This window comes from Acipenser ruthenus, chromosome 58, assembly GCF_902713425.1.
Source record: "Acipenser ruthenus chromosome 58, fAciRut3.2 maternal haplotype, whole genome shotgun sequence".
In the NCBI taxonomy this organism is placed as follows: Eukaryota; Metazoa; Chordata; class Actinopteri; order Acipenseriformes; family Acipenseridae; genus Acipenser; species Acipenser ruthenus.
In genome coordinates, this window is record NC_081246.1 from 1,208,892 (window position 1) to 1,280,980 (window position 72,089).

Genomic DNA, 72,089 nt, shown 5'->3' on the forward strand with positions numbered 1-72,089 from the left:
TGCTTCATATCTGCAGTTTTTGCGGCGACGCCCATTCAAAGATCATCTGCCCTGTTTTTTTCTAAGTGACATTAACTCAAAGTTTTTTTTTCTCCTGTCTTCTCCCCAGGTTCATCGTTGCTCACTGTGTTCAGCCCATCAATATACCAGCATTGGCTCAAGCCCTCAGTAATCACCCAGACCAACAGTTTGTTTCTTACTTGATTGATGGCTTAACTAATGGATTTTCTACCGGTCTTTTCACACTTCCTTCTTTACCTTTCATTTCTGATAACCTTCGCTCTGCCATCAATGAACCATCAGCTGTCGGCTCTCTGATTCAAGCTGAAGTTGATAAAGGCTTCATGGTCGGCCCATTTACGTTGCTTGTTCTTTATTGAGTTCATTGCCGAAAAGCTGGCTTCACACACGTACTGTATGTGCTACCAAAGCACAGGATACCAATCTGGGATATTTTTCTTGAGGAACTTTAAATCAGAATTCAGGCACGGAGCATGTCAAATGTATCGCTTGCATGTCAAAGTCAGCTTGCAGTTCCAAAAGTTCAGAGTCTGAATTGGCAGTTGCTGCCCCCATGTGTGCCAGTTCAGTTGAGGTGGCTCTCACTGGTACAACAAAAGGATTTTGCAAAAAATGGAACAAAACCTTCCTATTGCAAAAGTCACCAAATAGTGCTTCAAACCTCTCCCTCAGTTGAGTCATGTATGTCACAAATATGTCAGGTCTGTAGTGATCCTTCAGCTCAGGTCTTTCAGTGGTGATACATGCAAGTTTGGGGAAATGGTGTGTGGACTCTGCGCTTTACAAGTCGCTGGTCAGAAGCCCAACTTTGCTTTGGAAGGAAAGTACACACTGCAGCATGTCACTCACCATTTTACATTGTCCTGCAGGTAGAGATTCAGGGTGTTTAAATGCCCAGTCATATCTGTGAGAAAAGCTTGTTTTAATACCCAGTTAGGGTCAGAAAACTTTGCTTCGTTTTTGCCTTGCTCGGTTAAGAAATCCCAAACTACTGGAAGCAAAGACAAAAAACTCTCAAGTACATGTCCACGAGACAAACAACGAATCTCACTGTGCACAATGATGTTGTTATACCCTGCATCGTAGTGATGGAGAAACTCGTGGAAGAGGCGATGGTTTAAGGCTTGTGCACGCAGGTAGTTTACTGTTTTCACAAGATCCATGACTTGAGAGAGTTCCCCTTCTTTTATCTTTGCAACCAGAGCCTCTTGGTGAATTATGCAATGGTATGAAATAAACTTTCCAACACCTTTGGCTCATCTGAGCAGCAACACTGCACCATTTTCACATCCAGTCATTGAAGGCACTCCGTCTGTACAAACTGAAACTAGCTTATCACACTGTACATTATGATCATCAAAGAAATCTGTCAGCTTCTCACATACATCTTGCCCCCGAGTGTGGCATTCAAGAGGCAGTAAACAGAGCATCTCCTCCCGAAACACACCATCTGACTGTTTTGGAAAACGTACCCATACAAGTAGCTGTGCAATATTTCGGACATCGGTTGTTTCATCCAGTGCAATACTGAAGCAAGGCGCCTCGTTCAAGTCAGTTATCAGCTGTTCAGATACATCAGAATCAATATCTCTGCATCGCCTTGTAGCTGTACTGTCCGTTAGCTGCAAGAGGCTGATCTCCTTCAGTATTTTTTCTTTGTTTGGAAAGTTAGCATAAAGAATTTTAGCAGCTTCAATGAAGCACTCCTTTATGATTTCCGCGACACTCAAAGCTTTCTTATGTCTGAGTTCACGGGGTGGAGCTATGCCACCTGATAGTGTTTATTGACAGAGTTAGTAAACAGGATACCAATCTGGGGTAACATGGAGAGAGGGGCTCCGTCTCTTCAAAGCCCAACATTTACTTGATCGATAGACACGATAAACAGGAGGGGGGCCACCGTCTTTGAGGTGACCCGACATACGAGAGGGGCACCGTCTCTGAGGTTACCCGACATACGAAGAGGCTCGCGAACTGGAAAGAAAACATAAAGTTAGTATTTTTTAAAACATATAATGCATGGTGTTCCGCCTCTTCGAAGCCCAACATAATAGAAGGGGGGTTCTGTCGCTGAGGAGACCCGACAAACAGGAGAGGGGCCACCGTCTTTGAGGAGACCCGACAAACACGAGGGATGCCACCGCTTGGGGACCCTCACATAGAGGCATCAGACCTGAAAGAAGAATCCCAAAAGAAACATACATGTAGATGGAAGGGTTTGGCCGGGGGTCCCCTCTGACTCATGGAGAACCCTGCTCTATGAGGTAAATGAAGCGGAGCTTAACAAAGGGTTGGAGAAAGTGGAATCACTAACCCCCCAAAAGATGGACCCCCGGCTCCCTGCTGACGCAACGTGAAGAAGAAAAAAGAGAGAACCGCCAATGCATAAGAAAGAAGAAACAGAAGAGAAAACATTTAGACGAAAGAAAACAAACACTTAACGTGACAAAGGGGTTAGTAGACTGTACCCTAATGACTATGTGAAGACCCTCTGCACAGTGGAAAGAAAAAAAAAACCTTTCTTTAATTTAATTTCTTAGGGGGAAATCTTTGGTGGCTCAGGCAGAAAGGTCGTCCCCACTCCGGACATACTAGCAATGGACTGATGTGCGGAGGATATTTCAGATGATGAAGAACGAATATAACTTTCAACTGCTGATGAAGTCCAGCGCCCCATATTTTTAATTAAATGCTGGTTAATGTTGGCTTTTGCAGCTGAAGTAGCTGCCCCTATTCTAAATTAATGTGGAGTGTAGAATTGCGAAGCAAGACCTGCTCTGGACACCACGGTGAAAAGATGTGTTGAAAACCAATGCCTTGATACAATGGACCGGCTTGAATTGATAAACAAAGGGTCGGAGGATGAAATGGCCTTGCGTTCTACAATGTACTTCAACATGGAAGTGAAGGGACACAGAAGAGAGTTGATCTTAGAAAGCTGAATACATTGTCCTTGCCGCAGTTGATCTGTTTTTGAAATGCGAAGAAATAAGATGAAATGAGAATCTGGGATGACCTTGAGGTCACTGCAGTGGATACCGAGGGTAGGAAAGCTGGCAATAGAAGGAACTGTATATTCAGAACATCTCAAAAAACCCCAAAATGCGGATAGACATATGACTTCCATAGTTAAATCATCAAATGGAGAAAAACAGCCATGGCGGAGAATTGAAATCAAGTTACTGAGAATGGCTATAGAAATAGGCAGGCGAGCAGAAGATGGAGCCGGAGAGCACTTGCAAATTCCTCGTAAAAGGAGATGAACCGCTGGAATTGATAAGAGTTGGGGAAATGATGGACATCAAGCGAAATTGATGCTGAATTCCTGACAAATATAGTCTGATTGAGCTGGTGCCAGATGTAGAGAGTCCTTTGCATGCAATATGAACGCCATGATCCAGTCCTGGTTGAATGGAGTAGGATTAATCCTGCTTTGTAAACAGAAAGTTACATAACATGCCCAACCTGTAGAATACGAGGATCTGGTAGATGGGGCAAGTGCTGATGCCATGTAATCTTGAGCTGAAATAAGAAGTTTATTAATAGTTGGATTTAGTTGAAAATTGAACTGTGGCGTTGCTGCTGGATATTGCAGAGCTGTAGGCAGCAAACTGTGGAATTTGGAAATCTGTAAACGAGAAAGAGCATCAGCTGCATTATTAAAAATGCCCGGTAGGTGGTGAGCTTGTATTAGGAAATTATTAGAGACTGAAATCCATACTAGCCACCGCAGCAGTTGCATGATAAGAGGGGAAGAGGAACGTCCTTTATTTATAATATGCACTGTAGTTGAATTATCACAGTAAAATAGTATTGATTTCTTAGACCAGAGATGACCCCATAGCTGGGCAGCTGCTACTATTGGGTATATCTCTAGCAGAGCTGTGGATTTTAGATGAGGAGATATGTTCTTGATTTCCTTAGGCCATGTACTGCAAAACCATTGATTGTTAAATAGACCTCCGAATCCCAGAGATGAGGCATCAGTAAATAAAGCCATATCGTGTGGAGCTGAAATGAAATCATCATAAAACATAGAGAGATTGTTCCAGTGCTGAATAAGCGCAGACCACATTTTAATGTCTTTCCTAGCTTCTGAAGAGATATTTATATAGGAGTTCAGATTTTTTGCTGTTGATGCCAGCGCTAGCAGTCGAGATATAAACGTCCTCCCCTGTGGAATGATACGTATTGCGAAGTTAAAGTGACCCAGCAATGAAAGCAGTGCCCGTTTTTTAATTGTTTTACTGATCTAAAAATCCTGAATGAGCAAACGAATATGGTTAAGTTTAGACTCAGGCAGGCTGGCTTCAAACTTTTCTGTATCTAGAATGATTCCAAGGAATTCCAAAGAATGAAGGTGACCGACTGATTTCTCTTCTGAAAGCGGAATGCCAACTTCAGAAAATAAGCTTTTAAGATTGGAAATCGCTTCTGCTGGTGCATCTAAAGGAGGAGAAATTAATAAAAAATCGTCCAGCAAGTGGAGCAAGAATGGGACATGATAGACATTAAGAAGAATCCAGCATAATGCTTCTGACAGGGTATCAAATATCTTCGGGCTGCTGCGGCAGCCGAAAGTCAATTGGGTGGCAAAATAAAACTTCCCTTCCCAGCATATACCAAACAGGTGACGGAGAGAAGGATGGATTGGCATTACTTTAAATGCGTCTGATATATCTACATAAGAATATAAGGACATATGAAAGTTTACAAACGAGAGGAGGCCATTCAGCCCATTTTGCTCGTTTGGTTGTTAGTAGCTTATTGATCCCAGAATCTCATTAAGCAGCTTCTTGAAGGATCCCAGGGTGTCAGCTTCAACAACATTACTGGGGAGTTGGTTCCAGACCCTCACAATTCTCTGTGTAAAAAAGTGCCTCCTATTTTCTGTTCTGAATGCCCCTTTATCTAATCTCTATTTATGACCCCTGGTCCTTTTTTCTTTTTTCAAATCAAAGTCCCCCGGGTTGACATTGTCTATACCTTTTAGGATTTTGAATGTTTGAATCAGAATGCCGCGTAGTCTTCTTTGTTCAAGACTGAATAGATTCAATTCTTTTAGCCTGTCTGCATACGACATGCCTTTTAAACCCGGGATAATTCTGGTTGCTGTTCTTTGCACTCTTTCTAGAGCAGCAATATCCTTTTTGTAACGAGGTGACCAGAACTGAACACAATATTCTAGGTGAGGTCTTACTAATGCATTGTAGAGTTTTAACATTACTTTCCTTGATTTAAATTCAACACTTCTCACAATATATCCCAGCATCTTGTTAGCCGTTTTTATAGCTTCCCCACATTGTCTAGATGAAGACATTTCTGAGTCAACATAAACTCCTAGGTCTTTTTCATAATTCCCTTCTTCAATTTCACTATCTCCCATATGATATTTATAATGCACATTTTTATTGCCCGCATGCAATACTTTACATTTTTCTCTATTAAATTTCATTTGCCATGTGTCCGCCCAATTCTGAATGCTGTCTAGATCATTTTGAATGACCTTTGCTGCTTCAACAGTGTTTGCCACTCCTCCTATTTTTGTGTCGTCTGCAAATTTAACGAGTTTGCTTACTCTACCAGAATCTAAATCATTAATGTAGATTAGGAATAGCAGAGGACCTAATACTGATCCCTGTGGTACACCACTGGTTAACTCACTCCATTTCGAGGTTTCTCCTCTAATCAGTGCTTTCTGTTTTCTACCTGTTAACCACTCCCTAATCCATGGGCATGCATTTCCTTGATTCCCTACTGCGTTCAGTTTGAGAATGAATCTTTTATGCGGGACTTTGTCAAAAGCTTTCTGGAAATCTAAATAGACCATGTCGTATGCTTTGCAGTTGTCCATTTTCAATGTTGCATCCTCAAAAAAGTCAAGTAGGTTAGTTAGACATGATCTCCCTTTCCTAAAACCATGCTGGCTGTCTCCCAGGATATTGTTACCATATAGGTTATTTTCTTTTTATTATAGTTTCCATAAGTTTACATATAATAGAGGTCAGGCTTACTGGTCTGTAGTTACCTGGTTCGGTTTTGTCTCCCTTTTTGTGGATCGGTATTACGTTTGCTATTTTCCAGTCTGTCGGTACAACCCCTGTGTCAAGAGACTGTTGCATGATCTTGGTTAGCGGTTTGTAAATAACTTCTTTCATTTCTTTGAGTACAATTGGGAGGATCTCATCTGGCCCAGGGGATTTGTTTATTTTAAGAGCTCCTAGTCCCTTTAACACTTCTGCTTTTGTTATGCTAAAATTATTTAAAATTGGATAGGAACAGGTCGACATGTTGGGCATGTTGTCCGTGTCCTCCTTTGTAAAAACCTGTGAAAAGTAATCATTTCATATATTTGCTATTTTTTTTTCTTCATCTATGATTTTGCCATTTGTGTCTCTTAGACATTTAACCTCCTCTTTGAATGTTCTCTTGCTGTTATAATATTGGAAAAACATTTTGGAATTTGTTTTAGCCCCCTTAGCAATATTGATTTCTATCTCTCTCTTGGCCTTTCTGCTTTTGCTAACCAGGAACCACGACCTGCTAATTTAATTGAATGTATTGCATCTGCAATAGTGATGTAATGCAGGGAAAATTGATCTTGGGGAATTAATGAATTAATGCTGCTGGTGCTTGACCCCCGTGGTGCTGATAAATCAATAATGAGACGCTTTTTTCCTGACATTTTCCTCGTGGCAATGCCGATAGGATTAATTCTATATACTAGAAAAGGAGGAGCTAAAAATGGACTGACTATAAATCCTTTTTTAATTTCTTTTTCGATGCGAGACTGCACTGATTGTGGATCTTGAGTCGCTGAATAAAGATTTTTGCTTTGAAACGAGGAAGAAGGAATTTGAGTAAGACCGGTTGAAAAACCATTTTTTAATCCGTCGATCAGGTAATTAATTAAGTTACTGTCGGGATGATTCTGTAATTTACTTGATAACGCCAGGATGCTTATAGGAGTAAAGACTGTGAGCATCGGGGAAAGTCACTTGCGTTTTAAAGGGCAGATTGTATTAGCGTGAGCGTCACCGCAATTGCTGCACATGTGGATAAAATTGCATTGCCTATTTGAACAGAAGCCAGTATTGAAATTGTTGCAGATTTGTCTTCCTCCTGAAAATTTAATACTGCGTCCGTATTTGTCTTTCCTTGTGGATTGATCGAGGTGAGCTGAAGAATGTATAGGATTAGGTACTGAAGATCTGTATGAATTAGCGGCGAAACCGGGTGCTTTAGAAGTTGATGCAATTGCAGCTTTAGGGCAGAGGGATGTTGAGTGAGCTGTTGAAGCGCAGACCCTACATGCGTTAGCCCTTAGACCACCAAAAATTCTATTAAATAGATCTGGATCAGGTTTTGCCCAATTGATGAAGTGATTATCTGCTGCCAATATAGCTGCTGCTTTTGCAGAGAATGCTTTATGATACTCATAAAACATAGTCCCTCCATATCTGACAGACAGCTCCACGATGTAGTATTCGTAAGATTCCAATTCAGCTCTGCGGTTAGGATATACCGAGCATAACACATCTCTGAATATGGAGAAAGCAAGGACAAACTCCCCTAATGTAAGATTTTTAAGCAGTCTGGGATCTCTGGATTTTAGAGTTACCGCCAATTCTCCACAATCGACTACTCTATGGTCCAAGAATTCCGAAGTTGTCATTAATAGTGAAACAAGATTAATGTCCTTACCTTTGAGAATGTTACGTCTGATTTGTGGAGATATTGTGTGACGTCTAGCTGCAGTTGGAGAGGAGGATCCGTATGTAGATGCAGTAGCGTGTTTGTATATTGGAGAATCTGCTTCGCTGGCTGAAATTAGGGCTGGACTGGAAGAAGCTGTAGGCGGCGCTGCAGTATTTGATGCTGGAATTAATGACAGCGCTGTAGATTGTTTTCCCTGTTCCATAATAGACACCCTTTTATCTTGATCCAACAGTTGAGAACTGACCGAAGATAGAGTATCGGAAAAAGGCTGCATAAATGATTTTATCTCGTTAAATATTTGCGAATGTTGGATTTCAATGGTTGGCTGCTTGTTAGCGGTGCTAGTTGTGGGGGTGGTTAGATCCGGAATAGACTGCCTGCTGTCTGTTTTAGGACACTGAATGGCTGGGCGCGGCTGATTATGTTTTTTCGGAGGAAAGACTGGTTCTGCTGAGACTGAATTGCAATAGAGAATGAAAAGAGACTCTCTATCACTCCCTGCCGGAATCGCATTACCGTTTTTAAGGATGGTTTTTATCAATTTATTCATGGGCCAGTCCTTCCAAAACAATCGATCCGGAGGGGCGTCCTGAGGCCGAAGACGCTTGGATCGGCGCAGATTCGATGTTTGGGTGGCAGGAACGGTAAGCAATATTTGAACTGGAACCTGGTCGAGAGCCTGATCAAGAGCCTGATCAGATGTAACTGAAATACCAGAAGGGGAGAAAAAACGGAGACTGGATGGACCCTGGATTGAAGCTGAAGGAGAATGATCTGTTAATGATAGAAAATCCAGGGAATCCTCTGAATCCGATGACAGCTGCTGTAAGTACTCTATTATTGAGGTATACAAAAGTTGATGGGTCTTGAAAATCGCTTAGGTTTAAGCCAAAACGAAAAACACAAGACAGCGAGGTAGAGGTGACTAATGTTTAAATAAGGTAGATTTAATTGATGACAGCAGATGATAGGTTGTTGGTGCCTAGCTCCACCCCCTGAACCCTACATATAGGTTAACATTAAAATCCATATAATTCAAAAAGACTCTTCAGTAACTATCAATTCCTGCCCAGTTGCCTGAGTTAACAACTGCTCTTGGTGATTCAGGGATCAGAGAGTGCTGGGGACTTGCTTGTTTGTATTTTGACTGGGAGCAGTATCGGTGGCTTCAATAGAAAGCTCTTCATTTTCGTATCTTGTTCGTTTTTTGCGAATTAAAAAACGCTCAATTTTTTATGGCTGCTTTCAGTCCCTTTTCAAATTACAACCCACAGTAGTTATCACTGCTGTATTGATGCCGGCGGGAACTGACGTGTGGTCACGCGATTCTCGAGCAACAATCAATAAGAAGAGTAGGATTTATGATTTAGATTTTGTGATAAAAAATACACAAGTGCGTACTAAAAAAAAAAAGTACTGTAATATAATAAAGATGTACAAAACGCAGCGGGATTATACAGAGGCAGCTGGCTGGCTAACCCTTGGGACCCCGAGGGCTACTTTTGGCCCGCAGGACATGTAATGAGGAACGCTGCACTCGAAGAATCGGAGATATACTTATACAGAGAAACCCTGCAGCAGTCTTTGAGACGGCTGTATTCAAAACACTGTAAATAGTATAATGAAAGGAGAAACAGTTGGATGTAATTCGTTTTTTTTTATTGATATATATATATATATATATATGAACATTTATTTTACAAATCAAAACAAGAAAATGTAAATAAATAAGCATCTGAACAGACATCGGTTTACAACATACATATTTATAAAACTGAAACGATAGCAATACATTTAAAATGTATTGGTTTAAAAGGAACGTCGTATGCAGACAGGCTAAAAGAATTGAATCTATTCAGTCTTGAACAAAGAAGACTACGCAGTGATCTGATTCAAGCATTCAAAATGGCCTCCTCTCGTTTGTAAACTTTCTTATGTTCTTATGTTCTTACACTAATGCGCAGCACCATATGTTTTACATGACTGGAGAAAATTACATTTTAAAACCAAAAACCACCAAAATGATTGCCGTGGGGCTTCTAGTGTTAAACAGGATAGGGCCTGTATATTTATTCATGAAAAGCAAACAAAGCAAACAAAAGCCTAACTCCTCAAAGGAGTACTAACTAAACAGAGCACAGTCCCTGACTGACCATCAGGCAGCTAAGCTGTTTACTAATACGAAACTACAACACACAGCATTTACGTTACATGACTGTTGGAAGCAGAGCACACAGCTTTCTGCTTCCTCCAACTCGGCATGCCTTGAATTAACAAACTGTGAGGCTTATATGCCTAACAGTAACACGTGTGGGCAGCTGGCTTTAATTTACAATGGTCATGCCAACTGCCAAAACAATTAACAAACCCCCAGGGTCCTAAAGCCTCCAAATTAAGGTCAGGAATACCTACTCTAAAAGAGAGGAAGCCATTCGGCCCAGTAGAATCTCATCAAGCATCTTCTTGAAGGATCCCAGGGTGTTTGCAGTATTTCCCTTATCAGATTGATGTTGCAGATAACCCCACTTTTTTCTACGTCTTACCTAGAACTTATCATAATGCTAGTCATATATGGATCTAAATGTGTTCGTAAAGTATCACACATATTGTATTTACCAAGTTTCTGTTTAAAACTATGTGACAGAAATATAATGAGTTTTGGTTGTAAATCTCCCTCCCGACCTGTGAGGGCGCTAAGCAGCAAACGGGGAAGTCTTTGGACGGACTGGCCTGACAGTTCTTTCCCCGGGCCGGGAAGTCGGTCAGTCTGGAAGAAGGTGAGACACTGTTGCAGGAAAGTATTGACCTGGAAGGGAAATGATGTAGCAGCTGCAGACAGTAGAGACAGCTGCACTTGTTTACCAAGGGGTCATGTGTGATAGCATAAAGGGGACGGAGAATCATAAATCTTTTCCTTTGCTTGGTTCAGAACGACAAGGACCGGGAGAGTTTCCTATTTGTATTGTATTGAAAAGAGTTTGTGAGTGTTTTGTATGTTTGTAGCACTGTTAGTAATTGTCTTTTGTTTTGAAAATTTACTAGACGGCTAACACGTCTCCGGAGCTGTCGCCTTGGGCTAGCCCTACCTGGAACAACAACACCACAGTCACTGTTCTATTTGTTATTATTTATTTATTCAGCAGAGGCCTTTATCCAAGGCAACTTACAGAGACTAGGTTATGTGAACTATGCATCAGCTGTAGAGTCACTTACAACTACGTCTCACCCGAAAGACGGAGCACAAGGTTAAGTGACTTGCTCATGGTCACACGAGTCAGTGAGTGAGCTGGGATTTGAACCGGGGACCTCTTGGTTACAAGCCCGTTTCTTTAACCACTAGACCACACTGATTTTTGATATCACCCACCACGAGCACTACTGCACGCACCTGGACTGGTGAACATGTCAAGTATTATTGTGGGGCAGATAACGTGTTATTATTATTTGGTTCAGCAAACCATTATTATCGTTTCCTTCAGCGCTTTACACATTGGTGTGTACTGCCGGAGGATTATTGTTTAGTCGCCAGACCGGGAGTTTTTACAAATAAAAGACCCCTTTTCCAAACAGGATTACAGTTTCCTTTTGTGTGATTATTCCTGCACTGCATCACCTCTGCACCTGTTTCTGCTCAGCAGCCACTTTGCCACAAACTATTACACACAATGTTTGATAAACTGCATCATGGGCTTGTGAATTCACGTGGTTACAGCTACTGTACAGTAATTCAGAATACACTTGCAAATAGCTTTCCAAACAACTGTCAAAACAACTTTATTGTAAAATACTACTAAGTACTATATGTATAACTATACCATACTAACTGCTAAGAAATAAATAATAGTACTAACTATACTCCAAATGCAATTTCTCAGAGTTATGTCTGAGCAAAACCCGTGCCCATCCTCCATTACGTCCGTTGGAGCGATGAAGAGACTCGGAAGAGGATATGATGAGGCAGCTTGATACAATGCACAACACGAACATTGTTTAACCCACTCTCAAAATAAAATGTGGTGTGGAATCTTTTGACTTATTTCTCGGGAATCAACAATACTCAGTATTCCAATTCTTTATTTAGCAGAAGCAGTCATACAAGCACAGTGCAAATGAGGATGCTAGATTTGGTATAAAGAGATACAAAATAAGCTACTGAAACAAAAATGTGATACAAAATAGAAGTACACCATCGGGATACAAAAATAAAGATAGCAGGACCATCATATCGCTGGTGTACAATTTTTGCTGGCGGCTGAGGCAGATGTTCCTCCACTTGCCTGAACACCTCCTTACCGGGGCTTTCACAGTTAACAGCATGAGAATCTAAGTGGTCCATCAGCATGGCTAATTTAAATCTGCCCCCCCCCCCCCCCTCCTTCATTTGCATAGCGTTCGGGGAAAAGTAGATGTTCCAAAGGGAAATGAGAGTCTTCACATGTAAACACAAAAAAGGCACCATGTCCACGTTTATTTCACAAGACACAAATGTCTCGAGAAAAGTCAAACACTCATGTAACATGGCCTATTGTTGCAATCTTCAGAGCTAAATGTAAGCAAACATCTTTTTGATCTCATTCTGTGTTGGTGTGATTTCCTGAATCAGCTACTTTATCAAAGTCCCCTCTCTTTATGATGTCTGCAATGGTTCTGAGTAGGTCTCTGTAGCTGCTAAATATTGAGTTTAAATCAGATTTTCTAATTTCTGAGCTGTTTTGAAATGGCCAGCTAAGATCATAGTTGAGAGTGTTTTCTTAGATTCCCTATTAAAGTAAGTGGCACAGGTGTCTGCATGGCTACCATGGTCTATGTAGTCAAAGCTACTATTTTTAATTAAAAAAAAAATTCTTCCGAAGTTCCATATTAAGCAGTCCATCAAAAACTAAGTAAAGTATTTTTTTATGAGCAGAATAAAAACTAGCAGAAAAAAAACACACCACAAAGCCTTGAGTAGATGCTTACATGCCATTTTTATTCTCAAAACTACCAGCGCTATTACAGGAACTAGTTCACTGTGAAATTCATATTTTATGAATCTCTCTACATTTCAGCTTGACTCTTCTGGACCTCTTCTACTCTGCTTCTTTAGCCTTTTGAAAAAGAAATAAAAGCATCATTAAATTCCGAGGAAAAACACAGATTTACTGTTGAACTAGTAATTAAACACCTTAAAACATACTAGAACATAACACATGACACACTGATTGACACAGATATTCCTATTTATATACAGTTAATCAATGTAATGAAAAATATGAGCTTACATGTTGGATGTCAACATAGCCAACATATCATGTGCTGTCTTAGAGTGCCTGCAAGCTCCGTGCTCATGCTCCCAAGGCCAGTCAGCTTTGAGTAGACAGTGTAGTGTCCAGTATGTTATTTAGCAGACCTGTTTTGTAGCCTTTAGGGGGCTCTGCACACTGGATGTTTGCTGCAGATTTAGGGGTGGCCTCATTAACACATAGGTTTGATGGACTTTGCAAACTGTACACAACATTTTCACAATGCCTCATATCCTATATGTTAGTTCAAAGACTATAAAATGGAACAGTCATTGTTTGCGTGATAATTGACTATGACGACACTGTTTCTCTGCTAGAGCCATCCACTCTGCTTTCTCAAGATATATATATATATATATATATATATATATATATATATATATATATATATATATATATATATATATATATTTTTTTTTGTTCATTATATTTTGGGAAAGTATAAAACATAAATGAAACTCAGGAATTCTTGTTTTATACATTTCATTTACAGTACTACCTACTTGCGGCATTGCTATCTATCAGAATTGTGTTACTGTTCCAGAGTTTACTGTTTAAGCACTATAACTTGTTTGTTAAAGACATCAAATCCTTTTGTGTTACTATCAGACAGTCACGACTATACCGTAAGGCATTGACCCTGTGTGTAGTGTGCACCTTGAGGCACACCTCTGTTAGGTTAAAGGTTACTTTGTGTAGTGTGTAACACGACACTCAAGAATATAGTTCTGAATAGTGAGCTGTATTATTTTTGGTAAGAAAATAAAAAATAGCGAGTGGTTTTACCGATGTTTATCATACATAAATTTATTTCAGTCAAATATTTTTGGGGAATTTTACATTTAACAAGCTTTACCAATTAATATCGAAAGAAGTAGCAAGTCTAAAATAATTGTTTAGATATCTCACATGATAAATGACGTGTGACATCCCTACCACTGTGATTTAATCTTTTAACTTACCTTTCCCAGATCACGGCTTTTAGTCCTCAGCTTGTTGACCTGGGATTCAGCGATATCAGCGCGCTCCTCACTCTCCTCAAGCTCGTGCTGCACCTTCCTGAACCTAGACAGGTGGGTGTTGGCTTGTTCCTCCTGAAAGGCAAATACAGTGAACAGGAACATTTGGTTTACTTGTGTCATGATCATGTTTTCTGTTTATAACACATTCTCAGAAGTGCATCAAATTTAAATTCAGTTTCTTAAATTTAAATGTACTAATAGATAAAGTTGCTATTTTAAAAGTTGAATATGTTTTGACATACAAATAAATACAAGTTCTAAACAAAACTTTAAAGAATGTTTTGCAACTGTTTTAAGGACTCTTTTGTTAAGATTATATATAATGTCTCTACGACAATGCAAAAGTTCATTTTTTATTTTTAATATGGACTGGCTCAGAAATTAATTTATTCAAGTTTAAAGATTATATAAATAGTAGTTATCCAACTTTAAAGTTCACAATGGAGTACAGTCAAACTAAAATATATTTCCTTGATCTGTTAATTCCAAACAATACAGTTGGTAACATTTCTAGATCAATCTTTCGAAAGCCTATGGACAGAAATACCATTCTACATGCAGAACGTGATCACCCAAAACACATGATTAAAAACATTCCATATGGCCAATGTATACGCATGAAAAGAATATGTAGTGATACATCAGATTATAAGATTCAAGTCAAAGACATGCAGAATAGTTTTTTGTCTAGAGGCTATAAAATAAATACAATTCAATCCCCTCCGAGATTTTGTTATAGACGGGATAGAAATATTAAAGATTTTGTAGTTTCGTCCATGTATATGAAAACTGGTTAACAAACTCTTTACATGGTAATTTCCGATGTAGTAAATGTACACATTGTTCAAATACATATAACATCAATCATTTTAATCATCCACATACAGGTAAAATATAAGCTACATGATTAAATAATTCATTAATTGCAATACCACTCGTGTGATTTATATGCTTAAATGTCGTGCGGATTAGCCTATGTCGGACAAACAAAAAGGAATCTGAAAATACGCATTGGTGAACATAAAGCTGCAATTCAAAATAACATTGATTACACTACAGCACGACATTATAAGAAACTGAATCATGGCTCTGCATCAAGCTTAAAATATATAGTGATTGAAAAAGTAACAATCACTGAAAGAGGAGGTAATATAACTAAACAGCTTTTGAGAAGAGAGTCTTTCGGGATTTTTACTTTAAAAACAATGGAACCACATGGGTTAAATGAAACCCTGGATCTCAGTTCTTATCTCTGATAGATATACTCTGTCATTATTAATTAAGAATTGAAATGGATTAAAGATTAAGTAAACATTGCTGATATGTTTATGTATAGGAGTGTTTAAGGCATAATTGTTACTTAATTGAAGTTGATTAATGCATAAATGAATATTCTGGTGTGTACGGTTACTGATAATGTGAATTGTTCATGTATTTGGTAATCTGTTGCTAACGGCATCATTCTGTTTTCACATTGATGGTTGCAGGCTACACATGATTTAATGGACTATACAAATGACAAGTTATCTTTTGAAGTTCAGGATAAAGAATCTGTTGGTATTACATACATTTAGTATACTCTTTTATAAGGGTTATTTAATTGTTTCATGAAATTAAAACATACATAAGAATTGTTTGCTTGCCCATTTGTAAAATCTGTAATTAAAAAAAATGATTTAGAGATAACTTGTTGTTTTACAGTTAAAGTTCAATTAATTTGTTAACATTGAAATTGTTGATCGATGTTTTAGATTTAAAATTGTTTTAGATGCAATGATTATTTAATGTTTATTGATTAAATGAATTATTTAATTGACACAGACATAACATATTTAACTAATTGTTAACATAGGGTGGTATAAATGTAAAGTCAGCTTTCAATTCACAATTAATGTGAACCTGATGAAGACACGGTGGTGTCAATATCTATCTATCTATCTATCTATCTATCTATCTATCTATCTATCTATCTATATATATATATATATATATATATTATATATATATATATATATATATATATATATATATATATATATATATATATATATTAGCTCAAAGAGCCAGCTGCTCACTGGTAAATCAGTTACATATGTGAGCAGGAGGATGATGGGAAATGTAGTTCTGAGAGGTCCATGCGGGTACATGGGAAGCCATCTTGAGGCATGGAATGCAATTTAAAAGTTAAAAAAGTAAAGTTGTAGCAACACATGGGAACATGTAACACAATAAAATAAAAAGGTCCTTATGTACCCTATCAACCCTCTTTAAAAACAGTTGAAAGGGATTTCATGAACTGCAAACTTGATTTAGCTAATCAGTTTTAACCCTTTGCAGACTGAAAATTTCTACCCTTTTCAGGTCCGCCTGCCATGACTTGACTGTAGGGTTTGTATCAGTGCTAATATCCACTAAAGTACAGCATTATACCTTTCTAAAATGTTAAAGGTCTGGGGAGTATTAAGAAAATAATGTTATCACTCAATATGTTATAATTACCTAGACTGAATGTAAATAAAAGTTTCACAGAATAAATTTCTCTCATTCTCATAAGTTCAATTTAGTGAGCTCTTACCTAAAAACTGTAAAATGACCATTGCTAGCCACAGCTCTTAGAAACTAGGATCTGAAATAATTTTATAAATACCATGCATGGTTTTGATTTTACACAAAATTGTTTGACAGGTGTGCAGGCTCAGCTACTAGATTCTTTACTAGAATCAGTGTCAGTGTGAAGAAGTTTGACGTGTGAGAGATCTTCTTCTCCCTCTGTCACCCCATCAACTTCATCTGTCATTTTCTTTTCCTTTGCCTTAGTAAACCTTGTTGGTGATATAGAGATTTAGTATGCTTTCCAGTAATCTGTGCACTTTGAAGCAGTGGTATACAGTAATCCAAACCACAGCTACAGAAATGCTGCACCACATTTAAAAAACATATCTTTATTGGGTTGGGGCTTAGTGAAATGTGGTTTAGACAATTTACTATGATTTCAGGTAAGCTTTGTAGATTTGATTGCCAAATCTCTCGGCATAAAACAAAAAAATAATAACACTCTGCTTAAAAAAGGATTACGAAATAGTCTGCTGAAGTCTGTTATGCTAATTTAAAGAAAAAAAAATAGCACTCTTGTTATATGCAATTACTTCATCGATCTAATTCGATTAGAATTATAAGGATCCGTCCACAAAGAATTAAGGTTAGTAATTCAAGAAAACAACAATGTCCTAAAAAAAAGGGGGATATATCAAAACCACAAAAGAGTGACTTACAGCTTCCTCAGCCTGCCTCTTGTAAGCCTTCACTTTCAGTTGCAGCTTATCAACCAGATCCTGGAGTCTGGCCACATTCTTCTTGTCTTCTTCAGCCTGCAGGCAATAAAAACATATTATTATTATTATTATTATTATTATTATTATTATTATTATTATTATTATTATTATAAGGAATAATGTGCCCCCATCTGTGCATTATAACGTGACGTGACCACGCGTGTGCATGTTGGGAAGAAAAACTAGTGAAAGTGCCCGCAAAAAACGACTGCAGTATTTTAACGGTGAAATCAACACCCACTTACACATGGAAACACGAGCTTCTAGTGAAAATGTTAATTAGCTCACTCAAGTACCTTACCTAAAGCCACATGGGAATACGTAAATTACCATGGTCCAAAGACGGCAGCAGGAAAGCTAATGTTTTGTTTGCAGTATTTTCCTTATCAGATTGATGTTGCAGATAACCTCACTTTTTACTCAGTTTTCCCTAAAACTTTGCATAACCCTAATTATGCATGGATCTAAATGTGTTTGTAAAGTATCACACAGATTGTATTACCAAGTTTCTGTTTAAAATGAATTATGTCTGAGCAAAACCTGTGTCCATCCTCCATCAGTAAACTCGTGGTTCACTTCAGTACACTTCAGTAGTATCCGCCACCTCCCTTTCAATAGCCCAAACGCCTGTTCAACCACCACTCGGATATGGCCCAGAGTCAGAGGCAGATAGGTAAGTGATCCTGCTTCAAGTAATTAACATTAACTGTATTTAATTAACATTATAAAGGTGGTGTTGTTTTAATTAAGTGATTTACTGTTTGTGATTAGTACCAGGTGAGTGTGGTTAAATTGAATAGAGGTTGATTTGCAATTTGATTGGTTTATACAACTTCTATCCATCTAGTTAGTATAATAGACAGCTAGCCTATTTGTGCGCCAGCACGAAGCATCAGCCAACTGAACAGCCTCTCTACCAAAGAGCCGGGAGTCTAGCTGTGGGAGTCTAGCTGTGGGAGTCCAGCGAGGAGAGACTGGGGGGAGAGGCTGTTGGAGAAATTCCAAACCTAGCAGCGCTGTGGAAGACACCAACTACTAGACAGGTCTGTACCCTCCCCCCACCGCTCCTGCCCCCACTACTACTGTACCTATCTGTCTCACCTGTCCTGCTATGACTGTCTCTCACATCCCTGCTCTTCTGTCCTCTCACTCCTGTCCTCTCTCCACCGCTGCTCCCTTAACCCCTAACCTCATCCCTCTGCCTCTCCTCCCCTCCCTCTCTCTCCCCTCCCACACTCTCTCTCTGGTACCCTCTGGAACTGTCACTCCTCTGTTAACAAAGCTGATTTCATCTCTGCCTTTGCCTCCCACCTCTCTCTCTATTTCCTTGCTCTCACTGAAACCTGACTCTCTCCTGATAACACTGTAACTCCTGCTGCCCTGTCCTCTCTCTATGTCCTGTCCCATACTCTGTGTCTCACTGGATGGGGAGGTGGGACTGGTCTTCTCCTCTCTCACTCCTAACTCTTTTGGGTCCTTTCTGACCTCTCCTCGCCCTATGTTAACACTTTTGAATTTCATGCTGTCCAACTAACCTCTCCCTGTCAACTCCTGTTAATTGTACTGTACACACCCCCTGGAACTCTCAGTCACTTTCTCGATTAACTCGACTATCTCCTCTCCTCCTGTCTACCCCAACTGTCCTGTTAGGTGACTTCAATATCCATCTCTCCAACCTCACCCACTCTGCCGGATTCCTTCCTCTCCTTCACTACTTCAACTTCTCTCTCTCTCCATCCCCTCCTACCCACAAACCTGGCAGTCAACTGGACCTCACCTTCTCCAGGGTCTGCTGCCCCTCCACCATCTCTGTCACCCCTCTGGACCTCTCTGATCTCTATTTCATCTCTTTTTTTCTGTCTCTCCCTACTCCACCTACCCCCGCTGTCACCTCTCACCATAACCTCCGCTCTCTCTCCCCCTCTGTCCTTGCATCTACCGCTCTCTCTCCCTCCTATCAACTTCTTCTCCCAACTCTCTGTAAACTCTGCTACCTCCAGCCTCTTCTCCTCCTTCACTTCCTCCCTTGACTCCCTCTGTCCCCTCACCGGCCCGCCCCTCCCCTCCCCAACCCTGGCTCTCCTCCCTCTGTGCTCTGCTCAGCAAGAACCAACTGCACTCTGCTGAAAAGAAATGGAAGACAACCAAACTCCCTGCTGCCCTAGACCTCTACCGCTCCCTCTTCTCCTCCTTCTCCTCGACTCTCTCCTCTGCTTAACGCTCCTATTTCTAACCTGTTATCCAGAAACTATTTTCTACCTTCTCCTCCTTCCTCAACCCTCCCGCCCTCCTCCTCCCGAATCTATCTCCTCTGATGACTTTGCCTTTCTTTCTTCTCCTCTAAAATCTCTGATATCCGCATACTCTTTAACACCTCTCCCTCCCCCCACCCCCTCCCGCTCCAACCCCAAAACCCTCTGTCTCCCCTACTAAGTTACCCTCCTTCTCCTCCTTTTCTCCCCTCTCAGACTCTGACCTCTCCTCCCTCCTCCAGTGCCACTTACCCATCACGTGTGCCCTGGACCCCCTCCCCACTCACATCTTTCAATCTCCTGCTCTACTCCCCTTCATCTCCCTTCTCAACTTCTCTCTCCTCTCTGGCCTCTTTTCATCTGCCTTCAAACAAGCCTCTATCACCCCCCTCCTCAACCCCCCTCGACCCCACCTCCCTCCAGAACTACTATCGTGTCTCCCTCTTACCCTTCCTCTCTAAAACCCTCGAGCGGGCAGTATACCACCAACTCTCTGCTTTCCTGTCTAACCACACTCTGCTCAACCCCCTTCAATCTGGTTTCCGCTCTGCTCACTCAACTGAAACTGCTCTCCTGTCTGTCACTAACTCACTAAACTCTGCTTGTGCTGTCTCTCTATCCTAATTCTCCTCGATCTCTCTGCTGCCTTTGACACTGTTGATCACTCTTGTTCTGCTATCCTCTCTCACTGACCTGGGAATCTCTGGCACTGCTCTGGCCTGGTTCTCTTCCTACCTCTCCGACCGCATGTCACCCTCTCTCAACAGGAGTCCCCCAAGGATCGGTCTTGGGTCCTCTCCTGTTCTCTCTCTGTAGTTTCTCATACCATTTCTATGCTGATGATGCTCAGATCTTCCTCTCTTTCCCTCCTCTGACCCCACAATCCCCTCCCATATATCTACCAGTCTGTCTGCTACCTCCTCCTGGATGCACCTGCATCACCTCTAACTCAACCTTTCTAATTCTGACCTCCTTTTCTTCCCATCCTCATCTTCCCCCTCCTCTGATCTTTCTGTCTCCATTCCTCTGGAATCTACCACGCTCTCTCCCTCCTCCTCAGCCAAGAACCTTGGAGTAACCCTGGACCTCTGCCTCTCCTACTCCCAGCACATCTCCACTCTAGCACGCACCTGACGATTCTTCCTGAGCAACATACAAAGAATCCGACCCTTCCTCACCAACTACTCCACACAACTCCTCGTCCAAGCCCTGGTACTCTCCTGCCTAGACTACTGCAACTCTCTCCTGACCAGCCTCCCTGCGTCCGCCACCCGTCTGCTCCAGCTCATCCAGAACTCTGCTGCTCGTCTGGTGTTCTCTCTGCCTCCACTGGCTACTCCATGCTACTCCACTGCACCGCTCACTCCACTGACTCCCAATCACCGCTCACATCCAGTTCAAGGCTCTTGTACTCGCCTACCGATGCCTTTACCAGACTGCACCAAGCTACCTCCAGATCCTCATCTCTCCCTCAACCCCCCACCCGACCTCTCCGCTCTGCCTGCAGTAGAAGACTGGCTCTACCTCCTCTACGCTCCTCTTCCTCCAGAGCCCGCTCCTTCTCCACCCTCGCCCCGTAGTAGTGGAACAACCTTCCTACGGATGTCAGGACTGCCCAGTCCCTGACCACCTTCCAACGCCTCCTCAGGACACACCTCTTCAGACAACACCTGTAAACCTCAACTCTTCTCTTCTGGACAATATGGCACTCTGCCTTTAATGCACTTTAACTTGCACTTATCTGCTCCCTATTTTACTGTATTTAATCCTGCACTGAACCCAATCTGTAGTATCTTTATTTCACTTGCACTCATATCTAACCCTGATGTAACTATCAGCACTGTTATCTGCTCTTGAACTGCCCCGATATCAAATCGTAATGTGTTTTGTATTTGCTCTTATTAGGACTGAAGTCATTGGAGTGGGCATTCCCAGAAAAATGAAAGGCTTCACATGGAAACGCAAAAAGGTACCAAGTCCATGTCTCGAGTAAGAGTAAACACACATGTCACACTAAGCCAATGTCACCAGAAACCTGTGAAAACTACATGTATTCTTACTGAGAATCAAAGTAGAACATTAATTTGACTTTTTTGGAGGGTGGAGTTGGATGGTTTCCTCGTCACTCAAAGCCTCTGTTTTCAGAGGGCCATCAGTCTAAACCACCTAACATCCCACAGAGGGCATGTGGCTATGGTAATAAATAAATATGGTTCGTAAAATTACTTGCATTATTCTCTATTCTACAAATTACTTCTGTAGATACAACTCTAATTCTGCAGGCCATTGTTGGCAGTGTTTTTTCTGTTCATATACTTTTGGTAGAGTTTGTTTCTTAAAAACTGAGGGTTGCAGTTTTATCATCACCCTTATACACGGGTAATGTTATTATACACAGGTCTCGTGCCACCACCGTGTATAAGACTGTAAAACACTGAAGTTTATAGGAAAGTTATCGTTCACCATGTAGAAGAAGAAGAAGAAGAAGAAGAAGAAGAAGAAGAAGAAGAAGAAGAAGAAGAAGAATGCATTATGAATGTCTAAACATGATCATGTAATGCTGAAACTTCATTAAGACTTTCAGAAGCTGGTGTATTACCTGGTAGGTGAGCTCCTTGGCCCTTCTTTCATATTTCCGGACTCCTTTAACTGACTCAGCACTACGTCTTTGTTCAGCTTCAAGCTCATTTTCCAGCTCGCGCACCTGGAAATTATTGCAACTATTAAATCCAGTTCAGTTTCTTGTACAAGGGAATTATTAGTCTGTATGTTCAGCTCACCCTGCTCTCCAGTTTCTGGAGCTGTTTCTTTCCACCCTTCATGGCCAGCTGCTCAGCCTCATCCAGACGGTGGGTCAGGTCCTTCACTGTCTGCTCCATGTTCTTCTTCATTCTCTCCAGGTGAGAGCTGGTGTCCTGTTCCTTCTTGAGCTCCTCTGCCATCATGGCAGCCTGATATTTGAATAAAATATATGAATGGAGTGAAGTGATTTAGAACTGTAGCAACAGTAGGAGTGGGGGGATTGTAAGGGATTCAGCCACTGGAGCTAACCCCAATAGCTTGATGGAGGAGCTCTGACCCCTCAACACTATATTGATTAGTAAAAGTGGCCGCAGCCAGAACCAGAAATGAATACCTTAACTGGTGTGTCCAATAGCTTTGTCACAATTGGTGAGCTAGACTAAGAAGTAAGTGAAAAGAGATTATATTCTGGCTAAGCCAGAAGTCAAGCAGGCAGACAGACATACGGACAGACACTGTGACTCACATCAGTAATAGATTTCTTGGCTTTTTCTTCTGCATTTCTTGCTTCCTGGATGGCATCCTCCACCTCACCTTGCAGCTGGGTAATGTCAGACTCAAGCTTCTTCTTGGTGTTGATAAGACTGGTATTCTGTCAAGGTAAAGGTTGTAAGTTGATGACAACTGATAAATATAAAAAAGAACAAGAAATTATAAATTAGGTGGTAAACAAAATCTTCCAACCTGGGAGTGCAGCAGCTGCACACGCTCACTGGCATCAAGGAGCTCCTGTTCAGCCACTTTGCGGCCTCTCTCTGTCTGTTCCAGGACAGCCCTCATCTCTTCAATTTCAGCCTGCATCAGGGTGTTCCTGCGTTCCACCATGGCGAGCTGTTCCTTCATGTCTTCCTGTCCTCGGAGAGCATCGTCAAGGTGCAGTTGGGCATCCTGGACAAAACACAGAAATCAGTAAAATCATTAGGAACATTTTTAAGACAATGGAAGTGTTCTTTAATAGCTGCAATGACAGAAACAGTCCGCACCTTGAGTTGACCTTGGACGTTTCTGAGTTGTTTCTGAGCTTCAGCTGCTTGGCGATTGGCATGACTGAGCTGAATTTCCATTTCATTCAGATCTCCCTCCATCTTCTTCTTCACTCTCAGGGCATCGTTGCGGCTCCTAATTTCAGAGTCGAGAGTGCTCTGCATAGAGTCTATCACTCTCTGACTGTTTCTCTTCAGCTGTTCAAGCTCCTCATCTTTCTCTGCAATCTTTCTGTCAACCTCAGACTTCACCTGGTTCAGCTCAAGCTGGACGCGAAGAATCTTTGACTCCTCATGCTCCAACGTGGCCTTTTAAAAAAACATACAATGTAAAAGCTGTTAAAACATGTCTGTGTGTTTACATTCCTCCAATTGAAGGAAATACATTGATTCAACTAGCCTAGCTTTTGTTATAACCAAAGCATTTTAATTTCTAAAGTTACGAAAAAAAGATAGTTTTGTAATATCGTACCTGAAAACATGACAGCACGATGAAGTCATCAGCAATTACACCAAGTAAACAATATTTAATTAAAAAGAACTGTAATTACATGAACCTGCTCCTATGCTAATGCGATTGCATGGATATATTTTTATGTTTTGCAACAGTGCTGATCACTTGAAAAATATTTTCTCAACAGTAGCACATGATAATAGATGTGATAACAGTGAGCATATGATTGAAAATGACAATAAACACTTAACAAGTTATCTGTTCCTGATGATGATTTATTTTTAAGTTTCAAACTGTGCTTTATTTTACACAGCTCTGTAAAATATTTCTTATTGTCGTTGTAAATGTATTCCGGTTGTGTTTTCACAAGGCAGTAAACAGACTTGAATATATGTTGCAAGACTAGCAAATAACTAATTCGTCACGTAAACATGACCTTTCTGTAGCCCTACTGAAGAGCTAGAGCTGTGAAAACAGGGATATGTATTTCTTCATTGAGTTTAATCAGAGATTACATATTGCCTAGGACTACAACCCCACAATGCAATGCAGGTATGACACATTCCTGAGGAAAAGCTGAAATCAAAATGATTTCATATCAAAAAGATAAAACAAAGGTAAGACAAATAATAACTTATACAATATGAATAGGTTTGAGCACGATATATATTAAATCACACTGACGGTTACTGATTGACACATGTAAAGGGCAGCCGGTGTTGAGTAAGTTACAGATTATATTCAATTTAATTAATACCTAACAATTGCACATTTCTTAAAGGTAATCTCTCAGAAAATACGAGTGTTTGCACACCCATACTAAAAACAATGGAGATGAGAAGGTGTGTGTTTTTAAAGAATTACCTCTGCTTCCTCCAAGGCGGTTTGGATTTCTGACTTTTCAGTTTCAATCTGCTTCTTTGACTTCTCCAGCTCATGAATAACTTTCCCACCCTCACCAATCTGTTCAGTCAGATCAGAGATCTCCTCTACAAGATGGAGATGATAAATAATGCTGTTAATATGAGAATCCAAGATTTAACTGGGTGGTTTTCATATATAATATCAGATTGTGGAATGTGGAATGTCACACTTTAAACCAAATTCAGTTACAAGTATTTATAGTTATATGGATATAGCTTATCAAGCATTTAATAGTGTTATATGTATGTACTGTCTGTATTATAAAAAATAACAGATGGGCCTCTTCCGTGAGCTACAGGAAAATAATTCCATCTCGGGTTTCGAAGGTCGAGTAATTTATAAACTGTCACAGAAACCCGAGATGGGATTGTTTTCAAGTGATGGTCTCGAGGAGTCGAATGGGTCAAAGTTCAAATATATTTTCCTCTAGAGGAATTATCACTTTTTGACATCACTACTGTGATATTATGCCTTTTTTTAATGGCTCAGGATGCAAATATAGCCTTGGTCCATGTATTATATATATAATAATGTAATGTATAAACCACGACCGGCTGTGATATATACCACGCCTGGGGTGGTAATAAAACCACTTTTATTTTTACTGTTTTGTATGTACATAAACCTGTTCACACCTGTTTACACACTAGTTTCTTTTAAAATGTTTATTTTATTGTAATTTTTCATTTTTTGAAGTAGTGCTTTATATGTGGTAAGAAAATAAAACCTTTTATGTTTCAATCGAGAAAGCGATTGACCCTGCCCTTAAAGTCATGCTGCCAAAAGTACGTCCTTTTGCTGTTTCACAATGTATTCGTGTGACAACATCACACAGTCATGACTGTAATCGATTTTCATGTGCATGTAAACCAAGCCATTGTCAATACCTTTTAGAATTTTGAATGCTTGAGTCAAATACTGCGTAGTCTTCTTTGTTCAACATGGAATAGATTCAATTATTTTAACCTGTCTGCATATGACATGCCTTTTAAACTCAAAAATAATTCTTGTCGCTCTAATTTACACTCTTTCTAGAGCAGCAATATCATTTTTGTAGCGAGGTGACCAGAACTGAGCACAATATTCTAGGTGAGGTCTTACTAATGCATTGTAAAGTTTTAACATTACTTCCCTTTATTTAAATTCAACACATTTCGTTATATATCTCAGCATTTTGTTGGCCTTTTTTATAGCTTCCCCACATTGTCTAGATGAAGACATTTCTGAGTCAACATAAACTCCTAGGTCTTTTTCATAGATCCCTTCTTCAATTTCAGTACCTCCCATATGATATTTATAATGCACATTTCTATTGCCTGCGTGCAGTACTTTACACTTTTCTTTATTAAATGTCATTTGCCATGTGTCTGCCCAGTTCTGAATGCTGTCTAGACCATTTTGAATGACCTTTGCTGCTGCAATGGTGTTTGCCACTCCTCCTATTTTTGTGTCGTCTGCAAATTTAACAAGTTTGCTTACTGTACCAGAATAACTTTAGCATAGTTTTAAATAACTTTAGCATAAGAGAGGCAGAAGTGTTACAGGGAAGTACTTATTACACAGCATTTGAAACATTTCACTGGAATAGTATAACCTGTGATGGCCATGATAAAATACAGCTTTGCACATAATGCTCCCTGCCTATCCAGGGAGCAGTCTGTGTACCTGATTTTTTTTCTTGCTGGGACAGGGAACTTGCTATTTTTATTAGTAACGTCAAGGTAAATACCCTACGGCATGCAATGCAAGGGGGCTTACGCTGTAAATTCTTGTTCTCCCGTTTAAGGGTTTCAAGGTGGTCCAAAGCTTCTTCATAAGAGTTCTTCATCTTGAAAAGCTCAGTGCTGAGAGAGCGAGCCTCTTTCTGTGCAGCCTCCAGCTCTGCCTGGCTTTCTTCAAATTTCTGCTTCCAGTCAGCTAGAACCTGAATGAATATGTGTCATAATTACACATCAATATTTTTCTATTAATATTCCTAATAGCTGATTGATCTCAGAACTTTGTCAAGTTGGGGCTTAAAGTATCCAAGTGATTCTGCCTCAACAACATAACTAAGTAGCACATTCCTTACCATTCTATTTTCTAATAGGACGACATTTGTACTGAAGTCAGGCAACATTTTGTTTGTCACTGAGTTTTTTTTCTTTCAGTATGTCATATTTCTTAACAACCTAAATGTTGTCGCTAAGTTTTACTCTCCTACAAGAGCTGGATGGTTGTTCTAGAACTGCATGTTCACCAGTGAAACAAACAGGTACAAAATCATACTAAAGGGAAAACTATTCAATCACACCTGCAGAGTGAAGTGATTGGTGTGAGAGTCTTTCAAACATACATACAAGGGGATCATTTCTTGATTTAAGAAATATCCCATTGCATGTTTTACTGGGCATTAATTCAGCAATAGAACCCGAAGAAGAGGGCTTTATCATCTGGGAAGGCCCGTCTCATGTCATTAAATGTCTTGAGCCGAAGGCGAAAGTAATCAGACTGTATCCAGCTGTTTGATTTCAACTCGTCATTCAAAATTGAGACTAGTTGCTATTGTTGTTACTGTATTGCTGCAGACAGCAAACACTATTCTAAATTATTATAATTTAATTATTATAATTTAAATAGATAGGACAGAGAGGATGCAGAATAGTCTGCATTGACATAAAACATTCAGAGAGCATGTACAAGAACGAAGAACATAAGAACATAAGAAAGTTTACAAACGAGAGGAGGCCAATCACCCCATCTTGCTCATTTGGCTAGTAACTTATTGATCCCAGAATCTCATCAAACAGTTTCTTGAAGGATCCCAGAGTGTCAGCTTCAACAACATTACTGGGGAGTTGGTTCCAGACTCCCACGATTCTCTGTGTAAAGTGCCTCCTATTTTCTGTTCTGAATGCCCCTTTATCTAATCTCCATTTGTGATCCCTGGTTCTTGTTTCATTTTTCAGGTCGAAAAAGTCCCTTGAGTCGACATTGTCAATACCTTTTAAAATTTTCAATGCTTGAATCAGATCACCGCGTAGTCTTCTTTATTCAAGACTGAATAGATTCAATTCTTTTAGCCTGTCTGCATACGACATGCCTTTTAAACCAGGGATAATTCTGGTTGCTCTTCTTTGCACTTTTTCTAGAGCAGCAATATCCTTTTTGTAGCGAGGTGACCAGAACTGAACACAATATTCTAGGTGAGGTCTTACTAATGCATTGTAAAGTTTTAACATTACTTCCCTTGATTTAAATTCAGCACTTTGCACAATATATCCGAGCATCTTGTTGGCCTTTTTATAGCTTCCCCACATTGTCTAGATGAAGACATTTCTGAGTCAACATAAACTCCTAGGTCTTTTTCATAGTTATATCTGGACTGGCCGTCAGGTGCATGCGGGAGCCTGTAGGTGGTCCGTACACCCCATGTATTCCCACGCTGTCAGGCAATGTCTTGTTGACAGGAGTCAGCTGTGAAGAAATCGGCTGACGCTCTGTCATTGGCTGGGGGGGTGGGACTACACGGGGTGAATGAATGAATGAATAAAACGGCACTGTTTTGTATCCTCTCGGGCTCATACAGGAAGCATAGTGGAGCGTGACTTCACGGCAGAATCCTGAGACTCGGAAGGGAAACTGGAAGTTTTGGAACAGCGACTCGGGAAGACAGAGTGGCAACTCCAGCGCGAGGCTTACAGACCCGGTGGTGCAAGCAAGCCACACACCGGGTATTTTCTTTATTACTATTTTAGATAGTGAGCTTAGCGGGACTGAGCTGTCCCACAGTGTGTAGGAGAGGGTATAGAGCAGTGCCTGTTTTTCAGGAGCAACGAGCCGCGGTTAAAAACCTGCACACTTTATTTTGTAGTTTTTCCTTAAAGTATTTTGTTTTCCTTTTTCCTTTCACCTTTTCACTTAGTTGCTTTTGTATTACACACTTGTGTGTGTTGTATGAAGACGGGGCACAATACCATTGTTGGTAGAGTGCCACGATCTGTCACAGAAACACCTGCCAACCGAGCGCAGCTCAATAAATCTGGGTGCCTGTGCCGGCGTTTCATATTTGAACGTGGTGTCTGCCTTGTATTTTCCCAAAACCCTTCCACAATATCCAAGCATTTTGTTGGTCTTTTTTAATAGATTCCCCACATTGTCTAGATGAAGACATTTCTGAGTCAACATAAACTCCTAGGTTTTCATAGATTTCTTCTTCAATTTCAGTATCTCCCACATGGTATTTATAATGCACATTTCTATTGCCTGTGTGCAGTACTTTACACTTTTCTCTATTAAATGTCATTTGCCATGTGTCTGCCCAGTTCTAAATGCTGTCTAGATCAGTAAGTTTGCTTACTATACCAGAATCTAAGTCATTAATGTAGATTAGAAAAGGCAGAGGACATAATACTGATCCCTGTGGTACACCACTGGTTACCTCGCTCCATTTTGAGGTTTCTCCTCTAATCAGTAGTTTCTGTTTTCTACATGTTAACATCTCCCTAATCCATGTGCTTGCATTTCCTTGAATCCCTACTGCTTCAGTTTGAGAAGTCTTGTATGCGGGACTTTGTCAAAAGCTTTCTGGAAATCTAAATAAACAATGTCATATGTCACATTGTCGATGTTGCATCCATGTTCTTTCAACATGAATACGGTATTCACGGGTGGATTGATTTGGAACAGCGATTAAACAGTTTGAAAGATAACATTCAAGGTCTTTTATCAGAGATTTAAGCTCTTGTATTGACCAATGAGGTTAGAGGAAATCTCTGATCCATTTTGTAATGGTCATTTGGCCTGAAAACACATTAATCAACTCTAACATATGCCTGAGAACAATCAATCCTGCAGCTGTCATTACGTATTTGTAGAAACCTCCCCTAAACCATTTGATTGTCTTTGTAATTTTATGAGATTTACAAATACAAATTGGAAGACGCAGGTAAGAATACTAGCTCCAGGGCAAAAGAGGACATGCAGACTGCGCTCACAGATTTCTGTCTTGGAAGCCAAGGCTAGTTCAGTATCAGCATACAGGCCGTATAAAGACTGCCAAAACTAATTTACCACAACAGGGTAAAAACCAGATGTATGAGGAAGTTGTTCACAGCTGACCTTTGATGGAATAGTTGAAGTCACAGATGGTCAACAGCAGACAATATCTTAGCCTTATATAGCTGCCTTTGTAATAAACATCTTTTGCGCACCTTGTCGAAGTTTCTCTGCTTCTTGTCGAGAGCAGCGGCTTGTGCATTTGCTCTTTCTACATCAACCATGAGATCTTCCACTTCACCCTGGAGTCTCAGTTTTGTTTTTTCCAGAGAGGCACACTTTGAGTTCACAGCCTCAATGTGTTCCTCAGCATCTTGAAGGCGCTGTGCTAGCTTTTTCCTGGGAAAAGTGTTCAAGTACAGAAAAGGTTAAATAATGAAATAATTTAAATGAAGGTAAAGTTGTAAGTTAACTATGATTATTTACTTTGCTTCTTCAAGCTCCTCCGTGCGCTGGATAGCATCAGTTTCGTATTTTGATCTCCACTGAGCCACCTCACTGTTAGCCTTTGACATTGCACGCTGCAGCTCAGCCTTGGCTTCCTGCTCCTCCTCATATTGCTCACGAAGCAGGTCACAGTCATGGCGGGCAGATTGCACACTATGAGCCAGGGCAGTCTTGGCCTAGAATGACAGGAATGTTACAAATGCAATTTAAAAACAGTGCAAGACAAAAACACAGTATATAAAAAGGAAGGAGACATGTATTACTTTTGTTTCTTCCTCCATTTGCCTCTTGAGCTCCTCAATTTGCTGAGTGAAAGCCTGTTTTCCTCTTGTGAGCTGAGAAATTAAAGATTCTTTTTCTTCCAGTTGGCGAGAGAATTCACCTAAAGCAAAAATATTCATAGCTATTTAAAAACAGTCCTTCCTTTACAACATGTACAATAACATCATGCAGCAACTGCAGTAAAAGCATACCATTCTCTGTCAGGAGACGGGCTCTTTGAGCACTGATGTCATTGATCTGACGGATATGCTCATCGTTCTTCGTCTTAATTTCACTATATTGGTCCTCCAGAGATCGACACATCTTTTCCAGGTTTGCCTTAAATTAAATGTTGAAAAAGATTAGTGTACAAGGACTTAATTCTTTATTGTATATTAAGAGCACAAAGTTGTGCTGTTTACCTTGGATTTGGCTACAGATTCCATGTTGCTGGAGAGGTCATCAAGCTCCATTTTATATTCACTCTTTTCTTTCTCAAGCTTCTGTTTCACACGCTGGAGGTTGTCAATCTGTTCTCCCAGTTCCGCCACGCTGTCGGCTTGCTTTTTGCGAAGAGCAGCGGCAGTAGCTTCATGCTGCAGAGTGGACTCCTCTAGGTCTCGTCTGAGCTTCTGAAACTCAGCTTCACGTTTCTTGTTCATTTCAATCTGAGCTGAAGTTGCACCGCCAGCTTCCTCAAGCCTTTCACTGATCTCTTCAAGTTCCCTGGAAAGATCAGCTCTCTGCTTTTCAATCTTTGCCCGAGATGCTCGTTCGGCCTCGATTTCTTCTTCAAGTTCTTCAATGCGCGCCTAGAAAATGAAAAATTGAGCAGATGGAATTAAACATTTATAATCATTTCTCATCTGTGAATTAAAAGATTTGGATTTCCGCACAATACCTGTAGCTCCTTAATCTTCTTTTGAAGTTGAGCACCCAAAGCTTGTTCATCTTCAATTTTGCTCAGCAGTTGACTTGTTTCAAAGTCCTTCCTGTAAAGTTCAAAGAAAATATATGGCACATTTTTACACGGTTGTTCTTTTGTTAAATATCCAAAGTTTCTTTAGGATATACATTTAAAAAAATACAATCTTACTTCTTTATCTTCTCATCTGATTGCTGCTTGTCGTTTTCCAGATCCATTATGGATTCCTGGGCTAGTTTCAGATCTCCCTCAAGCTTTCTCTTGGCTCTCTCAAGGTCCATACGGAGTTTCTTTTCTTGCTCCAATGAACCTTCAAGCTAAATAAAAGGAATAGCAAATTATATTATATTTAGGGTCCAAGCTGTTTTTGTTTTTTTAATTTCTTATTTTTTACTGTTGTTAGATTTGTGCCTATAACTCTTTAACTATAAAGGTTACAGGTACATGTCATACATGAAATGAATGTGCACACACTAGGCTTCCATAAAAAAGTTAAATAGTCTCACAGAAAAGGATAGATAAACCCATTATTTATTGATTATAAAATGTATTGTAGCATGGCCAGCAAGTCTGACAGTGTACAATGAAACTGTAACATGTAGGGAACATATGTGAACAAATTGGATAAGAAATAAAGGAATCATGGCCATATATACAAAAGGGACCAAAAGCATGGCAACCCAACCCTAACAGCTGATGCGACATGCATGTGATCCACAAAACCTGTAAGATGAAAAACAAATTATATATATATATATATATATATATATATATATATATATATATATATATATATATATATATATGTAGGTCCTTGTGCCTTTGATGTCGCCATTTCTCTTCTTTTGTAAAGATTTTGCCTGAACTTGATTGTTTACTGTATTAATGTTGTTCTGTCATAGAGCGCAGAAGTAACATTGCAAAACACTAGTTCCAGTGCCAGGCTACAATCCCGGAAATACATGAATATGAACCGCATTTTAAAGGCCAAGTCTTACAAAATGAGTCATGCAAGCAGGGTTGCCTCTTACAGTGCCTAAGTAAAAAGGGTCAGGTCGCCAGTGGGATTTTTAACATTGGGCGGACGCTAAGAGTTAATATATTTTAAGTTAAACCCCATTGAAAGTCTGCATCGTCGGCTTCACTCACATCGTCCACTTGTTGTTCCAGCTTAGACTTTGCTTTGGTCAGAGTGTTGACTTTGTCCTCCTCTGCTTGCAGGTCATCAAGGGTCTGTTGGTGTGCCTCTTGGAGGGCTTTCTTTTCCTTGGTTAATTTTGCAATGCTTTCATCCTGAGCAGCCATTTCTTCAGTAAGGTTTTTAACCTGTATAAAAGGGTTAGAAACAAACTGATTTATTTGCTGTTCAGTTTTTTAATAAATAATTGCATTGTCATTTGTTAGAGCCACACCTTATTTTCTGTGGCATGCTTCTCCTTCTCAACTTTGGCCAATGTAAGCTCAAGGTCATCAATGTCTTTCTTGAGCTCACTGCACTCATCTTCCAGTTTCCTCTTCTTGGCAGTCAGCTCAGAATTCATTTCCTCCTCATCTTCCAATCTCTCAGTAATCTCTTTAACTTTAGCCTCAAGCTGGATTTTGCTTTTGATAAGCCCTTCACATCTTTCTTCAGCATCAGAGAGATTTTCACTTTCCTTTTAAGACATTATAAAAGTATTGTTATCAAAAAGTATAGACACATTTACACATTATTAACAATACCTGAAAGGATTACCCAACAGGGAAGTTATGTTTGGTGCTCTCGTCCCCAGAAATCTCCTGAACTATTATAGTTAAAATGGGACCATTCCCCACTTCCAAAAATGAATCTTGCTAAAAGGCTTTAACATTGCCACTGCATGGCACTAATAATGGGATCATGGTCATGCAAACATTGCCACACATTTAATAGCAGGCAACTGTAACATAATATACTTTATTAAATCCACAGACAGCATCTTTGATAGAGATCGGGATTCACTGTCTTAACAGTTTAATTTTGTTTTCTAATTTATGTTTTCTCACCCCTTCACTGGCTTATTTCCTGTCAATAACCAATCAGCTGCTGAGCCTATTAACTGACATGCTTTCAGCCAATAACTTGCTTTAACACAGAAAACACTATTGAGGAGAAATTACTCAGGAAGTGCAAACCCGAGAATAAGGCTTAGAAACAGAGAAATACCATTTTACTTTTTATTAAAATGAAAATGCCTGTGTGCTACAACGTGTTTCTTTCAAAACTGCACATCTGTGGCCTATGTTGCTAATGGAAGTGTAAATTGCTAATATTTATGGAATTATTTTGTTAGCTTGAATTGCTTTTAACAGAAAGAGAAAAAATGTAAAATAGGTAATACAGCAAGTTTAAATATAACTTGACTTCACTTAATTGAGTAACCTTAAGCAATACTGTACAGTGGGGCCCATTGTATACTTTATTGATATGATTACAGGTTTGTTTGTGGGTCTCCAAAATCTTCAAATAGCAGATTCCTTATTATTTGGTCGAAGAGAGTGTACATTTTAATCTAGTACATCATTCATTTCTCTAGAGACCAAATTAAACATTGAAAGTAACATAATGTAAGTGGACTAAAACGCTGTAGGGCAAAATAGACTCGTACAGACTGGACTTGAAGCAGCAGGTCATTCTTTTCCTGCACCACAGCAATCATTTTCTCCTCAAGCTCCTTTCGCTTTGCTTCTGCTTTGGCCAGATTTTCTTTGCACTTTTCGAATTCTTGCTTCATGTTGGCCATTTCCTTTTCAGATTCGGCACTCTTCAGGAGTGGCTTGATCTTGAAGTAGAGCTTCATCCATGGCCAGTGTTTCACATTCATGAATGAACGAATGTTGTACTGGATGGTGAAAATGGACTCCCTATAATACAAGAACAAGGTAACAACTTCAGTTCTAGACTACTTGTGTAACTCTTTTACAAAGGCAAATGCTGACTAAATACACATGTAATATAAATAATACAATGCACCTTATAACTTGTTCTTGAGCTGGGCTGTTGAGAACAAGACCACTACCAAATTAAAAAAAAAAAACTAGCTTGAGGAACCGTTAGTTAATCTGATTTTTGACTCTATTAAGAACAAGGGGTGCTGTAGTCATGACTATATATTAATACCTGGTAAGCTCTGCTTCCAGTCAGATTACATAGTTACATTGATCTGGGGGGTTATTTTTTTATTATCTCTTGAAGAAGTGTGGGATTCAGAACTCTTCTAAATGTTTACAATTTGCTTATAACTCAAATATATCAAGCAGTTCAGATGTTTTTGCAATTCCTCTGTATTTCTTCATTCACCTCCTTTCCATCATCTTTTGAAATTCTGTTCTCATCAGAAACCCACGACAGAGAGCCTGAGTACAAGTGATGAGTGCGGCCAATTTCTCATCTCGCATCTCCTCAAGTACACCCAGCAGACCAGCTTTAAAGAAAACCTGTATTCAAGAGATTCACGGTAAAATATGGTTTTGTCTTAGCATGGCACAACATTGATTGATTGATTTATTGATTGCATTTGCAACATTTATTGATTGCATTTATGTAGCACTTTTCATCCGAAAGTATCACAAAGCACTTTACAGTACATTGCACAAAGCATTAACATTTACACAACATATTACCTTTGTATAAAGGTCCCCAGGCATGCCACACACACAACTGCTACATATTAAATAGCAGATTTAAAATAACATTATAAAGCCATAAATATTCGAAGCCTTTTACACAAACATTTTTGACACAAAATCAATTTCTATTAACAATATATACTTGATATATTGCAACAGGTTTCCAACATTTCTGGAGCAAATTAGATTTTATGGGAGTGATTCGCCAAATATTTTGGTTGCAAATATTTATGGCTTTACAATATATATATATATATATATATATATATATATATATATATATATATATATATATATATATATATAATAAATAATGTTAAAAAGCAGAAATGTAAAAGTTTTACTAAAACCCACTAAGATAAGAAAGCCGTTTTATAAAAGTATGTTTTCAGTCTTGACTTAAACTGTAACAGTCCCAGACGAATGGGGTATTGTGAACGAGCTGTAAGCGAGACACCACACCTTTTGGGATACCAGGAAAAAGTACATTACAATAATCAATTCTAGATGAAACAAAGGCATCGGATGCATAAACAATTGGTCTGTTTGGCTATATTTCTTAAATGGTAAAAATATACTTTTGTAACTTCCCTAATATAAGTCTCAAATGATAGATCAAGATCAAAGATGACCCCCACATTTTTCATTTCTAGTTTAATATTTAATGAGAGATTACTAGAGTCAAGATCACGTAATCCCACATTCTTTGTTGGTTTTGAGAGCCCACTAGCATAATCTCTGTTTTGTCTTAATTTAGCATTAAATAATTCAGAGACATCCAACGCTTGATGTCTGCAAGACAAGCCATTAAACCTAAAAGCAGCAAGTAACTCCCTAGCAGAAGTAATTCCTGGCTTTATGGACCCGATATAGGTGGGTATCATCCACAATAAACTAAGTCTTTATCTTGAAAATGATTGACTTTCATAAGTGTAATGTGGTTTACATTGGCCTTTAAATGAATTGTTACTATATTATTCTATACAATACCATTCCAAAATGATGTTAATTGTAAAGATATATTTATGTATACTAACCTTGGTGTGCCCAAATTTATACTCATCTTTATTTACATCAATTGAGGCCAAAAGCTTCTCTGATGCATTCTTGTTGTCCATGAATTGACCCTCAGGGATAACACTTGCATTTAATACTTTGTATCTATGTAAAAAAAAAATAGTGAATACATGTCATTATACACTTTTAATAGCTGCATAAAGAAATGTAAAAGAAAGAAAAAACATTAATGAGAGGTTAAACTCAGTGGTGCTGATACCTTTGCTTGAAGTCACCATACAAGATTCTGCTTGGGAATCCCTTTCTGCAAATTCTGATACCTTCTAGCACACCATTGCATCTCAGCTGGTGGATAACCAAGAAGTTTTCCATTAAACCTAAAATTACAATTAGAAATGTGTCACAAACGTATTTTAAAATCATGATACTTGTCACAAACATGCATGATCATATTATAATCACCTGGAGTCTTCGACTCGTTGGGAATTAAGCAACGCACAAAGTGTGGATGGGTACTTCTTAAGTTGGTCATCAGTTTGTTCAAGTTTTCCTGTAGAGTGACAAATATATGATACATTTAGCTCTTCTAATTTACAAGCTAGTACAGACTTTTGTAAACGGTGGGAGCGACAGAAATAAACTGACTATAAACAGAAGAGAAAGCAAAAACACATACCCTGAAAAGAGCTGACACTGTTTGAAAGGAGCCACCCTTCTTCTTCTTGCCACCCCCCTTTCCAGCACCAGCATCTTTAAATACAAAGAATAAACTTCAGACTGATAAAATACAAATGATTCCAAAACAATCTTTAATACTCCAAACTAGCCACCAAGGGATTCCCAGTATCTGTTCCTATTTCTAGGGGGCGAGGTGCTTGAACTAAACAAGTGTCTACCTGAAAAGAGGGGTAATGATGCTGTTTTTCTAAGAAGTGTTGAAACAAATTTAGATATTAAGAAAAACAATAATTTGTTTTTGTAGTATTTTTAGCCACTGTCAAAAAGAGAAAACAACTGAAAGTCCTAAACAGCACTGCACATACAGTATAAGAAGTAATTAAATTAGTTTCATATAATGTGAATTCAAAGGTGAATGAAGGTATGGCATTTTACCAGCATCAGCAGCTGCAAAACTGGCATAAAGGTGGGCCAGGAGTTTCACGGATGATTTCTGGTACAGCCCCACTACAGTGTCGTTCAGTGGGTCCTTGTTCTTCTCCAGCCAACCAGTGATGTTGTAGTCCACAGTGCCAGCATAGTGCACCAGGGAGAAGTGGGCCTCAACTTTCCCTTTGGCGGGTTTAGGTTTCTGGAAGGCGTTGCTCTTGCCAAGGTGCTGGTCATACAGCTTGTTCTTGAAAGAAGTGTCTGAGGCCTTGGGGAACATGCACTCCTCTTCAAGGATGGAGAATATTCCCATAGGCTAGTGGAAATTAAGATGTAGATGTTAGAAATAGAATAGCGAGAGGCCAAGGATGGTGCAAAGATGGTTATGTTTTTACAAACCTTTTCAATAAGCTCAATGCAAGCAGCCAAGTCCATACCAAAGTCAATGAACTCCCAAATAATCCCTTCTTTCTTGTACTCTTCTTGTTCCAGTACAAACATGTGATGGTTGAAGAACTGTTGCAGTTTTTCATTGGTGAAGTTGATGCACAGCTGCTCCAAGCTATTGAACTAAATACATGTATGAAATATATGAATATCATCAGTAGCAATAACAAAACATATAAAACATATATAAGCAGTATGATAAATTAAACTTACATCAAAGATCTCAAATCCTGCAATATCCAGGACTCCAATGTAGAATTGTCTTGCTTGCTTTGTATCCAGCATCTGGTTGATACGGATAACCATCCACAAGAACAGTTTCTCATAGACAGATTTAGACAGAGCGCCAACAGCATTATTGACCTAAAAAAATAAAAGATGAATTGTTAAATTAAAACAATATGAAGTTGAATTGTGTGCAATGCGCGTGGCGGTCTAGAGCAAACACATTACCTGGGGGACAGTCTGCCCCTTGGTCACATACTCATTCCCCACTTTCACTCTCGGGAAGCACAAGGCTTTCAGCAAGTCGGCTGAGTTCAATCCCATCAGATAACTGACTTTATCAGCCACTGAAACCAAACACAAGATGTTATATTTTCTGAACTTTGCGGTTTCGATCCTAAATAAATTGTAATCTATAAATTGATGGAATAGGTACATCATATTGTCTTGAAATGTATAACAAATTATCGTACACCAAATATGGTACATGTATAAAGTAGAAACAAGCAGTGCTTTCTTTAATATTGTGATCACAACATAAGAAGTCATTCTTTTGAATATAATGTTAATGACACAATAATGCATATTCAGCTTATTGCTACATGAACATGAAAATTAAATAAGATAGCTATGATAAGAATAGTAAATGCTTTTAAGTATGATTTAAAGCATATTGCCTGTGCTTGTAAATCAAGTTACCTTCAGTGCCATCTGGTTCAGCCTGCTCCTCACGTTGCTTCTGCTTGAACTTCATGTTACCGTAGTGCATCACCGCACCAGTTAGTTTGTAGATGCCCATTTTCTCTTCATTGGTGAACCCAAGAATGTCAATGGCAGACTGGATAATAAAAACAACATCATGCACATCAAAAAATCAAAACAAAAAGGTAACAAAATTGTTAAACAGCGCTAATCAATGGAACTTACATCTGTGGCTTCCAACTCCTCTTTGTCGTCAATGCTGGCGACAGTGATCTGCCCTTGACTGATCATAGGGAAATCATAAGGGTTGGTGGTAATGAGAAGCATATCTGGAAGGAACAACAGCAACAAACACGTAAAAGAATATTTCAAGACAGACAGATCAATCAGCCAGTTAACAGAATGGTTTAGTTTCACCTACCAATGAGCTCTGGCTTGTGGTTGGTCATGATCTGATAGAAGATATGGTAGCTCCTTTCAGCTGCCAACTGAAATGTTACTCTGGACTTTTCCAGCAAGTCTATGATGAATGAGTATTACAGTCAGAATTTTAAATGTATATAAATAAGACAAAGATGTGAAATACTGAAGTAGAAAAAAGAAATTTACATGTCTCAATATCGGCAGAAGCCAGTTTTCCTGTCGTTCCGAAGTGAATTCTGATAAATTTACCCTTAATGAAAATAAAATGAAATCACATAAATATGCTAATACACTGTAGAAAATCCAAACATGTGGTAAGATAATGGAAACGAAAGCTTTGTCACTTACAAAGCGAGACGAGTTGTCATTTCTCACAGTTTTGGCATTACCAAAAGCTTCCAGCAGAGGGTTAGCTGAAATAATCTGATCCTCCAGAGTTCCCTATATAAGACACAATCCTAGAGTTAGTTAATGGAACTGGAACCAGTTGAATGTTCCGTACTATTTGATGTCAATGACAGTAGTTTCCAACCTGGATTTTTCCAGGAGCCGCCTCTTTCTTCTTGTCACCAGACACTGCGATTGTCGCAAAGTACTGGATGACACGTTTGGTGTTCACAGTCTTTCCTGCACCAGATTCTCCACTGAATACAAGAGAAAAACATGTTAAGATTATATTTTTTGAGAGGTTTATTTCTTAATAATGTTTGTAATTTTATCCATACTTACGTGATCAGGACTGACTGGTTTTCACGATCTGTAAAGGTAATTATTTTAAGAATCTGATTAAAGATTGTTTCGAAGTTAGTACCTAGTTTACCTGATAATAATGTGTAACAGTGTGGGGTCAATGTTTTTCTTTCCTCTGTCATGATATTGTCATTTACAAAAACAATGCTCTTCATAACTCATTCCATTTAGGATATACGAGACCCATTACCTCACCAAAAGGCATGAGATATAGAAACAGATGGAATGAATTTAATGTATTTACCCCAGATAAAATCGGCTTGTTTTTTTAAATACTTACCAGTAAGCATGAACTGATAGGCATTGTCAGAGACAGAGAAGATGTGTGGTGGAGCCTCCATACGCTTCTTGCCTCTGTATGCATTAACTACGGACTGGTCGTACACTGGAAGCCACTTGTATGGATTCACAGTAGCGCAAAACAGCCCAGAGTAAGTCTGAAATTGTACAATGGAATATTACATACAGTTCATTCATAAGAAAATAGTCTTTTGATTGTATTTATTTATTTTGTATGAACACTCTTACGTAGATCATCCATGCGGCATAACGCTCTTTGAGGTTATACAGCACAGTTGGTTCACTGAGGTGGGTCATCATGGCCATGTCCTCAATTTTATCATACTTGGGAGGGTTCATAGGGAAGACTTGGTCTTCCTTAACAGTGACGGTCTGAAAAACAAAAAAGGACAAACTTAAAAAATCTGAGAAACTTGATGTGTAACTGTTTTTTTCTAAACAATGTTTCATATCAAGAGATTATAGTCACTGGTACTGAGTATATTGGGCTATATTCTCACTAATCTGCATTTACATTTTTTTTAAAAAAATGTTAATGTTAGAAAACTAGTTAAAAAAACTAAGACGGCGCATCAAAAACTGTACGGACATCGAAAGATAAGGTTATCCAGGTAATTGGAAGCATTTCTCTAGCATAAGGAAGTGCATGCTACCCAATTAATGGGAAATAGCAGGTTACCCTTTTTTACACAACGAGGTAGTATAGAGTAGTAACAGAAATGTTTTTACTGTAATGTGACTTACTTGTCCTTCCAAAGTTTTTACAGTGACTTTGCCACCTTCCTTACTCTGGATAACACCTTTTACGTAGAGCTCTTTGGGTTCTACTACGTAGCAGGCAGTTTTTGCATCAAAGGGTTTGCTTTGCGCCTCGATTCTTTCCTTCTCGGGCTTCCGGAGGTAGATGGCCGCGGCCCCGTATATCTCCATCTCTGCGTCTGTACTCATGATGACGGTTTACTGTGGGAATACATAATGAAGACAGCTGGTGCTCCACCCCAGATTTTGATAGACCTGGCTAATGCATATGGTGCTTGATCTCAGCATCTCTTCATGGGTATGGAGCCTGAACTGTTCCCTCTGCATGTGTGTGCCATAGTGGAGACACTTCACAAGGGTTGCTTGTCCTATTCCTGCCAGTGGTGGGATGAAGTGTCCCCTGTCACATTGTTGTTTTATTTTATTATAGTTTAGCAGGAATGAGGCAAACATAAACTATCCCTGCATGTATATTGGTTTCTGGCTCCTAGGAAATGAGGATTGGCAGGCCAATCAATCAATGGATTGTTTAATTTGGTTTCAGTGATCCAGGCGGATATACAGTATGTGGCTGCAACTAGCCTTGCGGCTTAGGAAGCTAGTGAGGCAGCCACAAGTTAAACATTATTGTTATTAGTTATTATTGTTATTAGTTGTTTGACACCATTTATTTTGCTTTTTTTGTTGTTTAAATACATTTACTTAATAGCATTGCTGTTTCAGTAGTTGCCTGATGTCCTCTCTTGTCTGATTACACAGCACTATAGCCTATTCAATGCAGACTTTAGTAGCTGACTATAGTCGACAGTACCTGGCTATTTTGGTTAAAGTTCACGCTTTCGATTTGTTAGTAGATTTAACCATATATCTGATTTATTTTGAATTGGTAATGTAAAAAAAAAACAAATAGACCGGGAGACCGGGGCTAGTTGAGACACGGGGTAAGTTGAGACACCACCCATGACTTCCTGTCACATGATGCCATTCCTCCTTGACAACAGTCGTAGTAGCATAGCTATGTGATTAACCCATCCCCTGTATGTGGACGCTCTCAAGGTATGTCATTTCAAGTTGTTTTTCACACCCTTTCACACCCTGAAATAATTTTTGAGGAATTGGATATTTTGACTCATAGCCAAAGAAATAAAGCACATACTAAGTGAACCGCTGTGTTTCTGTACAGTGTAATTTGTTTATTAAAAGGTAAAATCTGTTTTTGCCTTCAAAGGTTTTTTTTTTCCCTACCAAAATAACTAAAATTGTGGGGGAGGGGTATCAGGGGTAAGTTGAGACATTGTTAGTGGGGTAATCTTTTCCTGTGGTATTGTTGTATTTGTTAGTATTTTACTTGTCTCATTATATTAATTAATTTTTACCACACCTGATAAATTACTACTATGATTTTAAACAGTAATTAGTATATTTTAATGTTTGGAATCAGATGGCTTCATTAAATGTATTTTTCTTGTTAAATGTATTTTTATTGCACACTTGTTATTAAGTTATATTTTATAATAGGCATTATAATATAATTGTTTTCTGCATTAATAAATGTACTTTTAATGGAATCATGTTGCCCATTTCATGTTTATTCTATACTGTCTCAAGTTGAAACATTTGCTAATTTTTTTAAAAAAATGTATTTTTAACAAATTTGTTTAACTTTAACTGTCAATCCACGTTGTTTGTAAAACAAGCACAAACCAGAGTTATGTGTGGTGCAAAGTTTCAGCCTGCTGTAGACACCATTTGTCCTATATGCGGTGTTTTCCAAAAATTGTCTCAGCTTGCCCCGGTCTCCCCTATATTAAAATAAGATGTGTAACTTTCTACTGTTTAAAAGGATAATACATTATAACAGAATTTAAACAGCATCTGCCTTTACATACGTAAAAGCCACAAAGCTTCTTAGACAAACTGCACAGAGGTGTTGTTTTGTTAACAGTCCAACATCCACTCATCTGCAACATAAGAAAGTTTAAGAAAGTTTACAAACGAGAGGAGGCCATTCGGCCTCGCCTTTCGAGGTACCCCTACCCTTAAATTAGCTTGCAGATCAGTGGAAAGGCTGGTCGTAGGTAAGCCATGGGCAGGGGGGCAGGATAGCTACCCTCCCCTGTTAGACAAAGCCAAAAAGCAGATTAAGGCTGGGTAAGAGGCAAACTCTGGACTTGCAGCAGAGGGGTGTCATGGATTGAGGTAAAATATAAATCCCTTCCTTGCCAATCATTGGACGTATTGTTTATTGAAGGACAAATTAGATACTAGCAATTCGATTGTCGATTTGATCTGGTATTGGAAGTGCCTAAAATATGCTTGATGTTTACGTGATTTGAACGAAAAGGTTAAAGTGAGTTCCCTCCCACGACGACCGCTTTACTTAATTTATTGAATCAATTCCTCTTGTCAAATACAAAACGAACTCCGTACAAATATTCCTTACCTTCCTTGACAACAAGTTCAGGAAAATGGTGATTTTAATAGTCCACAGCACTGCAAAAAAAGAGAAAAACTACTTATTCTTCCTGCTGTGTTTTTAATCTTGCATAAATGCTATACGATGTAATCGCCAGCTCTGCACTTTAGTGCAGCTGTAACCAGGGACCTGAGAGTTCTGCTGCTGTGGAGAGTTCTGCTGTGCTGATCATGACGTTTTCTCCCCAATTTAGTAATGTCCAATTATTTTTTTTTAGGCTCAGCCCACCACTACCACCCCTACCTGCAAACTGACAGATGCTGTTGTTTCAAATGATTTAGCACTGTGTATCACACTTAAATTACAGTCTTCATTAGGTCATCAATAATGTTGCATGGGTAAACTAATGCAGGCATTAAAATACATTCTTTTTTACATTACACACAGTTTAACTAGGCAAACCTAATACACTGGATACCTTTTTATTTACTTTTACTAATTACTGTACTATAGTGTGATACTTTATAATGTGTAAAACATTGAATTTTATATAAGAGATTTAAAACACATCTTAGTGTTTATATTAATATTACATTTTCCCATAGAGTAACATTCCAAAACAACGTACTCTCATGGTTCTCTAAAACAAACAGGTTAATTAAAATGAAAATTACCAGACATGTAGATCCTACTTGTATGACATACCTTTTGTGTTTTTCATTTTAAGATTTTAAGCCGTTTTCTTAAAAAACTTTTTTTTAAAAGATGCACAGAGACTTAAAATCGGATGCACAACAGTTTTTTCGATAACGGATCAATGTAGTTCATCACTTTTTCAATGCTAAGACTACATTTCCCATAATTCCCGCGAACTTTGCGCAGGTGTGGAGAGCAGTTTTCAATCCATTAACGCCACCATCTTGACCGGGACTAAACATACATCATGAAACATTCAAATCCCGCTTGGGACTAACTGTGGTTGGAAAGGTTTTAAAATCTAGTGCCCGGCTTGTCTGTGAGAAGGCCTCTCTATAAATAAAAATAAACAGACATCGCGCCAGCTTTTTTTTATTTAAAATATATGTTTTAAAGTTTTTAATGTTGAAATATTCTTTATTAAAAGTTACAATAGGTTATTTAAAAAAGTTTCGATAAAGTACGCTAAATACATAAATCAAAAGATTTGAATAATAACAATTTTATAACGATGAAGTAATTAATGAAATAAATAGATTATTTATTTTATTATCTGTTATTACCACCATGTCTTCACAGTAGTTAGCCTACATGCTAGCTTGTTTACAGAGACATGGTGAACTCGCACACCGAGCTTAGAAAAATAACCTAGTACAGCAAAACACAAGTGAAAAGTGAAAAGTGAAAACAAAAGTATGATACTGCAATATTATTAGTCATTGTACATAAACAAAAGTATCTCATTATCTGTCAGACTGTAATCCTGTTTTATCATTGTTAGATATCCACAATGTAATTAAAAAATGGAGATGGTTTAACAAAGCTAATTACAGATGTATAGGCAGGCAGATATAACAGAGCACAGAAATAAACTTCAAAATACAAAGCCAGCTTATATAAGTGTACTTTTTATCCTAGAACAAAGATTGAGTTAACAATTATAAGTTTGAACGGGAAAAAAACATGCAAGTCTATACTACAGACGATCTCTAAACGATGGATGTCTATACACTTAAAAGTACAGTTATTGACATGTAATGAAATAAGACTACTTCTGCTAATTTACCAAGCATCGAAAGAGGATAATGTGTGTAAGCTAGCACAGATTTCTGACTTAATCTAAAGACCATAGATAATGTGCACATTAGTTAATCTAATTTCAGATTTTAGCTGTAACATATACTGTATATACAGCGTAAATGAGATTAGACTCTAAACATGTAAGTAAATTCATTTTAAAATATGATGTTAAGGTCTGTAAGTGTTTAGAAGTTTCATGCACCAAGAAGAAATAAACACAACCCGTTTTATAATGGATCCTATAGGTTTAACTTAACTGTATTATGATGAAGTATTGTTTCTTAAAGCAAATTAATATTCGTATAGACCAATTTCTAAACCAGAGCTTTTTAAAGATTATTTTTCATAAGTAGGCAACATATTTCATGCGTAGATTACTAAATGACATTGCTTATTTGATTATTTGTGACTTTGGTCAACCACAAATATCATAAAAAGTGGTATTTTTATTTTATATTTAGTTTAGCTATATTGTTATAAGCTAAACAGTGGCTACCCTTTGTATGCCATTATTAATAACATCATGTTTTGTAAATATATCTTATACGAACACTATTTCATCATTTACAGTGCACTTTCTAATATTACGGAAATGACATGTGAAAAAGCGTAAAAACAACACTGCACTGTAAAAACGGTTTCTACGCATTGTACTTTTTTAAAATTAAAAGTACAATGCGTAATCGGTGTGATGTATAAAAGCGTGTATATATTTAGCTTCCTAGCACTAGAACGAAAGCTTCTAATTCCTCCAAGGGCATTGACCGGGAAATCTTGTAGTTGTCAGCGGGCTTCTGCTTCAGAGCAGCGTTGTATGTGGTGAAGCGTAGGCATGTCAATCAATAGGCGAAAAGCACTCAATGCGCTCTCATCAATGTTGTGTTTTGCATATGCCGTGGGCCCTGGAACTTCCCTCAAAATATTATGTTCACCCCTTCTACCTGCAGCTTCAACACCAGGATTTATAGTGTTCCAAACAGTGCCATCATTACCAGCCTCTTGAGTGCCAGGTGGTGCTGGTACTACCGCTGGAGAAGCGGCTGCCTCAGGTGAAGTAGCGGCTGGATCAAGTGCAGGGGCGGATGCAGGTGAAGTGGCTGGCATCCTTGCAGGGGCTGCCACAGGATTGTTTCTTCTCCCACAGGATCTCCTGCACCCTCTTCGTGCACTCAGTCCTGGCACTTCGCTGGCATCCTCCTCACTGTCACTGCTGCTGGAAGATTCATCTTCGCAAACCCAGTCTGCTTCAGAGCCAGACTCATCATTGTCCATCTCTGCTGCATCAGAATTGTTTTTTGGTAAACTCTGCAGTAATTTAAAACACTGCTTTGCTGTCATGTGTCTTCCAATACACTTGAGGAATGAAGACAGACAATCAACAGACAGCCGGGATGCCGTGAGCTGTCAAGGCTGATTGATGGACTATCAGTAGGCTCGTTGAACAATAGAAATGTCAGAAGACCGCACACTTGAGGAATGCAGACTGATATCACCAAGTCCTGACTGGTAAATACAAATAATACCGCAACATTTGATTGTTATACTATGTTTTATATATATATCGGTCAATTTGACAGCTCGAGGTCGGAATAGGTATGACAGTAAGAACATAAGAACATAAGAAAGTTTACAGATGAGAGGAGGCCATTCAGCCCATCTTGCTCATTTGGTTGTTAGTAGCTTATTGATCCCAGAATCTCATCAAGCAGCTTCTTGAAGGATCCCAGGGTGTCGGCTTCAAAAACATTACTGGGGAATTGGTTCCAGACCCTCACAATTCTCTGTGTAAAAAAGTGCCTCCTATTTTCTGTTCTGAATGCCCCTTTATCTGATCTCCATTTGTGATCCCTGGTCCTTGTTTCTTTTTTCAGGTCAAAAAAGTCCCCTGGTTTGACATTGTCTATACCTTTTAGGATTTTGAATGTTTGAATCAGATCGCCGCGTAGTCTTCTTTGTTCAAGACTGAATAGATTTAATTCTTTTAGTCTGTCTGCATACGACAGCCTTTTAAACCTGGGATAATTCTGGTTGCTCTTCTTTGCACTCTTTCTAGAGCAGCAATATCCTTTTTGTAACGAGGTGACCAGAACTGAACACAATATTTTAGGTGAGGTCTTACTAATGCATTGTAAACTTTTAACATTACTTCCCTTGATTTAAATTCAACACTTTTCACAATATATCCAAGCATCTTGTTGGCCTTTTTTATAGCTTCCTCACATTGTCTAGATGAAGACATTTCTGAGTCAACATAAACTCCTAGGTCTTTTTCATAGTTCCCTTCTTCAATTTCACTATCTCCCATATGATATTTATAATGCACATTTTTATTGCCCGCATGCAATACTATACACTTTTCTCTATTAAATGTCATTTGCCATGTGTCTGCCCAGTTCTGAATGCTATCTAGATCATTTTGAATGACCTTTGCTGCTGCAACAGTGTTTGCCACTCCTCCTATTTTTCTGTCATCTGCAAATTTAACAAGTTTGCTTACTATACCAGAATCTAAATCATTAATGTAGATTAGGAATAGCAGAGGACCTAATACTGATCCCTGTGGTACACCACTGGTTACCTCGCTCCATTTTGAGGTTTCTCCTCTAAACAGTACTTTCTGTTTTCTACATGTTAACCATTCCCTAATCCATGGGCATGCATTTCCTTGAATCCCTACTGTGTTCAGTTTGAGAATTAATCTTTTATGCGGGACTTTGTCAAAAGCTTTCTGGAAATCTAAATAAACCATGTTGTTTGCTTTGCAATTATCATTGTCAATGTTGCATCCTCAAAAAAGTCAAGCAGGTTAGTTAGACACGATCTTCCTTTCCTAAAACCATGCTGACTGTCTCCCAGGATATTGTTACCATATAGGTAATAGTATTTTATCTCCCTAATTTTTGCAGCTACGCGATTCTTTGTCAGGGTAATTAGTACATATATTTAGGAAAAAGTCAGGAAAGCACAGCTCCGTATCTTAAACACACACACCGCAATTTAAATTTAAATTCCAAAAACAATCAAAATGACCACCTTGGTCGTTCTAGTGTTAGTACTAATTTAAACACAACTGGGATTCTACATATCTAATTGATGTTAAGAAACAAAATGCATTTTTACACTGTGTATATATATATGACCTTCTAACTTTCTTCTAAGAATCACATCAACATAGAACAACTTCAACATAATACTGACAGATAAGCCGAAAGCAACTTACCACTGCTTGACAAGCCTATCAGTGATGGTGAAGGCTCACCAGTTCTACTTTTATAAAGAACATTTTGCCAGCTCAGCAAAACTGGCTGCTGTATAAGGTCAAGACAATTTGTTCCATTAAATCACTAAAGATATTAATAGCCATACGTCTCCAGCATTTGGCTAAAGATGATAACCCAATATTTTTTTGAAACAGTTCCAGTAGAGTTATTATTCCATATGCTGTTCTATATACTGCTGCATGAGCCAACTACTATCAAATTCACCTCTTTAGATAGATTACATCAGTAAAAATAGAATTAGTATAACAGACAAGATGAAACCTTGCAATACTTCACAAAAGACCCATGTTAGTGCTGTATGAAAAGTGTAATAATCACCACTTTGTTGAGATCAGCGAGTAGAAGGTAGATGTGAATAGGGCTGTTTTGAGGATCTTAGGGTTGTTGACAGCACTAGAAAATACTGAATTGCATAATACAGTATGAATAATATGCGTAGGTTTGATTTTACTTTCAGAAATCCTTTAATGTGTATTTATCAGGGGTCATGCGTGATAGCATAAAGGGGACGGAGAATCGCAAATATTTTCCTTCGCTTGGTTCAAAATACAAGGAACTGGAAGGACTGAGAGAAACCCCTTTAAAAACTAAAAAGAGTTTGTGAGTGTATTGTCGTTGTTAGTAATTTTGTCTTTTGCTTTTGTGAATTCACTAGTCGGCTAACAGGTCTCCAGAGCTGTCACCTTGCGCCAGCACTACCCGGAACAACACTACACCAGTCACTGTTTAATTGTTATCACCCACCACGAGCACTACTGCATGCACGCGGACTGGTGACCGTGTATTGTATTATTGTGGGGTGGATAACGTGTCTTTATTATTTGGACTGCAATCCATGTATTATTGTATAAATAAAAGACCCCTTTCCAAACGGATTACAGTTTCCTGCTGTGTGATTATTTCTGCCACTACTTGTATCTCTAGTTCCATTTCTGCTCACCTAGTCTGCTTTTTAAGGTCTCTACAGACCTCTCTGTAGTCTGTTTGTGAGGCTGTTGTCTTGGATTTCATAGAAAAATATAAATTATTGTATTTACCACCCATTTTAATAGATTGATTTACACATCGTAGTTTCTTTTTCATAAATCTACCTTTTCTCATTTCTGGGATATATTTCTCCTGCATTTCTAATATTATATCCCTAAATGTAATCCAATTGTATTCATCATCTTTATCTATTAGTATTCTATCCCGGTCTGTGTTTAGAAGCTCCTCTTGCATTCCTTTGTGATCTGCTCTCCTGGAATTGTATACCATTGTCTTTTGCTTTATGTACTGCCCTTGCTTTATTTGCCACAAACTTTATCATATTATGGTCACTTATTCCTAGTGGTTCTACTACCTGTAAGTTGTGTATCCTTGCTTCATTGTTTGTTAATAACAAGTCTAGACATGAATTGTATCTAGTCAGGGCATTCACAAGTTGTGATAAACAATCTTGCACTAACTATCATTCCCATGTCTGAGCTGTTGTCCTGAGGTCATGTGGTCCCATTTTATGTTTGAGAAGTTGAAGTCTCCCATAATCAGGGTATCCCCTTCCTTCCTTATTTTTTTGATGAGTGCATATACAGAAGAAAGAACATAAGAAAGTTTACAAACGAGAGGAGGCCATTCGGTCTATCTTGCTCATTTGGTTGTTAGTAGCTTATTGATCCCAGAATCTCATCAAGCAGCTTCTTGAAGGATCCCAGGGTGTCAGCTTCAACAACATTACTGGGGGTTCCAGACCCTCACAATTCTCTGTGTAAAAAAGTGCCTCCTATTTTCTGTTTATTTAGTGATTCATCAGAACTTGGGGGCCTATAACAGTCTCCCACTGTTAAACCTTTAATTTATTTTAATGTAAACCATATTGATTCATTGTTACCATTACTGTCCAACATTTCCCATTCTAAGTTGTTTTTAATGTATATCCCCCCCCCCCCCCCCCCCCCCCCCTTTTCATGTCTGTCTTTCCTAACTAACCTGTGTCCTTCCATGTTAAACTCGTCTCCATCGTTTGGAGTTAACCAGGATTCCGGTATCCCTATAATGTCACAGCTATCCACATTGACTAAGGATTCTAATTCTAGAAATGTATTTCTAATGCTGCTTGCATTTAATTATAGGCATTTTAGTTTGTGAGAACATTGGCAACAATTTAGTTGCACTTTGTTTGCTGTGTAGTTTGTAGTGTAGCTCCCCTGGCTCTATCCTCACTGATCCCCCAATTCCCTAGTTTAAACTCTGCCTGATTACTCTGTTAACTTTCTCCCCCGGTGCACTGGATCCTCTCCTGTTCAATGCAGCCCATCCCACCTGTACAGCCCATGTCTTTAACAGGTGAGACACTCAGGAGCTCCCCTGACTGACATCCTGCAAATCGCACAGCCTTGATTAACCAGGGGAGACCTACCGACATGTTTTGATTGACTTTTTAGACATTCTGATATTTGTTTCTATTGAATTTTGTTGATTTGTACGTGCACTCCACAGTAACAGAGGCTGCCAACCTGATTTACATGTGGGTGTCTGTGGAATCTCTACTGCTAGTAGAATGCATCTCTGTTAACATTGTTGCTCTTTAGCCAACCTACCCAGGCCAGATTGTGTCTGGGCTGTGAGACAAGAATCTTAATGTTTAAACATTTAATTACATTTTATTGCATGCTATTTGGAGGAATAATATTTTAAATAGAGGGTGTCAGTGCTGATGGATACCATCATTTGCTGCATTTTTAGGTAAAGCATTAAGATGTAAAAAAGTTAAACGATACACATCTGGGGCAAACTTGGCTCCAACTTTAATATTCATTTTGCTACTACAATAGTCTCCGCGTATAAGAACATAAGAAAGTTTACAAACGAGAGGAGGCCATTCAGCCCATCTTGCTCGTTTGGTTGTTAGTAGCTTATTGATCTCAGAATCTCATCAAGCAGCTGCTTGAAGGATCCCAGGGTGTCAGCTTCAACAACATTACTGGGGAGTTGGTTCCAGACTCTCACAATTCTCTGTGTAAAAAAGTGACTCATGTTTTCTGTTCCGAATGCCCCTATATCTAATCTCCATTTGTGACCCCTGGTCCTTGTTTCTTTTTTCAAGATATAGGAACACCGCCTAAGAGAACACTTTGCCTAAAGGAACACCCTTGTGGTATATATATATATATATATATATATATATATATATATATATATATATATATATATATATATTTTTTTTTTTTTTTTTTTTTTAAAAGGGGCTTTCGCGAATTACTTGAGAGACACTGATTGGGTTATTAGATCTCTCCAGAACCGTAGTCCTATCATTGAATTATTTTGCTACAAAATGGCATTTAAACAAACAGGAAAATGCGCCGCTGTTTCTCTTGCTACACAAAGTTGTAAATTGTTTGAGTTCTTGAAAAAAAAATGTAATCAGACACAAGGTGTGTTTCCCGTTCTTGTGAGTTGCTTCACTATTCTGTTATTGCTGCTGCATTTTGTAATATGTGTTCATTTAGTTTGACAGATTATTAAGTTAACCCGAAGTAACGACCATTTTTGCCTCTGCCATTGTGATAGACCGAAACACACCCGCCAGCGATTTTAATCTTTTTGACTGCATTTTTTTTATTTAGTTTTATTAACGTTAGTTTGTCTGTTACTTTATTAACATACACTTGCTTACTGTTTTGCTTTTACTTATTCAGTTATGTCATATGTTGATGCACGTGTGTCATTACAATTAATACATAGGCCCTATGTATTTATTTATTGATTTCATATTGTGTCTGGTGGCTAACTCCGTCTTAGAGAACACTTCGGCTATATGAACACTTCTCTTGCTTCCTGAAGGGTGTTCTCTTAGCCGGAGACTACTGTACTGCAAGGAAAATGTGTGTGGGGGGAGGAAAGGGGAGGTGGGTGCAACTCTGTTTAATGCACCCACTTTTACATCTTTTCAGTCCAGGACCTTTGCTCTCTTTGCTCTTTTGTAGATACTGCATCTTTATTTGTCTGCTCCCCTTATTATATCTGCACAGGTGTGCTGATACTCATATTTTCCAAGTAATTACCTTTTAAGAAGTATTTGTTGGTAGGTATTAAATAAATCTGATAATAACGTGTTGATTTTTAAAACAAGAAAATTTGCCCTTCCATCACCTTAACAACTGAGTATTAATCCATGGAAATGAACTTCTGCATTGTTTTAAAAGCCGATTGAAAGCACATTCCCCTCTCATCCTGGGCAATGCCGTACCAAGGAAGTAAACTGACAATGAAAATATTTAGCAAAACTAGCAAATGCAACTGATTTGTCACATAAATGCGACTGTTCCTTAACCCTAACTGAAGAGCTACCACTGTGGACACTGGGATTTGTATTTCTTTGAGTTTAATCAGACAATATCTTGCCCAGGACTACAATCGCACAATTCACTGCAGAGATGACACATGTCTAAGGAAAGTGAAATACAAATGATATCATATCAAAATGTTAAAGAAAGGTCAAATATAAATGAGTTTTAGTCAGTTTGATCACAATAGGTTCTATATTAAATAACACTAATAATTGTGCAAACAAAGGAAACCGAGGGACTGCATTGTTTTGTATTGCGTAATTATCACGTTTTATTCCATTTATTTAATACCTAACGACTTTAGATTTCTTAAAGGCAATTGCTCAGAAAATACGAGCATCAGCACACCCTTAGTAAGCAATGTATATTCACAGTACTGTGCTGACATATAATAAGTTAAACCAGATATATTCTGAAATTTAGGTTAATTTTATTGACTTATTTGTGCACCACAAGAGTGGAAGCAGACCCACTATTACACATGTGGGTCCCGGGGGAGACTCCGCACTTTCCCTTTCTATGCTGGAATGCCAAGGTAGAACATCTCAGTTAAGAATGCTGTCCTGTAAAAACGTAGCCCCAATTTCCTTGGATTTTTTCATTTTGTGTTTCCATTAGTCATGCATCCCTTGTCTTGTTTTACATGGGAAACTATTATAAACAGTTCCAAGTCACACAGCACAAGTTGTCTCAGATGTGGGCGAGGTACAGTACCTTCTTCATTTTATATAGGGGTCATCTTACTAGAATATCCTACAAGAATAATTTCTTCACATAGATTCACAGCGGTGCCTTCACTCTGAGATCACATGATTGAAGTAACCTATTAGTCACACTTTATAAAAGGTCTGATAGCAGGCAGGGCATTTGCTGTCTCAGCGCGTACAAACTGGAATGCCCTGTACACGTTGAACCTTGCTGAATTGTATTTAAAAGATGTACTGATAAAAAATCATGTTGATGATGTTATTGCTGTTGTGTGGTATGACAAGTTGACATAAACAAAAAATCAAACCTCTGTAACAAAAAATAAATCTAACCTCTTTTGCTTATTCTGAAGGTTAGCAGCAGATTTCCACTTCTAACTACCCAGAAGGAATTTGAAGTGCTAATCTTTCAGGCATGGGTCACTTAGCAGCCTTCCAGGAAAGTGTACCACCCTGCAGACACGCGGCCGTGTCGAATCAGCGATGTCAAGGCTGTCCATGTGTTACAGCAGATGTTCATGAAAGATATAAGATCTGTCCATCTCTTCATATGCACATCAGTCATACTTACAACACAAAATGCTTTTAATGGCTGGGAGAATTCTAGGCTTATTCTTTATGCAAGAAAACTGGTAAATCAGCAGGGTGATATAGTTCATGGCAGGCATCTTCTATTTATTGGTTTGGAAACGAAATGTGAACAAACAAAATTGAGTAGCAGTTCTATTATACAGAAACAAATTGAAAGTACCTTAATAAAGTAAACTGTAACTTTACCTGTGTGCAGCAGTTCATTAAAAAGTTGAGCAGTACAAGTGGGCAAGCCTATAAAGGTTTCCATTAACTGTCTCTGGTTATGCATTTTACCTGGTCTAGCCGAGCCAACATCCAGAACATCCAGGTAACAAATACTGAGAGAGAGAGTGAGAGTGAAAAAGCATGGGCATATGTGCAGATGGATTCAGGTGATTCTAGGCTGCATTTGTGGAATTCCCCAAGTCAGCTTGAATGCCAAAACAGTATACAGACAGCACTCACATATCGGACCCCATAAGACTTTGATTTCAGTGATGGTTAAACACATGTGACGTATATCTGATTATTTCATTTTGGCCCGTTCCAACCCTTGTCCGTTTTTCAGGGCACACAAAAACGATGCAATACCAAAAACACATATCTGAAAAGATAGACTTCCATTTAGATGTACTGTGCTGGTTTTGTTGGTACAGTACTATATTTTCAACAGAAGTATTTTAATTCAGAGCGATATGATAATTAAAATATCACTTGCCAAAAGAGACGACACGTGGATTGTAATACAGTACATGCTTTTAAATCTGATACGTATTGTAGCAGTATGTAAAATTCCCCGTTAACGAAAAATGTAGTCAAAATGTTACCCATGCACAGAACTGCATACAACGTAAAATGTAATGCAATTGCAAAAGATTAAAAAAATTACAATGGCGCAGTTTTCAGAATGAAACAGTATCCAAAGTCAGTATTCAAAATTACAGAATATAGTGCTCGATAAGGCCCAAATGTCACAGTTCATTTTATTTCTTATTATTTCTTAGAAATTTAAGCCAAGTACAAGGTTGTCCTGGAAGAAAACTTGCTTCCTTCTGCTCTGACAATGTTCCCCAACTCTGAGGGTTGGTTTTTCCAGTAGGACAATGCTCCATGCCAAACAGCCAGGTCAATCAAGGTGTGGATGGAGGACCACCAGATCAAGACCCTGTCATGGCCAGCCCAATCTCCAGACCTAAACCCCATTGAAAACCTCTGGAATGTCATCAAGAGGATGATGGATGGTCACAAGCCATCAAACAAAGCCGAGCTGCTTGAATTTTTGCGCCAGGAGTGGCATAAAGTCACCCAACATCAATGTGAAAGAGAGCATGCCAAGACGCATGAAAGCTGTGCTTGAAAATCAGGGTTATTCCACCAAATATTGATTTCTGAACTCTTCCTAAGTTAAAACTTAGTATTGTGTTGTTTAAAAATGAATATGAACTTATTTTCTTTGCATTATTCGAGGTCTGACAACACTGCATCTTTTTTGTTATTTTGACCAGTTGTCATTTTCTGCAAATAAATGCTCTAAATGACAATATTTTTATTTGGAATTTGGGAGAAATGTTGTCAGTAGTTTATAGAATAAAACAAAAAATGTTCATTTTACCCAAACACATACCTATAAATAGTAAAACCAGAAAAACTGATAATTTTGCAGTGGTCTCTTAATTTTTTCCAGAGCTGTATATAATGGGGATTTATTTTATTCTTAATACAAGGGCGGTAAAACATGACTGACTTGTATCTGGGTAACGGATATCCGAGTGCTGACTGTAGTACTTATTTTTTGTACAACCAGTGACGGACTGGGACTAAAAATCGGCACAGGCATTTGTAAACACACTGGCCCAAATTCGGGCTATGGGCAATTATTTATTAGGCCTATATTATTTTTTACAACCTTTTTTTCAAGGCTTATTTAACGTACATGTCTCAACAAATGGCTGTGTGGTCCAGTGGTTAAAGAAAAGGGCTTGTAACCAGGAGGTCCCCGGTTCAAATCCCTCCTCAGCCACTGACTGATTGTGTGACCCTGAGCAAGTCACTTAACCTCCTTGTGCTCCGTCTTTCGGGTGAGACGTAGTTGTAAGTTACTCTGCAGCTGATGCATAGTTCACACACCCTAGTCTCTGTAAGACATCTGATAAATAAACAAATAAATAAACAAAAATAAACGTATGTTCTTATTAGCAGTTGTATGCAATGGAATACCTAAATAAAAATGTTGACTTATTGAACGGCTTAACCTCGACTCGTTTTATTAAGTGCAGCGGCTTTAAATAACAACTGAATAAGTTTTATTATCGCAGATATGTCACTCGTTTCCTTACACACAATTTTAAAGGACCGATCTGAATGACAGATGCATTAATATTTGTCTTTCAAACAATGCAGTATGTACAAACACCAACCTATATAACTTATACATTTATTGCACACACATCCCAAAACGATAGTACTGAATAAAGTGTCTTAGGGAATAAGCAGGCGTCGCAAAAGTTCACTCCTTTCGGCCACTCTATCGATAACCTCATCCGAGTCCAGGTTCAAGAGAATGTCTTTTTCTGTCACCATCAGCATAAAAGACTCAAGATGCTCCTGTGACATAGTACTCCTCAATCGGCTCTTGATGAACTTCAAAGTAGAGAAGCTTCTCTCACATGCAACTTGTGTGACAGATAGAGTCAATACGAATTTGTAAACCAGGCCCATGACATGATAAGCATCAGTCAACAAGTTGTATCTCCGTAGAATTTGGTAGACACAAATTGCACAGTTTTTGCAAGATGAACACCTTGTATTCACCAGCTCCAATTCACATTCCTGACCCTGATCTTCAACAGGAACTTCACTTGCTGCCCTGAACACAGTCATCCGATGCTGATGTCTTAAGCTTGTCCCAGTGAGATGCCAGATGGTTAATTCGGACTGCAAATTATCCACGGTAGCCCTTTCGTCATACTTGAGAAGGCGTTTGCTCAACTCCTTAAGTGATTGTGTCTTAAGCCCACATTTCTTAATGTCAGTAAAGTTTCTGGGGTCCAGACAAGCAAAATCAGCATACAGTGTCCCATTATTTAGAAAACGACGATGGATGATCTCTGCTATAGTGTCAAAAATTACATTATGGACTTTAATCTTGTAGGCTGTAGTTGCGTCACTTACAGTTTCATCCTCACTGGACTCACCTGGCATGGTTCTCTTTTTCCTGGTCCTTTTAGCAGGCAGAGCTGCCTGCACTTCGAGTTCACAATCCTCCCGATCCAGCAGTTTGTCATTGGCCCACTCCACAAAGTTATCAGCTGCCTTCTTGACAGCATCGAAATCCCTCACACACTTTCTGAGATCCTCCTGTGTTGCAGACACCATATGATAAGCTGCCATTATATTCATTCCACTTGTTTGGAGATATTTTGACACTCGTGACGTACACTCAAATATGCGCAAAAAGATCTGAGCGGTGAGAATGGTCTCATATTTTAGCAGTGACTCTGTGTATCCTTTGGCTTTCACGCGCACGACAGGGTTACATCTAGCATTCTCTTGAATCTTTGTCAAAGTCGCAATTATGTCTATGTACAAAGCACAGTCTGGTTTTGAGTATGACCCAAACATTTTTCTCAGTGCTGCATCCTTTGACCACCAGCGCATTTCACTGATCATGGACAGCCTCCGATGGTGAGTGTCCTGACTCACGCTTTCTCAGATATTCATTCGCTGATACGACTCCCGAATAAACACGGCAACATCATTAATTAGAGCAAATAATGATGCACTTGCAATCGCAACTCCTGTAGTGTCTGCTAACACTAGGTTAAGTACGTGTGCATAGCACCAGACATGGACTTGGTCGGGGGATTCTGTTGAGAGATGCGTGGAAAAACCCTTATATAGCCCTTGCATATTTGCAGCACCATCAGTGGAATTGCCAGCGCATTTTGTTATGTTAATTTCACATGAATCAAGAACCTGCTTTATTAACTGAAGAAAGTATTCCCTGGATGAGGATTTGCAATCTATCACCACAATTAGTTTCTTGTGAATGCGATCTGTAACATATCTCAGGATAACAGAGTACTGGTCTTTTGAGGTTATGTCCTGAGTTGTATCTGTTTGAATAGAAAACATGCCCGCCTCCCTCACTTCGTTTACAATCCTCTCTTTTATCAGTTGCCGCATTGCCTCTATAACTGCATTCACTGTTGTCTTGGAAAGCAAGGTCACCAACGATCCCCTACTCCTGCCCCCACCTGAGTTATGTAGTGTTTTGCTTTGCTCAATGCACTCATTTACGTGCTCCTGCAAACACATGTCATACTTGCTAAGCAGTAGAATGAATTCCAAAAAGTTGCCATGATCCACTTAAAAGTCTGCTAAAGTGTATGCAGCCTCCATTTTGTTGCCCCTGTAGCTAGGTCCACGTTTGCCTATCATTTTCACAATGTCTATGTGGCAAAGCGCCCCGCCCCTGTGTGCATTTGTGTTATGTGTTGTATGTTGCGTGTGTAAATGTTGGTGTATAGATTGGTACACGGGATATAAACGGGTCTGTGTTTCACGTGTATTTAAAGTGTAGATTTGTATTTAGGCACGAGGAGAGCACAAATCACTTCACGTGCTGGTTAAATGTAATATGTGAGCACGGGGTTGCACAGAATTAATTCACGTGCTGGGATTCAAGTGAATAATTAATTAGTAATTGAATCCCAGCACAACAGTATAAATAGGCACATTTTTAGTCAGTCAGGGTTGGGTGTTCGAGAGTGGAGAACGGGTGAGAGAGAGAAGGAGAACGTAAAATAGTAAAGTAAAAATAATATCTAGAAGTGTTTGTACTCACCGTGTTTGTTTGTCCCTCCGTGCACCGTTTGTTAAGTGTTTAGTAGTACGTTTTGTTTGTCTTTTTATTTTGGCGTGTAGTGCCGTGTCCCGTGTTTGTGCTGTTTGAAACCTTTTATTTTGTTAATAAACGCTGAGTGCAGCCATTGCACTCAGCTCATCACAACCACCGTCTCTTTGTTTGAATTCCTGTCTGGTCTGACGCCACCCACTCTGGCCGTCTTTGTGACACGTGGTGTCCTGCGTGGGATCGACAGCGCCTCCAGGACTCAGGCCAGAGCAGGAACCGCAGTTTCTTGGATTTAAAATAAATAAATAAATAAATAAAAACAAAATACAATGGAAGGCTGGAACTGGAGAGACGGCTGCAGTGAGCTGGAGGAGCTCCTCGGCAGGTTGGAGGACCAAGGCTGGTGTATGGGCACACAGTGGCTGTCTGCCCCTTCCAGGAAGAGGAGGAGGAACCAGCCCAAATGAGGAAGGTGAGGAGAAGGAGGCAGAGAGGGGGAAAAGTGAGGAGGAAGCAGAGGGAGCCAAGTTGGTGCACCATGTGCATTGCCTATGGGCATGAGGACGAGGACTGCCCAGAGCAGGAGCCAGGGGAGGAGGAGCCCGAACGTCCTACGCCTGAGTGGGAGGAGCCCGAACGTCCTACGCCTGAGTGGGAGGAGCCCGAACGTCCTACGCCTGAGTGGGAGGAGCCCGAACGTCCTACGCCTGAGTGGGAGGAGCCCGAACGTCCTACGCCTGAGTGGGAGGAGCCCGAACGTCCTACGCCTGAGTGGGAGGAGCCCGAACGTCCTACGCCTGAGTGTGAGGAGCCCGAACGTCCTACACCTGAGTGGGGGGAGCCCGAACGTCCACAGCCCAAGAGGGGGGAGTCGGTGCGTCCACAGCCCAAAAGGGAGGAGTCGGTGCGTCCACAGCCCAAAAGGGAGGAGTCGGTGCGTCCACAGCCCAAAAGGGAGGAGTCGGTGCGTCCACAGCCCAAAGAGAGGAAAGTCGGGGCTTCCATAACCCTAGGAACCAAGCTGCCAGCAGAGGGAGAATGCCTGCTGGTCCCACCTCCACCAGCAGAGGGAAAATGCCTGCTGTCCCCATCTCCACCAGCAGAGGAAGAATGCCTGCTGGTTTCCCCTTCCGAGGCAGAGCCGCACCAGTCCCCTGCAAGAGAGGCAGAGCAGCACCAGTCCCCTGAAAAAGGGGGAGACTACACGCTGCTCCCACCTCCGTCGTCAGGAGACTACACGCTGCTCCCACCTTCACCGGCAGGAGCAGAGCAGCCGGAGCTGTCTCTGTCTCCGCCACCTTCACCGGCAGGAGCAGAGCAGCAGGAGCTGCCTCTGCCTCCGCCACCTCCACCACTTCCTCCATTAGGAGCAGAGCAGCAGGAGCTGCCTCTGCCTCCACCACCGCCAGGAGCAGAGGAGCAGGAGCTGCCTCTGCCTCCGCCACCTCCACCGGCAGGAGCAGAGCAGCAGGAGCTGCCTCTGCCTCCGCCATGTCCGCCAGCAGAGGGTGAATGCCTGCTGGGTCCCTGTCCACCAGCAGAGGGTAAATGCCTGCTGGTATCACTTCCCCCACCAGCAGAGGATGAATGCCTGCTGGTATCACTTCCCCCACCAGCAGAGGATGAATGCCTGCTGGTATCACTTCCCCCACCAGCAGAGGATGAATGCCTGCTGGTATCACTTCCCCCACCAGCAGAGGATGAATACCTGCTGGTATCACTTCCCCCACCAGCAGAGGATGAATGCCTGCTGGTATCACTTTCTCCACCACCTCCAGGAGCAGAGGAGCAGGAGCTGCCTCTGCCTCCACCACCTCCAGGAGCAGAGGAGCAGGAGCTGCCTCTGCCTCCACCACCTCCAGGAGCAGAGGAGCAGGAGCTGCCTCTGCCTCCGCCACCACCACCGCAAGGAGCAGAGGAGCAGGAGCTGCCTTTGCCTCCGCCACCACCACCGGAAGGAGCAGAGGAGCAGGAGCTGCCTCTGCCTCCACCACCGCCAGAAGCAGAACAGCAGGAGCTGTCTCTGCTTCCCGTACTTCCACCACGGGGAGTACGGTGGCCGGAGCCCCAGAAAGGGGAGCTGTCGGCCACAAAGAAGGGGGAGGAGGTCTGGAGACCACCAACCCCAGCAGCAGTTTCGCTGCCGGAGATCGTGGGGGAGGTCAGGAGACCTGCTCCCACTGCAGCAGTTTCGCTGCCGGAGATCGTGGGGGAGGTCCGGAGACCTGCTCCCACTGCAGCTTCTTCGCTGCCGGCAGTACTGTGGTCGGAGCCCCACCAAAGGGAGCTACCGGCTACAAAGAAGGGGGACGAGGTCTGGAGACCACTGTCCCCAGCAGCAGTTTCGCTGCAGGAGTTCTTGTGGCCGGAGCCCCACAGGAGGGAGCTGCCGGCTACGAAGAAGGGGGAGGTCGGGGGACCACCTGCCCCCGCAGCTTTTTCGCTGCAGGACGGGACCAACAGGCTGTCAGCCGTGCCACTACCGGCAGGGGTGCTGACAGCATGGCCAGCCATGGGCCCACTGAAGCCTCCCTTCCCAGCCCGAGACTTTGTCCTGGACTGCTGGATTTTTAAGGGGGGAGGTGGCCGTTGAGGCCATGTGTGCTGCGCACAAGGGGGGTATATGTGGCAAAGCGCCCCGCCCCTGTGTGCATTTGTGTTATGTGTTGTATGTTGCGTGTGTAAATGTTGGTGTATAGATTGGTACACGGGATATAAACGGGTCTGTGTTTCACGTGTATTTAAAGTGTAGATTTGTATTTAGGCACGAGGAGAGCACAAATCACTTCACGTGCTGGTTAAATGTAATATGTGAGCACGGGGTTGCACAGAATTAATTCACGTGCTGGGATTCAAGTGAATAATTAATTAGTAATTGAATCCCAGCACAACAGTATAAATAGGCACATTTTTAGTCAGTCAGGGTTGGGTGTTCGAGAGTGGAGAACGGGTGAGAGAGAGAAGGAGAACGTAAAATAGTAAAGTAAAAATAATATCTAGAAGTGTTTGTACTCACCGTGTTTGTTTGTCCCTCCGTGCACCGTTTGTTAAGTGTTTAGTAGTACGTTTTGTTTGTCTTTTTATTTTGGCGTGTAGTGCCGTGTCCCGTGTTTGTGCTGTTTGAAACCTTTTATTTTGTTAATAAACGCTGAGTGCAGCCATTGCACTCAGCTCATCACAACCACCGTCTCTTTGTTTGAATTCCTGTCTGGTCTGACGCCACCCACTCTGGCCGTCTTTGTGACAGTCTATTACTCTCTTCAGTACCTGTCGCCTTTTGCGTGCTTGCTCACGGTGGACAGACATTTGATTACAGCTCAGCAAACTGTTAATATCTGCCCTATTGGCCATCAAAAAGTACAATTCTGCACAAGATCTATGCATGTGACTTTTTTCGTGCTCCTCTACTCTCTGATGCACATGCCTCCAGTCAGTCATTCCATCAGTGAATTAATTTGTTGCAACAGGACTAGAAAATGCCAAACAGACAGAGCAAAATAACAAACGCTTTTCTGCACAGTACGTCAGTCACTTGCGATTAGTTCCAATTTGCAATTGAACACCTTCTGCACAACACTGTTCGTAGTAGTTTGATTTGGATGGTAACTGAAAAACAACGTTAGCTCATTTGAATGAGGACGAGCAAAGTAATTAATAGCGTTAAAACTCAACGTTTTGTTTCTCATAGTTACTGTTCCTATTCTCATCCTCTGTTGTGCTTTCCATAAGCAAGCTCTCCTCAGTGACATTACGGTCTACTACTACCTCTCCCTGATGATGGTGGCCCTGGTTGTCATCAGCTGTCTTTTCCACGGTCAAACTCCCTGCCGTGGTGCTAGTGCTAGCTTCTGAGCTAACAGCAGCAATATCATCAGGGCCTGACTCTGCTTCGGTGCTAGCTTCTGCCCTAACAGCTACAATATTGTCAGATGACCTATTGTCGGCTTTTTCGGCCCCCCCTTTTCATTTTTTCGCCGCCTTTTTGTCCATGACTGTTTTTTTGGTTGTGGGATAAACTGGATAGGCTACTAGCTAGATGTGACGTTCAGCGTGATTTTGCCGTGCGATCTCATTGGCCCATTTCTGGTCCAATCTGTGGGGCAGCCTACGGAATTCCGGTGGTGACAAGCTAATATCAATGTGCACTGTCAATACGCATTTACATTATGTCACCACCGGTGTTCTGTAGGCTGCCGAATATGGGACCGAATAATGCCAACTGAGAGCATAAATAAGCAATGACACGTAGCCTACATATTAGAGGTAATAAAATATTTTAATTAAATCACTCTGATCACATTTGCAATTTCCCGACACAGACCGGCCCACCGGCCCTCAGAATGGACCGGCCCACCGGGCATTTGCCCGGACTGCCCTATGGCGCAGGCCTGGAAACAACAGCTGCTGGAGTATAGGGATGCGATCTCCTCGGCTAGATCAACATACTTCTCTAATCTTATTGAGACTGGTCATGACAATCCAAGACTTTTGTTTTCTACAATAAGCAGATTGCTAGAGCCGAGCAGCTCTCTGCATTACCTGCTTCTCAAGGCCTATGTAATGATTTTTTTATTGCTAAGACAATATCAGATGTCAATTCCAAGTCCTTGCTCCACCTATTTTGTTTTATCATCAATATGTCTTTACCGGCATTCCATTGGTTAATTTCACTCATGTCACCCCCAGTAGGCTTACTGAATTGGTTCATAAAATGAAGCCCACTACTTACCGGTAAGACCCCATTCCAACTTTCCTCGTTCGTTCTTGTTTCCAGGCTCTTGGTCCATTTGTGACTAACATCATTAATGAGTCCTTGAGCTCTGGAGTTGTGCCCGCAGCATTTAAAATTGCTGCTATCACACCAGTATTGAAAAAAACAAATCTTCCCACTGATAACCTGGGCAGTTTATAGGCCTATTTCAAACTACCCTTTCCTGTCCAGTTCTTGAACGTGTTGTGGCACAACAATTAAATAATCATCTCATGTTAAATAATCTTTATGAACAAATCCAGTCAGGTTTTAGACAGCTGCACAGCATGGAAACAGCTCTGGTCAAGGTTGTCAATGATCTGCTGATGGCTTCTGATTCTGGGGCCCTCTCTATTTTGGTCTTACTGGACCTTAGTGCTGCTTTTGACACTGTGAACCATAATACTGTCCTTGCCCGGCTGGAGAACATGCTTGGCATATCTGGTACAGCCCTAAGCTGGTTTAATTCTTACCTCCACGAGAGAAAGCATTTTTTTCTTTGGGCAGTTTCAGGTCTACTACTGGGTTGGTTTTTTCTGGTGTTCCCCAGGGCCCCATATTGGGAATTATCCTATTTAGCATATATTTGCTTCCAATAGGTCAAATCATTAACGGTGTAAATTTTCACATCTGCCAATGATGCCCAGATTGATCTGCAAACCACACCTGATATTGACTTGGCTGTTTCTGTTTTTACAAATTGTATTGCTGACATCAAGCTCTGTATGCAACATAACTTTCTGCAGTTAAACAGTGACGAGACTGAAGTTATGTTATTAGGTACTCTGCATCAACTGCGTAAATCCAGTTGTCGAAACATGGCTATTGATGGGATACTAACTGAGTTTTGTTCCAAAATGAAAAACTTGGGGGTCATTTCTGACCCTAGTCTAGCTTTTGAGCCGCACGTTCGGAATATTACCAAGTTGTCTTTTTTCATCTTCGGAACATTGCTCGACTGCGCCCTGTCTTGTCGCTGTCTGCTGCAGAAAAACTTGTACATGCTTTTGTTTCCTCCATACTTGATTATTGCAATGTCCTACTTGCTGGGGTGTCAAAGAATACCGTCCAAAAACTCCAGCCTGTCCAAAATTCAGCAGCTAGGGTGTTAACCAGGTCCTGCTCCAGTGAGCATATAACCCCTGTATTAAAATCTCTACACTGGTTGCCGGTCAAATTCTGTATTGATTATACAATTTTATTGTTGACTTAAGGCCAATAGGGGAATTTCTCCCCTTATAGCTCTGACCTGCTGTCAAATTACACTCCTGGTCGCGCTCTACCATCCGCCGTTGCTGGTCTTTAACTGGTCCCTTAACCAAGCTACAAACAGTGGGGGATAGTGCTTTCTCGCAGTATGCACCAAGGCTGTGGGACTTGTTCCCGCTCGAGATTCGAGTTTCTGAGTCCCTGTCTGTGTTTTTAAATCTCGCCTTAAAACACATTTTAAATTGGCATTCTTTTAGATTATTTGTTGTTTTTATTTTCTTGATTTTTAGTGTTTGTAGTTTGTATCCAATTCTGTAAAGGTCATGAATTTTGTTTTATTGCCATTTTACTTGTCTTCCCTTGCTTTAAATCCTTTATGCACTATATAAAATAAAGATTATTATTATTATTATTATTATTATTATTATTATTATTATTATTTAAAGATTTGTTCAGTGAAGGTGAATGCCCAGCCTGACAGCAGTTTTTTTTTTCTGTTTTGTTAAATCTTTTGTTTTGGCCCTTGTGTCTTTTTGATTTGTGTTTTTGATTTGTTGTTTTGTTAATTAAAACATATTGTTTCATTTGTATAAAACACAATGTTTTGTTATTGTTGTTTTTGCAGTTAAACTTCCCCATCCATGGTAAACCCATGCAGAATGTGACCATCTCCAGATTGATTGGTTGATTGATTTTCTAATTTGGTCACATGTACTGTATGTAAACCTGCAGCTTTGGCTGATCAGGGAGGGTGTTCAGATGTGCAACGAGACAGTAAGAACTGAAACAAAGAATATAACAATTTTTCACCAGTGCAATACTTGTTTTATTTAGTACTCGGTTTGTTTTGTCCGTTTATTTTGACCAACGAGCCGCTTTGTTTTGTAAAGTGTTTTGTTTTCTTTTTAAATCTTTTATTTTTATAATAAATCTGCGTACCAGCGCAATTCACTCACCACTCCATATCCTTCCTGGTCTGATGTCACCACAAGCTATCCTGCCACATATGGTGTCCTGCGTGGGATAAACAAAGCCTTCATGAGTCTGACTAGGAAAGTACTGTGGGTGTTTTCTTTTAAGTTTTTTTTTTCTTTGAAGAAAATGGAGTACAAAAACAAAATAAATTAAATAAATAAATAAAAAAACAGGGAGAAAGACCCAGAAGGTGGGGCAACAGCAGCATGGGGCCAGTACCGCTGGAAATATGCCTCACCTGCCTAAAAGGTGATGAATGGTGCTTTGCCGTTGGCGAGGTTGGGCACATAGCAACCAACCAACCCCCTCCATGGTAGGAGGTGGAACTGGCACCACAGGCACAGCAGGGGACCGCTGGGACGGCTACTTCTGCCTTGTCGAGGCCTCAACTTGGTGTCCTTCCTGCGGGGAGTGGGGCCACTCCATCATCAACTGCCCCCCGTCCTGGAGAGAAGGAGGAGGGAGGCCTACCTCGGTGCTCGAGGTCACGAACATGTTCCCTGCATGCGGGGAGTGGGGCCACTTTGTGGTCAACTTCCCCCTCCTCCAGGACGAAGAGAAGGATCACCAGGAGAAGCCCAGTCTCCAGAAATAGGAGATTACCTGCTGCTCCTGCCTCCAGCGCTAGAGGCAGACAACAAGCCTGCACTGCCCGTGGAGGCCTGCACTGCCCGTGGAGGCCTGCACGTCGCCGCACGTCACACTTCACACGGAAGGAGGGTTGTGAACATAAATGATCAGTCAAATGCTGCAAATCCATAATTGTTTGTGAGCAATTTATTATGTTATTTGTGTGTTCGGAAACAAACCCTTAACATTTAGTAATATTAATTATCATGCATATTATATTGTTTGTAATATGTTATCGCACACAATATAATAGTATTAGTGTGACAAGATAGCGCTGTTGGCCCAGGTGTTACCGGCAGGAAAGGAGACTGGGACACAGAGAAAACTAGATTTAAAAGGGCTGATGCACATTTTTAAATAACACAAATACAAAATAATACGTAATACACACAGGGCAGCAGTGTGGAGTAGTGGTTAGGGCTCTGGACTCTTAACCAGAAGGTCGTGGGTTCAATCCCAGGTGGGGACACTGCTGCTGCACCCTTGAGCAAGGTACTTTACCTAGATTGCTCCAGTAAAAACCCAACTGTATAAATGGGTAATTGTATGTAAAAAAATAATGTGATATCTTGTAACAATTGTAAGTCGCCCTGGATAAGGGCGTCTGCTAATAAATAAATAATAATAATAATAATAATAATAACAGGGGCGGGGAGGGGTACACAGTCACACGTGCAGACCTAATTTGTGATATAAAGCAGGTCATGATATAACAGGTTTCACATTATGAGTGCTAGAAAAAAAGAAATAAAACTATCTTAATTAAAAACAGTGTTTTAATACTGTACATTTAGTCGTTCTTTACATTTAAACAAAAACATATAGTTTACTGTAGGACAACCTGTGTTTTTTTTTATTTTAGTAGTTGCCAATTAGTTTTTTGTTGTTGTTTTCTCCCCAATTTAATAGTGTCCAATTATTTTTGTTAGCTCAGCTCACCACTACCACCCCCACGCTGACTCGGGAGCGGCGAAGACGAGCACACTCTGTCCTCCGAAGCGTTTACCATCAGCCGACCGCTTTTTTTCACACTGCAGACTCACCATGCTCCCAACATTAAGAAAGAACATAAGAAAGTTTACAAACGAGAGGAGGCCATTAGGCCCATCTTGCTCGTTTGGTTGTTAGTAGCTTATTGATCCCAGAATCTCATCAAGCAGCTTCTTGAAGGATCCCAGGGTGTCAGCTTCAACAACATTACTGGGGAGTTGGTTCCAGACCCTCACAATTCTCTGTGTAAAAAAGTACCTCCTATTTTCTGTTCTGAATGCTCCTTTATCTAATCTCCATTTGTGACCCCTGGTCCTTGTTTCTTTTTTCAGGTCAAAGAAGTCCCCTGGGTCGACATTGTCTATACCTTTTAGGATTTTGAATGTTTGAATCAGATTGCCGCGTAGTCTTCTTTGTTCAAGACTGAATAGATTCAATTCTTTTAGCCTGTCTGCATACGGCATGCCTTTTAAATCCGGGATAATTCTGGTTGCTCTTCTTTGCACTCTTTCTAGAGCAGCAATATCCTTTTTGACCAGAACTGGACACAATATTCTAGATGAGGTCTTACTAATGCTTTATAAAGTTTTAGCATTACTTCCCTGTATGCATTGGAGGATTACAATTTCATCCACAGAGGTCCCTGACTCCATTTACTCCTCCTTTTGCATCTTCACAGATTCCTCCACCTGTTCAGCGACACATTGTGAGGAGGCTCTGGCTGACTTGGCGGGGGCTGTAAGAGAGGTGCTAGTGCTTGGGCCTATAAAAAAAGTAATAAATAAATAAAATAAAACTGCAGACCAAGATCAATTAAAGTTTATGGTGATAGTTTCATTTATATTTGAATGGGCTGTCTAATACACGATTTACAGGTTTTTAAAAATAAGTAGTGTCAGGTAACCCCAGAAATAGGGATTATAAGTGCCAAACAAGAAATGACGTTTCCCAGTTACCTTGATTGAGAGAGCTGCAGATGGTGGGGAGGGCTGGGTGGTGTCAATCAAGCGGACAGTGGCAGATGCCAGAATCGAAACTGGGACTGTCCTCCTCCTCCCGAGTGGGATCTGCTTGCACGTTTCTGAAGGTAGGACTGCTTCAGTTTCTTGAATTTATTCCTAGATTGTGCACTCAGTCCCTTGCCTAGAAAGCAGATCAACTACTTGCTGGTACACGGGCTTGTTCCTCTGCTTGGGGCGATCAGCTGCCTCCTCACATCCACGTCCCTTATAATGGTTATTAACATTTGTGTCTCCTCGTCGGGCCAACGGACATAAGTGGAGGGCATTCATTTTGCGAGGGTGAAACTAGGAGAAATTGCATTGGAGTATAGTTATACACTTTGAAACAGCGACTTCAATAAAGGTCTGTTGCATTTTCATGGTACTTTTTATAATAAAGACGTTTTCACAGGTTGGAAAACTATTTCCAATTGCATTATCAACACTGTACAGTAGCTGTAACCACCTGAATTCACAAGCCCACGATGCAGAGAGATTCAAACTGAAACTTAATGTATTCCATGTGATACTTTACAAATGCATTTAGCTCCATGGCATAATTGGCATCATGCATAGTTTTAGGGAAGATGAGAAAATATTTGGACTATCGACAGCATCAATCTGATAAGAAAAATTCTGCAAAAAAAAAAAAAACCTGCTGCCATCTTTGGACCATGATAACTTGTATGTTCCCATGTGACTTTTTTATAGTAGGTTTAGGTCGGGCAGTGGAATGGGTTAATTAATTTTCCATTGGTAAGTGGCCATTGATTTCAAGAGCATTTCCTTGAATCTCATGACAATTAGACTTTCCTGGTAAAATAGTGTGACAGAGTTAATTTGGGGCATTTTCACAAGCTTTCACATGCCCGCGCATTGCCAATTCACGTGAGACAAACCACTCATGTAAACTGGCCTATTGTCGGTAGTCATTTGGTTGAAGTGTGAGCACACAGTGAGAAGGAACCACACTGGAACCACCCTGTAGTATTAAAAGCCTCTAAGGTACTTCTAATATTAAACAAAACAGTTTTCAAAGTGATGGAATTTGGTCTTAAAGCATTCCCTTGTCTATGAGCTTGTAGCTGTTCCATGGTGTTGTATTTACATCTCAACATGTTAACTGAGATTGAGAATTTCTTGTTAAAATACAGACCCCAAGTAGCGTAATTATTTACAGAGTAGGTGTCATATCTCAATGAGAAATACGCAGCAGAGCCGATAAAGACCCTTTAAAACACACAGGCACGTGACTAAAGAGCTATGGTTTGTCCATGCTTTAGAATGTGGAATGACCCTTGATTCTAGTTTAAAATGAAAGGCATGGACAGATAATGTTCTAATGGAACCTAATTTCTAATGGAAAAAATATTACCGGTAAAACATATAATATTTTTTTAAAATCCATACAATTCAACGCGTTAGTACTGCTGACTCAGGGAAAGCACACAATATTATACCATACTCGGGTGCGTGCGCAGGAATACAAATTTGACCTCTATTGGGGGGGCACACTAAACAATCTGTACAGGGCCGGCCTTAGGGCAAGGCGGCGGCCTAGTGCCCCACGCCTAAGGGGGCCCCACACGCGTCACAAATGGTATGACGTCTTCAGAGTCGAAACAGCCCATTGTAAAAGGAAAATAAAAAATATAAAGAAATTTAAGTCAATTGTCAATAAGGAGATCTGCTGCCGTATCCAGACAAACCGGCAAATAAAAATATGATATGATTCGGACTCTTCACAATAATCAGCTGCAAAATACAGATTTCTGCTTACCAATGTAGCGTTACCACATTTGCACTTTCTGGCTGACCAAACTGGATGTATTTCCTCATGTGAGTGTACTCGATCATAAGAAATGTATTTTTAAAAATGCAACATCTAAGGGTTAGCTGTCTGATAGGCTTATCAATAGCCTGTCTCTCTTTACATTCCACCGAAGAAAACCAAGACACGGCGCAGGACAGTGCATCATCGTCTTTTAAAGTTTTACAGAGGCTTTTCTTAGTGAGTAGGCTACTATTAATCGATAATGAAATCGAGATTGTGTGTATTGAAGTAAGACGGAACCACCACACCAATGGTCTGAATAGGTATCTGCAACAAATTACGTGTTTAGAAGTACACTCGTAAATGCAGGGTGGTATAAAATAAAGCTGCTTCTTGGCTATAATATTCAGATAAAAACGTCATGATGTTTTGTTGGGCATGTTTTTAATGTAATATACACAGCAAAAATTAAAGCGCACTTAAAACTGCAGCTGAATGTGCAGCATCCAAATGTGAAATGTTACACGTGGATTTGATAGTAGATCGGACAAATATCATTTCAGATTTATATAAAAAGGATAAAGTTTGCAAACAGTTTATTTCGCTTATTATTATTATTATTTATTTCTTAGCAGATGCACTTATCCAGGGCAATTTATCATAGTAAGCAAATACATTTCAAGTGTTACAGTACAAGTAATAATACAATAAGAGCAAGATAAATACAATGACTTTGGTTCAAGCAAGGACAAGTGTGACAAAATACAATTCAATAATACAGCAGATAACAGTGACAGTGATAGTTACATCAGTATATGATTAAATACAAAATACTACAGATTAAACACTTGGCAGATTGCAGTACTCTGAAGTACAGGATTAAATGCAGTAAAATAGGGGGCAGATAAGAGCAAATAAAGCGCATTTAAGGAAGGGTGATAAGTGTCCCAGGGGAAAAACAGAGGAGTTCTACAGGTGCTGTCTGAAGAGGTGAGTCTTAAGGAGGCGCCGGAATGTGGTCAGGGACTGGGCAGTCCTGACATCTGTAGGAAGGTCATTCCACCACTGCGGAGCGAGGGTGGAGAAGGAGCGGGCTCTGGAGGCAGGGGAGCCAGTCTTCTAGTACAGGCGGAGCGGAGAGGTCGAGTGGGGGTGTAGGGAGAGATGAGGGTCTGGAGGTAGCTGGGTGCAGTCTGGTCAAGGCATCTGTAGGCTAGTACAAGAGTCTTGAACTGGATGCGAGCGGTGATCGGGAGCCAGTGGAGTGAGTGGAGTAGTGGAGTTGCGTGGGAGAAGCGAGGCAGAGAGAACACCAGGCGGGCAGCGGAGTTCTGGATGAGCTGGAGCGGACGGGTGGCGGACGCAGGGAGGCCAGCCAGGAGGGAGTTGCAGTAGTCTAGGCGGGAGAGTACCAAGGCCTGGACCAGGAGCTGGGTGGCGTAGTTGGTGAGGAAGGGTCGGATTCTTCGGATGTTGCTCAGGCAAGTACGTGCCAGAGTGGAGATGTGCTGGGAATAAGAGAGTCCAGGGTGACTCAGAGGTTCTTAGCAGAGGAAGAGGGAGAGAGTGTGGTAGATTCCAGAGGAACAGAGATAGAGAGATCAGAGGAGGGGGAGGAGGAGGGAAAGAAAAGGAGGTCAGATTTAGAGAGGTTGAGTTTGAGGTGATGCGAGTGCATCCAGGAGGAAACAGCAGACAGACAGGTAGAGATACGGGAGGAGATGGTGGAGTCAGAGGTGGGGAAGGAGAGGAAAATCTGAGCATCATCAGCATAGAAATGGTATGAGAAACCATAGGATGCGATGAGGGGGCCCAGGGAGCGGGTGTAGAGAGGACCCATGACTGACCCTTGGGGGACTCCTGTTAAGAGAGGGTGAGGTGTGGAGGTTGCTCCATGCCAGGTTACCTGGTAAGTGCGGTTGGAGAGGTAGGAGGAGAACAAGGCCAGAGCAGTGCCAGAGATCCCCAGGTCAGCGAGAGATGAT

General features: G+C 40.2%; 1 protein-coding gene across 1 annotated transcript; it reads right to left on the minus strand.

Moving 5' to 3' along the window:
• Positions 1–12,675: 12,675 nt before the first annotated feature.
• On the minus strand, positions 12,676–43,332 carry LOC117407591 (myosin heavy chain, fast skeletal muscle). Its single transcript, XM_059017873.1, is given in 39 exon segments — positions 12,676–12,827; positions 13,985–14,116; positions 17,317–17,412; positions 22,228–22,332; positions 22,409–22,579; positions 22,897–23,022; positions 23,115–23,318; positions 23,414–23,722; positions 24,732–24,856; positions 26,550–26,715; positions 29,984–30,167; positions 30,255–30,451; positions 30,539–30,657; positions 30,749–30,875; positions 30,959–31,348; positions 31,438–31,528; positions 31,633–31,778; positions 32,611–32,787; positions 32,874–33,116; positions 34,089–34,344; positions 34,781–34,917; positions 36,147–36,270; positions 36,386–36,503; positions 36,589–36,676; positions 36,803–36,876; positions 37,240–37,549; positions 37,633–37,803; positions 37,894–38,252; positions 38,605–38,743; positions 38,833–38,936; positions 39,029–39,127; positions 39,217–39,280; positions 39,379–39,471; positions 39,563–39,674; positions 39,760–39,787; positions 40,061–40,217; positions 40,309–40,452; positions 40,825–41,040; positions 43,283–43,332. Coding segments are annotated over 38 exon segments (5,907 nt in total). The 5' UTR covers positions 41,029–41,040; positions 43,283–43,332; the 3' UTR covers positions 12,676–12,809.
• Positions 43,333–72,089: the final 28,757 nt, after the last annotated feature.